General features: G+C 53.6%; 3 protein-coding genes across 3 annotated transcripts; 2 read left to right on the top strand and 1 right to left on the bottom strand.

Moving 5' to 3' along the window:
* The first annotated feature begins 42,146 nt into the window (after positions 1-42,146).
* On the top strand, positions 42,147-44,104 carry LINGO3 (leucine rich repeat and Ig domain containing 3). The gene has a single exon (XM_059489863.1). The coding sequence runs from the start codon at positions 42,147-42,149 to the stop codon at positions 43,953-43,955; it is 1,809 nt and encodes a 602-aa protein (XP_059345846.1). The 3' UTR covers positions 43,956-44,104.
* Positions 44,105-50,682: 6,578 nt separating this feature from the next.
* PEAK3 (PEAK family member 3) lies at positions 50,683-55,673 on the top strand. Its single transcript, XM_059489994.1, has 5 exons — positions 50,683-50,790; positions 51,439-51,566; positions 52,103-52,533; positions 52,639-52,719; positions 54,110-55,673. Exons 1-5 carry the CDS (start codon positions 50,684-50,686, stop codon positions 55,094-55,096), a joined length of 1,734 nt encoding a protein of 577 aa, XP_059345977.1. The 5' UTR covers position 50,683; the 3' UTR covers positions 55,097-55,673.
* A 2,560-nt stretch (positions 55,674-58,233) lies between these two features.
* On the bottom strand, positions 58,234-61,899 carry OAZ1 (ornithine decarboxylase antizyme 1). Its single transcript, XM_059489616.1, is given in 6 exon segments — positions 58,234-58,660; positions 58,768-58,853; positions 59,473-59,645; positions 59,735-59,821; positions 59,823-59,880; positions 61,769-61,899. Coding segments are annotated over 6 exon segments (651 nt in total). The 5' UTR covers positions 61,885-61,899; the 3' UTR covers positions 58,234-58,529.
* Between the last annotated feature and the right edge of the window lie 7,601 nt (positions 61,900-69,500).

The following is a 69,500-nucleotide window of genomic DNA, read 5'->3' as shown; positions in this document are numbered from 1 at the left end:
ATCTTAAAAGTCCCCTCCCACCCAAGCCATTCCATGCTTGAACTGAATTTCTTGGCACTGATTCTTGTTTCTTCTGCCTGCAGAGGAAGAGGCACCTGTGGCAGGTTCAGGGCACCAGAAAGGGTGGGAGTGTAGTGTAAGAGCCTAAATGAGCGATGTGGGACTCCAGGCAGCTCTCCAAAATGCAGTTTATTCTATCTAAGAGGTTCCAGCAGTCCAGGGTGGTGGTTGACAGAGCTGTGCCTACAGCTGTCAGCTCCAGCAGGCATGAAGACCCTTAGTTTAGGTTACAATGCATTATATACTTTTCTTTTGGTTAAATTGCATTATATACTTTTCTTTGCTGAGCATCTTCATACAGTAGAACCAATCTATACCTTAAGTATTATCTGTAGCCCATCATAACTACTGTAATTACCATATTCATGTTGCTATTCTCCAGTCACTAAAAGTTAGTGCATTACAGTTTAAGCTAGAAGTTGTTTTTCAGTTGTCTTGCAGTAGAAAATTCTGAGACCTTTTTTCTACTTGCAACTTTGCTGACTTGTTTGCCTGTGCTATCTTTCTGCTTGGTAAAAACATCTTCTTGTTTGGGGTGGGTTTATCCTTTGCTCTAAGCCATAAAAACCCCTTCTAATTAACACACCCTTTGCCTCCTTGGTTATCCAGTAAGACTGGCTCAGCAATTATTTTCTTCTATATCAAAACTTGCTTCCAACTCTATTCCTTCATCAGACTCCACATTTAAAAATCTTTCTGCTAAGCACACATATCTGTGAGACTTTCTTGTCAAACTTTCATCCTTCCCAACAAAGGGGTGTCCAGGGGATGGGGTTTTCATCCTGGGCTTGAAGAGGCTGAGGGCTGGGGGAGCAGCAGCCCCCAGGCATTTCCCCTCCATGCAGGCAGCCCAGAGCAGATGTCCTCCCACCAGCCGTGCATCATTCATGCAAGAGTGCTCCCTGTCTGATAAATCATGTTGGGAGAGACAAGACACAATGGGGCTTTTAATTATAGAAACAATTAGCAAGGATTAATGACAGCAGTAGTGTGATGGTGTTGTTACTCCCGAAGTTTAATGAAGTTAAACAGTTTTTGTCAGATGTGAGGTGCTGCACTGGGTGTTGGATGCACCTCAGCACCCACCTCTCCTCCTCTCAGTGAGAGACATTTGGGGGCTTCCAGGGGCTTCAGTGGGTGAAGCCTTGGGGAGGTTTTTGGGAAGGGACCAGGCTGAGTGAGGGGATGTTGCTCATGGAGGACACCAAGGTGGAGCAGAACCTGGAGGTGGCCCAGGCCCTGTGAGGGGGAGCAGGAACAGCTTAGCTCAATGTCACCAGGCTGTGGCCAATGTGGATGTGTCCCCCAGGTTCCTGTGGTCCCAGCAGAGGTGCTGTTCCCCACAAACACCTTCAGCACCCAGGGTGGGCCCATACAGCTCCAGCACCATCATCTCTGCACCTTTCAGAGCCAAGGTGTCGGGATCTTTAGCTGGTCAGAGTGACCCTGAGAAAAGTTGGGAAGTCTCTTTTCCCAGCCTGGCACTTGAAGAAGGAGTCAGGGCTCTTCATTTCTCGGTCTCAAGGTTGTTTATTGTATCTTATCTATAAAATTCTGTCTCCTGCCCTGCCGAGGTCTGTCCAGCTGGACAATTCCAGGCACTCTGCCTACCCCAGGGGCAGTGTTATGTCTTTGTACTAAAAACTACGTGTACAATGTTTACAATTACTTTCTAACACCTATCACCTATGTTAGACAGTGAGCTTCTACTCTAAACCAATCTAAAAGTGCCAACATCACAGCAGAAGATGGAGGCCAAGAAGAAGAAGGAGGAGAAAGGCTGGACATGCCCAGTTCCCTCCATCTTGCCTCCTGAACCCCCATACCAAAAACTCCAAAATCTATTTTTCCACCCCATGATAACTTCACTATTATTCTACCTAAACTGTTGTGGCTTGCTGATCTTCATATAAGGTTGGTAATTTGCTCCATGGGTCATAGTCAAACCCACAGGGGTTTTGGGCTCTGTGCCGGGGTCTCTGAGCCCCCTGACAGGGTCCTGGCCATTCTGGACAGCCAGAGGGATGTTCTGGGTCCTGACACCAAGGATCTGATCCCCCTAACCATGGCATGGTTTGGATTGGAAGCACATCAGAGATCATCCCACTCCACCCCTGCCATGGCCAGGGACACCTTCTGCTCCCTCAGGGTGCTCCAAGCCCAGTGTCCAGCCTGGCCTTGGACACTTGCGGAGTCCAGGGATAGACACAGCTTCTCTGGGCACCCTGTGCCTCCCCACCTTCAGCATACAAAATTCCCACCTGCTTCCCAGACGCAGAAAAGCTCCCCAAAACCCTTTTCTGCCTCCCAGCTGCTCTATCAGCTGATCTTGGGGCTGGGAACCGAGTTTACTCTGTTTAGAAGACACCACCAGAGCCGATGGCTTGGGAAAACACAAAAGTCAGCAGTAGCTTCCCTTTGCCTGCAGGCCTGGCTGTTCCCCACAGAGGAGGCTGGGAACTGCAGGGACACAAACACAGAGTGACAGGAGGACAACTGACACCTTGGGGTCACTGGGGTGGCCAGAGCTGTCAGCAGAGGTGAGGTGGCACAAGCCACAGCCTGGAGCCTCGAGCTGCCCTTCCTCCTCCCTCCTCTGCAGGAATCTGGGGTGGGATTCTGGACTGGGATACTCAGGGGGATGCTTGGGTCGTGCAGGTGAGGCTGGGGCCTGGCAGGGGCTGCTCCAAGGGTTTGGCTGCTGGGAAGGGAGAGCTTTGTCCTGAGGGTGATGCCTTGTGAAGGCTGAGCTAGAACAGAGGTTAGACAGAGCTAAAGAATAAAGCAGGGATTTATCAAAAAGCCTCAATGGATCCACCTTGGGCAGCACAAGAGCCCAGCCAGGGCTGCACCCAAGATTAACCAAAATGGTCATAAAATGGACAACTGGTCACGAAGTCTTACACTTTTATCAGTTCTGCTCCATTTGCATATTGCAGTTAATTCTCCAATTCCAGCCCCAGCCCATGCAGTCCAATCCTGCTTGTTTTTCTCTCTCCAGCCCACATTGTTTGTGCTCTTGGTCTGAGATTTGGATCATTTGTCCTTGGTCCCCAGCTGGAGCAGGAATTGTTTTGTCTCCCTGCTCTGTGCACAGAGCTCACCACCCTTCATGTGAAGCCCAGATCCACCCACTAAAACAGCACAGAATCTGAAAAATAGAAAAGCTCAAACCTGAGGCACCAAGGGAGCTGAGTCTCTCTCTCCCCTGCTGAATCCTCCTGGTACCTGCCCCACTCCAGGACCCTGTGCTGGGAGCTGGGCTCAGGGTCCCTGGGATCACCCTCAGCTCTGCATCACCCCAACCATGTGCTCAGGCCTTTCCCAGGAGGACCCCAAGGTTTGGGGCAGGATTTACCCCAGGGCAGAGCAGAGAAACTGGAGCAGAGCAAAGGCAACCCTGAATTCCTCATGGCTCAGGGGTGGAGCAGGGACAGGACAGACAGGCTGGACCAGGCTTGGCCCAGGTGCCTCAGTCCTACAGGTGCCAGTTCACCCAGCACGGCCTGGAAAAGACATTCCCAGTGTTCCTGCCTGCTGGGGAAGGTTTCCCAGTCCAAGCTACCTCCTGCTGGATTAATAATTCACACAGTGAGGCAGGGCAGCGACCTCCACCCCTCTCACATATCCAAGGAGCTGCAGCTGGAATGAGGAGCAGGGACAGGATGACGGGGACCTGTCACAGACATCTTTTATGAAAAATCCTTTCCTTGGGATTTTTCCTCTTGAGTAGTTGAGAGGCTTCAAGAACAAAATGTAAACATTGATTATCTGCTGCTGTGGAATGCTGCGGGTGCATCTGTGATTGGCCCATATTGGATGTTTATAATTAATGGCCAATCCCAGCCCATTTAGCTTGACCTCTCTGTCTGAGACACAAACTTTTATTATTCATTCCTTTCTATTCTTAGCTTAGCTAACCTTCTGAGATGAAACTTTTCCTTCTATTCTTTTTAGTATAGTTTTAATGTAATGTATATCATAAAATAATAAATCAAATTTTCTGAACATGGAGTCAACATTCTTGTCTCTTCCCTTACCTGAAAACCCCTGTGAACACCATCCCAGGACAGGATGATGAGGACCTGTCACAGACATCTTTTATGAAAAATCCTTTCCTTGGGATTTTTCCTCTTGAGTAGTTGAGAGGCTTCAAGAACAAAATGTAAACATTGATTATCTGCTGCTGTGGAATGCAACAGGTAGATCTTTGATTAGCTCATGTTGGCTGTTTCTAATTAATGGTTAATCACAGCTCAGCTGGCTCAGACAGAGTCTGAGACAGAGCTTTTGTTATAATTTTTTCCTATTCTATTCTTAGCTAGCTTTCTGATGAAATCCTTTCTTCTATTCTTTTAGTATAGTTTTAATGTAATATATATAATAAAATAATAAATCAAGCCTTCTGAAACATGGAGTCAGACCCTCATCTCTTCCCTCATCCTCAGACCCCTGTGAACACGGTCACAGGGACCCTTGGGCACTACTGCCCATCCTGCCAAGGCCATGGGGTGCAGGGAGATGCACCAGGAGAGCATCTCTGCATCCCTGTGCCAGGTACAGCTCTTGTTTCCAAACAGCTTTTCCTTCCATGGAGGACGTGGGTGGATTTGTTGCCTGTGTAAATGAGACACTAATAATGCTGGCTAGGTGCCAGGCCTGTTCTCACCTCCAGCACTGACAGCTCCCCAAAATCCTCCTGCCACCTCCGTTCCATGACAGTCCCCCCACCCCAGAGCCATAGATGGGGATGTGGGAACAGCCAGGAGTGCCCAGAGCCCTGAGTGTCTCCTGCAGCCCCAGAGGGGCTGGAACTGCCAGCCTGAGCCAACTCCCACAGCATCAAGCTGGAGAAATTCCTTCATGCTGCAGAGCCATGTCCAGCCACATCCAACCTCGTTCAGCATCAGGGCAGCCAGAACATTCCAGAACCTGCTCCTGGTCCCCATAGAGGGCACAAGGAATGAGGGTTCTTGTGACAGTGTTCACAGGGGTCTGAGGATGAGGGAAGAGATGAGGATCTGACTCCATGTTTCAGAAGGCTTGATTTATTATTTTATTATATATATTATATTAAACTATACTAAAATAATAGAAGAAAGGATTTCATCAGAAGACTAGCTAAGAATAGAAAAAGAAATAATTAATAACAAAGGATTGTGGCTCCGACAGAGAGTCTGAACCAGCTGGGCTGTGATCGGCCATTAATTAGAAGCAACCCCATGAGACCAATCACAGATCCACCTGGTGCAGTCCACAGCAGCAGATAATCAATGTTTACATTTTGTTCCTGAGGCCTCTCAGCTTCTCAGGAGGAAAAATCCTAAGGAAAGGATTTTTCATAAAATATGTCTGTGACAGGTTCTTCTGGCAGGCAAAACACATCCAGCACTGTGAAGCTTCAGAAGAGACTCTCAGGATCTGGATTCCCTAGGGAAGAAACCATCATCTTCATCCTGGTGTTGGCCTGGAGGCTTTGGAACCATTGAACCACCGAGGCTGGAAAAGATATGTGAGATCACCGAGTCCAATAATTAATGATGATCCAGCAAATCTCAAGCTGTTTCCTGCAAACACAAATTTCCTGTTTAAAACCTTTTCCCTACCAAGCTCTTGCCCATCTGAGCTCTTGGATGGGCAGGGAAATTAATGATGTGTTCAGGCAGGAAAAGTTTCCCAAGTCTTCCTGGTTACTGAAGGATTTGTCAGCGATCCTCCCTCCCAAATTAGACCTTGTAGACCCCCCCAGCCGATGAATCAGCTCTGCCATCACTGCATCCCAGCATAATTTGTCTTTCAAGCTAACAGCTCCCATCCCACTCCAAGGACGTGGAGCAAGAGTAGGCAGCAAAAAATAAACTCCAGGACCCCTGTGCTGGACTGGGGAGGGCATAGGGGGACAGATGGGGACAGAGGGAGTTTCTTCGTTTGCTGTTTGAGTTCATATTCTGGACATGATCCATGTGAGGACAGGGAAGAAGCAGGATTTTGGGGATTGGCACCTCCTTGCCTCAGCATGGCCCTGAAGCAGGAAAGGGACTGGGAAGGGCACATCCCTCAAAACAGAGGAAGGGAAAACCTTGAGAGCCTCCAGCAATCAAAGAGACAGTCTGGTGTCACCACTGTCACCTGCCAGCTACACCTGGGCACAGGTGAGAGGCTGGGCAGCTCCTGCTGGTGTGCAGGTGCTTTTTTCCAGTTTGATGTTGTTCATCCCTTCCTTTCCAACAAGGGGACAATCCTGATGGTGACTGGGCTTGCACTGAGCCATGCACACCAAGTGGCAGCGTTTTTTCCCCAAAACAACACCCTGAGGGGTGAGTGGTGGGTCAGACACGCTGCCACCAGGAGAGGCTGAGGGGGATGTCCCTGCCTGGTGGCCCCAGTGAGATCCCTCCTGCCCTGAGTCCAGCAAGCCATTCCTGAGCCACCCCTGGGTGAGAACATGGCCAGAGACAGGCTCGAATTTGGGGGTTTTCAGTTGCAATCCTGTCCAGATTCCCTGGGGACAAGGAGCCCTGGATTTGGGGGTTTTCATGGAACAAGGAGCCCCAAATTTGGGGGTTTTCAGGTGCAATCCCGTTTAGATTCCTTGGGAACAAGGAGCCCCAGATTTGGGGGTTTTCGATTGCAATTCTGTCCAGATTCCCTGAGGACAAGGAACCCCGGATTTGGGGCATTTCAGGTGCAATCCTTTTCAGATTCCCTGAGGGCAAGGATCCCCAGATTTGGGGGTTTTCAGGTGCAATCCTGTCCAGATTCCCTGGGCATAAGGAGCCCTGGATCTGGGGGTTTTCAGGTGCAATTCTGTAGAGATTCCTTGGGGACAAGGAGCCCCGGATTTGGTGGTTTTCAGGTGCAATCCTGTTCAGATTCCCTGAGCACAAGGAGCCCCAGATTTGGGGATTTTCATGGAACAAGGAGCCCCAGATTTGGGGGTTTTCAGGTGCAATCCTGTTCCGATTCCCTTGTCCTGGATTTGGGGGGTTTCAGATGCAATCCCGTTCAGATTCCCTGGGGACAAGGAGCCCCCACCATTCCACGATGTCCCCATCCCTGAGCAGCTCCCAGAGCCGGGAGCTGATGAGGCCGAGCCGATGAATGAAGGGGATTAGGACGTGCGCTGTCTGCGGGTCGCGGTGACACAGGGACACGGGGACATTTTCCATCTGGAAGGTGCACATGCCGTGTTTGCCGGAATTCTAATCGCTCTAATGGTGTTTGAAAAGGAGCTGGGAGCTGCTGGAGGGATGCGATGCCACCGGCAGATAAAGGCAGGAGGGAGGGCGGGGGTGGCAGCGCGGGTTCCGTGCGCTCTCTGCGGCTCGGGGAGCGTGGGCTGGATCCCATCAGGAGCGATTTCCTCACGGGAGGGAGCGGAGAGGCCGCCCCCGGTTCCACAAGGGTGGGGGAGTGATGGGAGCCCACCGGGAATGGCAGCAATGGATCCATCCCGGAGCTGGGTCAGGGATGGGGAGGCAACCTGGGAGCTGCTGAGACAGGAATTACATGGAAAAAAAAACAACAACTGGTTCTCATCTGTGCGGCTGGAGAGACCGAGGGGAGGCACAGGGGCAGGGGCTGAGCTCTGCTCTGGCACAGGGACAGGAGCCCAGCAAGGGCTGCAGCTGTGCCAGGCCTTGGCATGGAGCTCAGGGCAAGGTTCTGCCCCCCGAGGCTGCTGGGCACTGCCCAGGCTGCCCAGGGAATGGTGCCAAGGCTGCCAGAGCTGCAGGAGCTCCCAGGGCTGCTCAGGGTGGGGGTGTTGGGGTGCCTGGGCAGGGACAGGGACTGGGCTGATGATCACTGAGAGTCCCTTCCAACTCCTCTTATTCTGTGATTCCATGATTCTCTGATTCTGGGATTCCATGGTTCCATGATTCTGTGATTCTGGGATTGTCCTGCCCATCCGCACCAGGACAGCCCCACAACCCTGCCAAGCACACCCCAGCCCTGATAAAAATTACCATTACTGTGTTACATTTTAAACCCTAAAAACTCCTCTTTGGTTCCCTTCTGCCAAGCTGTAGGGTCTGCTCTGACCCTTGGGCCTGTCTGCAAGCAGAGGCTGTTGATCCATCAAAAGGGGATCACCTTCAGCTGGCCACACCATTGTTTTCCAGTTGTTCAGTATCTAAGGGATCTCAAAGCTTGCTTTCATTTCAATCTCGCTTATAGTTTCTATATTCTCAAAATCTTTTGCCAGGCAATCATATTTACAAGGCTTTCCTGTTTCAGTTTTCCCCAACAAGGAGGAAATCCTCCTTTGGTGGAATTTGTCACCTTGGGGTAACATCAGTGCCAGAAGAGACCCAGAGATGAGGCCTCACTTAGGGGCTGCAGTGGGAGGAAGGGCAGGTGAGGATCCCAGCACTGCAGTGAGAGAAGGGAAGGGTCCCTTTCCCTCCTGCTTGGATCAAAACCCTTCACCTGATGGTGCTCCTGCCTGGCACAGCTCAGAACAGCAGGTTCCTGGCCAGAGAAACTTCCATTGTTATTACCAAATATTTATTAAAAGTAACTGGGCTCAGTCACGGGCTCAGGCTCTGTTCCCTGTGCTCTGTTCCCTGTGCTCTGTTCCCTGCCAGAGCCCTGCTCTGTACACCCACCCGGGGCTCTGGCAGGGAACAGGAGCTGGGACTGTCCCCCCTCAGGGGCTCCTGCTCAAAATGGACAGATCTGAAGTGTAAACATGGAGATATTGGGGTCAGGGCAGAGGGGGCAGGAGGAAATGGGCTTTGGAGGGGGAACAAGAGGGTTTGGTGGGGAAACAAGAGGGTTTGGAGGGGAAGATGGGGCTTTGGAGGGTGAACAAGAGGTTTGGAGGGGGACAAAGAGGGTCTGGAGGGAGGAAAAGGGTTTGGAAGGGGAACCCAGGGCTTTGGAGGAGGAACAAGAGGGTTTGGAGGTGGAACAAGAGGGATGGAGGGGGTGAAAGAGGGTTTGGAGGCGGAGCCCAGGGCTTTGGAGGGGAAACAAGGGTTTTGAGGGGTAAAAGAGGGATTGGAGGGGGAACAAAAGGTTTGGAGGGTTAGAAGAGGGTTTAGAGGTGGAACAAGAGGGTTTGGAGGGGGAACCCAGGGCGTTGGAGGGGAAACAAGTGGGTTTGGAAGGGAAACAGGAGGCTTTGGAGGGGTAAAAGAGGGTTTGGAGGGGGAGCCCAGGGGTCTGGAGAGGGAAAAAGAGGGTTTGGAGAGGGAACAAGAGAGTTTGGAGGGGTAAAAGAGGGTTTGGAGGGGAAACGAGGGTTTGGAGGGGGAACAACAGAGTTTGCAGGAGAACAAGAGGTTTGGAGGGGGAAAAAGAGGGTTTGGAGGGAGAGCAAGAGGGTTTGGAGGGGGAGTACAGGGCTTTGGAGGGGAACAAGAGGGTTTGGAGGTGGAACAAGAGGGTTTGCAGGGGAACCATCTCATCTCCATGCACAGCAGGTCACAGATGTCACTCGTGGTGTGGCAGCCACTCTCCCCTGTGCCCCCCACAGTGGGGCTGTGCCCCCAAATTTCCATGCTTTAATCCTTCCAGACTGCACACCTGAGGAGAATCTGCGTTTTTGGGTGCGATGGGTGACCAGGTCAGAGTGAACCCATGGGACCTCCTGGTGCCACCATGGGACCTCCTGGTACCACCTCAGCAGGGCTCTGGAGAGGGTGGATGGAGGGGACAACACAGGGGCACGGTGCCCTCCAGTGATGTTTGGGGCACTGCAAAGCTCTGGCCAGCACAGAATAAACCCCCAGATCAGCTTTAGGAGCTAAATTCTGTGGATGGTGCTGCCCCAGTCCCTGTGGTGAGGCTGGTTCTCCTCAGGGGCATTTGGGGCTGGGGGCTCTGCGGTGCCAAGCCAGGAGTGGCTCCCTAGTATCACCATTTATCTGATCTCAAAAATCAAAGGTAAAAGCAGACTGCAAGTCTGCATTTTGAGTATTTGCTTTTACTTAGATTAATAAGTCTTTCAGTTCATGTTTTGAGATGTATGAACATCTTTTGTCTTGTAAAATTTCCTCAAGCTGGTAAAAAACGTCCTATTTTGTTTTAGATAAATGATTTCTCATGCTGTAGCTTGGGAGCTTTCCCAAAACCCTCTAATTTTGTGGATTCCCACACCCTGGCACACTCAGGGCATCATCCCAGCTCCCCAAACCCCAAATTCTGTAGGACCACGTGGAGTGGGAGCATCCAGGGTGGGGTTGTTGGGGTGGCTGTGCAGGGACAGGGGCTGCACTGATGATCCCTGAGGGTCCCTCCAGGCTCAGGATATTCTGCGATTTAGCTCCCCAAAACCCCAAATTCAGTAGGACCACATGGAGTGGGAGCATCCAGCTGGCTCCTTCGAGGAGCCCATCGAGGTTCCCATTAGGCAGAATTGATGGGCACCAGGAGCCTGCTCTCATCACTGCTGCATCCTGAATGGGGACAAAAACCATCCCAGGCTGTCCCTGGAGCTGGCAGAGCTGGAATGCTGCATTCAGGCTGGCAGGGAACCAGCTTGGCCATGGCAGGAGGGGCTGGCAGGGACCCTGAAGGCAGGGAGAGACCCCCCAGATCCCTCACATCACCACAGAATAACCCCCCAGCTCAGCCCTATGGGCTAAACCCTGGGGATGGTGCTGTCCCCAGTCCCTGTGGTGAGGCTGGTTCTCCTCAGGGGCATTTGGGGCTGGGGGCTCTGGGCTGCCAAGCCAGGAGTGGCTCCCTGATATCACCATTTATCTGATCTCAAAAATCAAAGGTAAAAGCAGACTGCAAGTCTACATTTTGAGTATTTGCTTTTACTTAGATTAATAAGTCTTTCGGTTCATGTTTTGAGATGTATGAACGTCTTTTGTCTTGTAAAATTTCCTCAAGCTGGTAAAAAAATGTCCTATAGATAAATGATTTCTCATGCTGTAGCTTAGGAGCTTTCCCAAACCCTTCTAATTTTGTGGATTCCCACACCCTGGCACACTCAGGGTATCATCCCAGCTCCCCAAACCCCAAATCCTGTAGGACCACGTGGAGTGGGAGCATCCAGCTGGCTCCTTCGAGGAGCCCATCAAGGTTCCCATTAGGCAGAATTAATGGGCACCAGGAGCCTGCTCTCACCACGTGGCTCCCACTGCTGCATCCTGAACGGGGACAAAACCATCCCAGGCTGTCCCTGGAGCTGGCAGAGCTGGAATGCTGCATTCAGGCTGGCAGGGAACCAACCTGGCCATGGCAGGAGGGGTTGGCAGGGAGGGAGAGATCCCTCAGATCCCTCACTTCACCACAGAGAGCAAACTGGGGGCAAAAGGGATTTTGTTTCTCACTTTGTTGGAATTGATTTTTTCCCTTTGGCACGTTTCAGTCAAAAACTCTTTGAGATTTTGAGCGTGTGCCAGAGCAGCTGTGATTTTTTTTTTTTTTTTTTTTTTTTTATTTCTCTCACACTTTTTTTTTTTCTCCCTAAATCATTTTGCTGAGTCTGTGTGAAAATGCCCCAGAAAGCAACAAAACTTGTCAAGACACTCCCAAGAGCTGGCTCACTTGGAACAGCATCTCCAAAGGCAGGGACCCTCCCTGGAGCAACCTCAGGGTGCTGCCACTTCTGTGTGTCCCCCCAAACTGGGGCACAGTTGGACTGAGCGGTCCTGAAGGTCTCTTCCCACCATGATGATTATATGATTCCATGATATTTGTGTTCCCAGGTGGCCCCATTTCATCCCAATCCCGATGCTCAGCAGGATTTTGGAGGTTTTTGGTGGTTTGTGGGTCCCCATCCTCATTTGTGGGGGTGCTGGTTTTGTTTATGGCTCTTGGGACAGACGTGACATGTGGGGATAAAGGAGGGGTCCAGGTCCCATCTCAGCACACCAGATGCTGATGATTATATGATTCCATCACATTTGTGTTCCCAGCTGGCCCCATTTCATCCCAATCCTGATGCTTAGCAAGATTTTAGAGGGTTTTTGGTGGTTTATGGGTCCCCATCCTCATTTGTGAGGGTGCTGGTTTTGTTTAGGGCCAGGCTCATGGGACAGAGGTGACATGTGAGGGTAAAGCTCCCTAAGGAGGGGTCTGGGTCCCATCTCAGCACCCCAAATGCCACAACCCCTGGCAGGGACCTCCTCCCCAACCCGTCCCTGCCTCCTGGCCTAAAATCCCTTTGGATTTATGTTCATATTGAAGCCAATTTGAATTAATTGAAGCACCAAGGGCCCCATGGGATTCTCCAGTGTCCAGTGTCAGACTCTGCCTTGAGGAAGCAGAACTGGTCACCTCAGCCTGGTGCTTTGTCCTGCTCCTTCCTCGAAGCCCAGAATGATGCCAGAAGGGCATTGGGGTTAATGGGCGGAACAGAGAGCCCAGAGGGGGAGCAGGGCTGAGCCAAAACTCACAGCCCAGGCTTGAACCACAACATGCCAGTTTCCTTATCCAAGTTTGTGCCTTGGTTTCCCCCAAAATAAAATAATGCCATGAAGGGAGCACAGTAAGACAGAAATAATTTGATTTTTCTGGTGAGGTGCTTGGGGAGGGGACAAGGACAAAGCAGCCTGCTCCAACCTGGAGCTCCCCCAGCTCCTCCAGTGCATTTATCAGCACTCTGCTCCCCCAAAATCACCTCTAACCCAGGCCAGCAGGCAGGAGAGCATCTTCCAGCAGGCAAAATCAGCTCCCAGCACGGGGATGGGGAGCTGGGTGGGAACAGCAGCAATTCCCCCATCCTTGATTGAAACAGCACAGCCTGAGGGGCCAGGGCGGGGGGGGACGCTGCTTAATTGACTCTGTGCTTTTGATACAGCAGCCTAATGACTGTATTCAATTAGCCAGAATCACCTTTCCATCCTGGGGGATGGAAATGAGACGTGGATTGCTCTGGCACACCCTCCCCCCCACGCCAGCCTCTTAAAAATCCATCCCCAAACTAAACCAGCAGCGATTTTCATTCCTGGATTTTTCATCTTTTCCTAAGGAGATAAGTTGATATTGTTTAAAACAGCAGCGAAATTCCTTCCCAGCCACATAAATCTGCTGGTTTTAACCGCAGATCCACGGCTGAGGCTGGGGATGAAGCTCGAATGGGAAAGCCCGAGCTGCGTGTGCCTGCAATGAAATTATAAATCCACATCCCGGAGCAAGCGAGCAGCAGGAGGCACCAGGAACCTCCATCAGCAGAAGCGCTGGGCTGCAGCAAGGGATGGGATTGGGAGTGGAACCGACAGGGCTGGGAGAGCTGTTGGCATTTCTCCTGACAAAACCCTGCACAAACCGAGCCAGCCCAGGTGGAACCACAGCGTTGGACCCACCTGGTGCTCGGTGCTGAGCCCCCTTCCTGCCCCCTGAGCTCTGCCCCCAGGTTCCTCAGCTGTAAAGTGAAGAAGATGCTGCCAAGCCCTGCTTGAAAAGCGCTGTCAGACGCAGCAAATGTCACCCAATGGCTCGGGTGGTGCTTGGTCAGCTGGCACACAGCACATCAAGGGCACAGCACACTCTGCATCAGCTGCCCACTGAGGGACCAGCAAGGCTAAGGCCAGCCTGGACTGGCCAGTGATGAGTGGAGAGGAGCAACAATTCCACCCTGCAAGCCAGAGCCAAGGAGGGAATTGGCCTTTGCCACCCTCAAAGCCCAATTAACCAAATCAGCACAGCTCAGGAGGCTTCAGCAGGAGCAAGAGGAGAACTCCAAGGAGGAATTGCAATGGTGAGTGCTGTTCCCAAGGGGGATGGGGATGCTGCTGGGGGGCTCCAGGCCATTGTCCCGTGAGCCTGGCATCTCCTGGCACTGCTGCAAGGGACAGTGGAGCCCAGTGTGGAGGCACAAACTCAGGAGCCCTGCTCGGGCTGGGGGCTGCGCTCATTCCTGGGGTCATGGCTCTGTTTGTGCCCTGATTGCCCCAACTTCCCATGGGATGGAGAGGGAGTGGCTGTGTCCATCCACAACCACCTCCACCTCCAGGGCAGAGGGTAGCTCAGGGTGAGGTGGCCCCCAAACCCTGTCCTGGGGCAGGCAGGGGGATGCAAACAGCTTGTCATGGGGATGGGGTGGGAGGTGGGAGGTGATTTGGGGCTGCTGCTAGGGGGCTGAGGAACCCCAGGCAGGGTGGCAGGTGGGTGTCTGTGGGTGCTGGCAGGGAGGAAGTCCAGGCAGGGCAGTGTGGGGGTACCCAGGTGTGCAGAGTGGGGCTGGGGGAAGCCAGACATGGTGCTCGGGGGTACCCCACAGTGCTGGCATAGGTTCTGTACCCCAGGCACGGTGGTCAGGAGTACCCCACGGTGCTGGCGTGAGGTTGTGTATCCCAGGCAGGGTGGTGTGGGGGTACCCAGGTGGGCAAAATGGGGCTAGGGGAGCCCAGGCACAGTGCTCAGGCGTACTCCATGGTGCTGCCATGAGGTTGTGTACCCCAGGCACAGTGCTCGGGGGTACCTTTTGCTGCTGGCATGGGGTTGTGTACCCCAGGCAGGGCGGTGTGGGGGTACCCAGGTTGCAGAGGGGGTCTGGGGGAGCCCAGGTACAGTGGTCAGTGGTACCCCACAGTGCTGCCATGGGGTTGTGTACCCCAGGTACGGTGGTCACGGGCACCCCATGGTGCTGCCATGGGATAGGGAACCTCACCAAGGGCACTCCGAGGCTCGGACACCCCAAGCTGCCTTTGCTCACGGCTGCGCGGGGAGGAGACCCCCGTGCCCTTCCCCGCGTTCCTCCGGGGCCGTTCCCGTTCTCCGTGCATCGCCCCCGGCCCCGTCCCTCCCCCGGCCGGGCGGGGGGCGCGGGGGGCGGCTCCGCGCACGGCCCAGCGCGGCTGGAGAGGCGCTGCCGCCGCCGCGCCGCCCCCGGGGACGGGCCGGGGCCGGGCCGGGGTCCGTCCGGAGCCGCCGCCGCGCCGCCCCCGGGGCTGCGGCTCTGCCCGCGCCGCCGCCGCCGCCGCCGCACCATGGGCAGCCCCGCAGCGGCAGCCGAGCGGTGAGTGCGGGGTCCCGGGGCCGGGGAGGGTCGTGCCGAGCCGCACACGTGGAGCCGGGGGGCGGCCGCCGAGCCCCCGCCGCCCCTGGGGACACACAGCCTCCCTCCATCCCTCCGTCCATCCCTCCGTCCATCCCTCCGTCCATCCCTTCTTCCATCCCTCCCTGCCTGGCTGTGCCCACCGCCCGCAGGCCCCTCGCAGCCCCCGCCGTGCCCGGGGTCGCACCGGGGGTGGCGGTGGTGCCGCCTCGCCCGCCCCTTCCCCGCTCCATCCCCCGGGGTCCGGTACCCGCAGTCCCCCCCGGCCCGGTTTGGGCTGGGGCCGCCGCTCGCAGCCCCTTCCCCGGCACAGCCGAGCGGCTCCGGGCATCGCCGGGCGTCGGGAAAGCTTCTCCCAAATCCTCTCGGTTCGTGTTTCCCCCACGGGCGCTGCAGGTCCTCGCTCCTCGGCACCCCAGGGCCCTTCCTGCCTCTTCTTCCCCGAGCATCCCGGATTTTTAGGCGGATTCTCCGCTCGAAAATTCCGAGGGTTGGTTTAGGCGCGGATGTTAGCGGGTTGTGTTTCTCGGGGAAATGGAGCAGGCAGCAAGCGCAGCGTTCCTGGCTCCTATCGCCGTGCTGGAATAGCAGCCTTTGCCTCTTCCCACTCTCCATCCAGAGTACTTTTGTGCCAGTTCCTTAATCCACTTGCAAAGTGGATTTGAGCTAAAACCTCACAAAAGGTGCTCCAATTCCCGCGGCAGCGGTTGCAGAGGAGCAGCTGCTTTTTCTGTTCCTGCCCTGAGATGAGGGTTTTGGGAAGGAGAAAAGAGCAGCCAGAAAGGGAGAGAGGATGGCAGGAGAAGGCAGAGTGCCTGGGAAATAGATGGAGAGAGGAGCCGGGCCGGGCTCTGCAGCCTGGCAGCACCCAGAGCACAAACCCAGCCCAGGAGAGTGAGGAGCCCGGGAGCCAGGGCAGCTGGACAGGGAAGTGACCAGGATTGGGGATGTTTGGTGGCCTGGGGTCACCAACCTGGGCCTAGCAGAGCTCCTGGCTGCGCTTGGTTTTGTGGATGGTGTCTCATGCACTCTCACCCAGCCTGCAGGATGGAGACCCCAAAACCCAGCACCGGCCCCAAAACAGGGGTGGCACCACGGGAAAAGCCTCATCCAGGCGGGGAAAGTTCCTGCAATCCTCTCCATCCAAACATGAGGTGTTAAAACCAAAAATCCTTCCAAGAGCAGAGCTGCCCAGAAGTGATGTGGTGGTGTGTGGGTTAAAATCCCAAATGCAGGTGTTGAACACTGCAATAACCCTTTGAGAACTGTGGGGCCCTTGGGGTTGCTCTGCACTCCAAAGCTCCATCACCCCTGGCAGGATGGAGATGGGATAAAATCCCAGCACCCTGGGGCATGGCGGAGAGCGTGGTGCACGTCCTTTAAATGGGAGAATAATTGAAGATGAGTAGGAGAGCTGCCAGCTGGGCAGCCTGGGGCTGATCTGGTTTAATTTTTTGCTGATGTTTTTATCACCAATGTTTCTGTGGCACTCACAGAGGGGAGGCAGTGGAGCTGCTGCCTCTGGCTGCTGGAGGACAGGTGGAGCTGGATGGGTTTTGGCCACAGCAGCTTGGAGAGGTGATTTTTGGTCCACTCAAAATTTCCTAGGGTTTTCACATGGCAAAAACCCCACTTGGGTGTCTGCAGCCTTTCCTAAAGCTCTTGGCTTGTGGGCTGATCTTGGGGGATGATGCTCTGCAATGCCCATCCTGCAAAACAGCTGGGGGAGCATCCCCAGAGCAGGGAGCAGGAGGCAGAGCAGCTTCAGGAAAGAGTTGGCTTAAAAATCAGCAAAATCAAATTTTCATTTTATCTTGCCCTGTTGGAGGAGGGAGCAGGAGGAACAGGGGGTGGGTTGTGTTTCACCCATCCAGGGCATCAATGCTGGGCAGAGCTGGGACATATCCCAGGCTCAGCCTTTCCTGCCAGGCTCAGCCTTTCTGGGGGATGCTGACAGAATCAGATTTTGCTTTTTCCTGCCCTGTTGGAGGAGGGAGCAGGAGGACAGGAGGAACGGAGGCTGGGTTGTGTTTCACCCATCCAGGGCATCCATGCTGAGGCTGGGACATGTCCCAGGCTCAGCCTTTCTTCCCAAGCTCAGCCTTTCCTCCCTAGCTCAGCCTTTCTGAGTGTTGAGCTTTTGCTGATCCCTGGCTGAAGATAGCAGGGCCGGGGGCTTTTTTCCTATTTTGTAGTGTTGGGAGCTCAGGAATGTCTGCTTTTATTAGCTGTGCTAATCCTGCCTCACCAGAGGACTCATCCCTGGCTCCAAGGCCCAAACCTAATCCCTGCTTTTCCCTCCTGGGCCCGAATTAAACCCTGGACTCACAGACGGACTCGGCGCCGGCTGCACTCAGCATTTAAAGGTTTTCAATCCAGCATTTAAAGGCTTTCAATCCACGTGTTTGGGATGGATTTTTCCCAACTCCTGGCTGTCAGATCACTCCTGTTTCTCCCCCCTCAGCATCCCACCAGGGAGCAGGTGGCTCCTGTTCTCTCCGTGAGGAGCAGGAGCTGCCATAAGGCAGGAGGAGTTGGGCTGCTCCGGCAGCTCGGAGCTGTGTTCCCATCCCCGGGATGGGGATGTGGAAGAGGCAGAGGGGTGTTGGGAGCCCTGGGAATGCTGCTGGGAATGTGAAGCACACGTGGCTGGGTGTGCTGGGTGTGGGCAGTGGCGATTCCCGTGCCGCCGGTGCGTGTGGGCAGCAGGGTGGGATCCTGGCACCAGCAACATCTCCCTACGTCCCTCTGAGGGAAGGGAGGTGGGAGCCAAGTGAGGCCATCCCTGGGCTTGTCCCCAGTGGCACTGATTCACCATGAGGCTCTAAAACCCCTCTGTGTGCGTGCCGTGCCTCAGTTTCCCTGGCTGCAGGGGTTGAGGTGCGTGTGGGCAGCCTGGGTGGGATCCTGGCACCAGCAACAGCTCTCTAAAGGCTCAGCTCTGAGGGAAGGGAGGTGGGAGCCAAGTGAGGCCATCCCTGGGCTTGTCCCCAGTGGCACTGATTCACCACGAGGCTCCAAAACCCCTCCGTGTGTGTGCTGTGCCTCAGTTTCCCTGGCTGCAGGGGTTGGGGAGTGGAGCCTGGCTTTGCGTGTGGGCAGCCCGGGTGGGACTCCTGGCATCAGCAGCTTCTCCCCACGCCCCCAAAGGCACAGCAAGAGGCAAGAGAGGTGGGAGCCAAGTGAGGCCATCCCTGGGCTTGTCCCCAGTGGCACTGATTCACCACAAAGCTCCAAATCTCTTCTGTGTGTGTGCCGTGCCTCAGTTTCCCTGGCTGCAGGGGTTGGGGTGCATGTGGGCAGCCCAGATGGGATCCTGGCACCAGCAACACCTCCCCACGTCCCCACAGGCAAAGCTCTGAGGGAAGGGAGGTGGGAGCCATCCCTGGGCTTGTCCCCAGTGGCACTGGTTCACCACAAGGCTCCAAAACCCCTCCGTGTGCGTGCCGTGCCTCAGTTTCCCTGGCTGCAGGGGCTGGGGTGTGCAGCCTGGCTTTGGAGGGTGGCACAGAGCCTCGGCAGCCAAACTCCTGCTGCCTGTGGGGGTTGTGGAGCAGTGGTAGGGTTGTCTGAGCAGGCAGAGGGAGCATCAGGGAGCGCCCTGCAGGTGCTGCAAGGTAATCCTTGCAGCTCCATGGACCTTGTTTCTGGTGCATGGGGCTGCAGGGAGGGTGGGAGGTGCTGCCTGAGCCCAAAGGGCCACTCTGGGAGTGCTGGAAAAGCCCCAGAACAAACAGGTGAGGGCAGAAATTATCAGTGAGAGGGGATGAAAAGCAATAAATCCCATGAGAACACTTGGAAATGCTGCTGAGAGCCTCAGTGGCTGTGGAAGGGAAATGGATGTGGGCACCCTGAGCTGACTTTTCTGTTTGTGAAGTTTTTATAGGGTTTACCTTGAAACACAAAGCAGCTGCTTCCACGAGGTTTGGCTCAGGGATTGTGGGAGCAGGGAGGCAGCAGTGGGACAGGCTGGGCCAGAGCTTTGCTCAGCCACTGGCAATGGAATGTGCTGGATTCTCGTTTGGATCCCTTTGAGCCATGGTGTTTGGGGCTGGAGCTGGAACCCCACGGGTGCCCCAGGTCTGTGGGGTGTCAGAGGTGTCCCTGCTCAGGAGGGGCAGAGTAGGGAAATGGCCCTGGTGGTGGGAGAGCAGGGGAATGGCAATTTGGTGGGGCAAATTGGGGAAATGGTCCAAATTGGGGAATGGCAATTTGGTGGGGCAAATTGGGGAAATGGTCCTGGTGATGGGAGAGCAGGGGAATAGCAGTTTGAATTTGGTGCTGTCCTCAGCTTGCCCATTTCACATGGGCAAGAGCCCTCCCCAGATCCAGGCAGGGGTTGCCATTCCCTCTTTTCCATGCAAAACAGGCAAGCTGAGCACAGCACCAAATTCACCCCAGGACAACCAAACAGCAGAGATTGGGATGGAGAATTTGGGCAAACAGAAGCAGCTTTAGCAGGGATGGGTTAAAAACAAAGCACAGAGGGTCTGGGCTGTGCTCCCCAGGCTGCTGTGGTGCCTTGGCATCCACAGGGGCACCCCAATGCAGGATCCACCTCTCTGAGTGTGTGGCTGTGTTCACAGGGGTTTTCAGAGAAGGGAAGAGATGAGGATTTGACTCCATGTTTCAGAAGGCTTGATTTATTATTTTATATTTACATTAAAACTATACTAAAATAATAGAAGAAAAGGTTTCATCAGAAGGCTAGCTAAGAATAGAATAGGAAAGAAATTATAACAAAGGTTTGTGGCTTGGGCTCTGTGTCCGAGCCAGCTGACTGTGATTGGCCATTAATTGCAAACATTAAACATGGACTAATCACAGATCTACCTGTTACATTCCACAGCAGCAGATAATCAATGTTTACATTTTGCTCTTGAGGCCTCTGAGCTTCCCAGGAGGAAAAATCTTAAGGAAAGGATTTTTCATGAAAAGATGTCTGCAACATGAGTGTGCCCTCCTCCCTCCTCTGCCTCTTCCCTTCCTCCCTGCCTTCCTCCCCCTGAATTTTTCATGCCACCACGAGCTCAGCTGTGCCTTGCAGCCCCATCCATCAGGAGGGTTTGGTTTTCAAAGCTGTCCCAGCTCTGCCCAGCTCAGATCTGGAGCGCCGGGGCTCCTTGTTCAGCTCCCGATGTGCCAACCAAAATAGCAGCGGCCACACACTGGAGTAGAGAGGAACAAGTGTTACTGGGAATTAAAATGACAGATCTCAGCATCAAGGTCTCCGAGGGTTTGTGCTTTATTAAGCAACAGTGAGTTCATGGGAAAGGACTTTGACTCAGAGCACCGGTTGTGTCTACAAGAAAAGAGAACCAGGGTCTATATTTAGGCTCAGGCTATGGTGGGGAGCCAGGGCAGGCACTGAGGGAGGGGAGCTGGTCACCCTCAGCTCCATGGGGATGAGCCCTGGCCCTGTAGGGCAGAGTGGGGAGAAGGAGGTGGGCACATCTCAGCTTTGGGATTGTGGAATCCCCAAGGTTTGGGTTGGGAGGGACCTTAAAGCCCATCCAGCCGTGGCAGGGACACCTTCAGGTTACTCCAAGCCCTGTCCAGCCTGGCCTTGGGCACTGCCAGGGATCCAGGGGCAGCCACAGCTGCTCTGGGCACCCTGTGCCAGGGCCTGCCCACCCTCACAGGGATGGTGCAGCAGAAGAACAACCCTGGTTTTCTTCCTCTCCAAGGGGCTGCACCCCCAGCCCCACATCAGCCATGGTCAGGGGGGTGTGGAGAGCTCCTCTGAGCAGATTCACCCTGACTGGGACTTGTACAACATCCACAGGTTCAGAAAAAAGGGAGAGCAGGACCCTGCTGTGTGGTCCTCACATGGCTCCCTCTCCCTTAAATGTGGTTTCCTGCTGCTGGGGGTGATTGAACAGATCAATGTTTTCTCTTCTTGCCTCAGGGTCTGCCTCTTCCCACCGCCCCCTCCTATTAAAAATTCATTGTTTCTCCCAGATACCGTTGCTAGAGGGAGACAGGGAGGAATAAAGGAAGTTCTTGGAATGGAGAAAATATTCAGTGGGAAGGGAATTGAGGAAAAATTTGAACCAAATATTGTCCCTCCCTGGGTGTGTTTGAGCCTGAGTGCTCTCTGTGTCATGGCACAGGATGTTCCCAGAGAGTTGAGTGGGAACTGGGGGGGACTTTGGGTGTTGGGGACACTCCTGCTCCTGCCAGTGAGGTGCTGAAGTGTCACAGTTGGGACAGCCATGATACACAGAGTATCATGAAACAATTTCAGAAGGGTTCAACTCATAGAGAATAACATTACATCACTTCAGAGGGCTGCAAGCATCTGCCTGTAGGAGCAACAGGGGGAGGGTAGCATGGTAGGGATGGACAGAGACGGGAGATCTCTGCAGCCAGGTCAGGAATTTGGGGTTTATTGCAAAGGGCCTGGGTGCAGGGCCCTGCTGGGAGCTGCCAAACACAGCTCAGAGCAGGCCTGAGAGGAGAGAGGGGGAGAGAGGATGAGAGGGTGAGAGAGTAAAAGCATAAGAGGGTAAAAGGGGTAAGAGAATAGAAAAGTAAGAGGGTAAAGTTCTCGTTACAATACGATAAATCTTCTTCTGTGTTGAATATTACGATTCTCACTAACCAATCTAGTACAACATACAAATCCTATACCATTTCCATACTGCCTATAAGAATCATTACATTGCCATACTGTGTTACATTTTATACCCTAAAAACTCTTCTTTGGGCCCCTTCTGCCAAGCTGGCAGGGTCTGCTCTGACCCTTGGGGCTGTCTGCTAGCAGAGGGTGTTGTTCCATCAAAAGGGGATTGCCTTCAGCTGTGTGAGAGAAAAACAAGCAGGATGGGACTGCATGGACTGGGGCTGGAATTGGACAATTAACTGCAATATGCAAATGGAGCAGAACTGATCAAAGTGAGAGACCCTGTGACCTGCTGTCCATTTTGTGACCATTTTGGTTCATCTTGGGTGCAGCCCTGGCTGGGCTCTTGTGCTGCTGAAGGTGGATCAATTGAGGCCTTTTAATAAATCCCTGCTTTATTCTGTAACTCTGTGTAATCTCAGTTCTAGCTCAGCCTTCACAAGGCATCAGAAGAGTTGAAGGAATCATTTCCAGCCCCTTCTCAGTGGTGCAGCCAGAGGAGCAATCCATGAGGGTGTTTGATGCTTTTGGCCTCTTTTTCCAGAGGGTCACCCAGGCTGACCTTCCCTGTGCTCAGGACAGCTGGACACCAACACTTCAATGTTGGCACAAGGAGCTATTTTGTGTTTTTCCATTTAAATCTCATTTGAAGGGAAGTCCATCTGGTTCCCTCTGTGCTGCCAGAGGAAAAAATGGCTTTTCTTGGGTCAGTTTTCCACAGGGAGACCCAGGAGAGGCAGCGTGGCCCAGGACTTGTGCCTGGTGGGGAGCTGGGGCAGGGCCCCTGTAATTGAACACTAATTAGGGATGGGAAAGGAGCTGAACCCTGCAACTGCAAATGGAAGGTGGAGTGACATAAATGAGAAACTGTGACCTTTTTCCATAAGCAGGAATATTAACCAAGGGTGACTAATGGAGTGGTGAGGAAATCATTCTGCCTTCATTAGTCCTTATTGCAGGGCCTGATGAGGAGTGGGAGCGTTGGGCTGCTCCAGGGAACTGCAGTGGGTGATGCCAACAGGGTGATGCCAACATCCCTGCCAGCCATGCCCAGTGCTCTGCAAGTCATTCCAGGAGTCATTGTGGAGGTTGGACCCTCCAGCCCAGCCAGGACTACACCCAAAATGAACCAAAATGGTCACAAAATGGACACCTGGTCACAGGGTCTCTCACTTTGATCAGTTCTGCTCCATTTGCATATTGGAGTTCATTGTCCAATTCCAGCTCCAGCCCATGCAGTCCCATCCTGCTTGTTTTTCTCTCTCCAGCCCATGTTGTTATTCTGGAGTTGTTGTGGAGGTTGGACTCTCCAGCCCAGCCAGGGCTGCACCTAAAATGAACCAAAATGGTCATAAAAATGGACACCTGGTCACAGGGTCTCTCACTGTTATAAGTTCTGCTCCATTTGCATATTGGAGTTAATTGTCTAATTATAGCTTTAGCTTATGAAGTCCCATCCTTCTTGTTTTTCTGTCTTCATCCCACGTTGTTTGTGCTCTTGGGCTGAGATTTGGATCATTTGTCCTTGGTCCCCAGCTAGAGCAGGAATTGTTTTGTCTCCCTGCTCTGTGCACAGAGCTCACCATCCCCTGACATGAAGCCCAGACCCAAACACTAAAGCAGCACAGAATCTGAAAAATAGAAAAGCTCAAACCTGAGGCATCATTTCCTGAGGGAAAACAATTTTCAGGGTCTTACCTCGTCCCTTCAGGGTCACTTTTACATCAAGCACCAGCCTTGTGGCAAAGCAGTTTGGCACCACTGCCTTCCCCTGCCTTGCCCAGCCTGCAGCATCTGGAAACCTCTGGAAATCCAGGTCCAGGTTGTTGCTGTTGCAGTGACAAATGGGGCTGTGATCTGTTGGGTCAGGCTCATCCATCACCAGACAAAGCTGTTGGGTTTTTGGGGTTTCTTTCCATGCCCTGAGGGTCTCTCTGGCTCAGGCTGTGGCTGCCCCAGAGTTCATGCTGGGCAGAGCTGTCCCTGTCCCTGTCCTCATACAGGGATCACTCCATGGCCTGGGGACCTGTCCCTGCTGCCTCAGTCCTGGCTCATCTCTCTCCACCTCAGTGACTTTACCAAGACTCCTAAGAAACAAATCTTTTTTCCCCTCTGTTTCATTTTTAACAGCTCTGCCTCATTTCTCCCTCCATTTCTCTCCCTGGGATCATTTCTGACTGTGCCCTCAAAGCTGGGAGATGCTGTGTTCCTGTTGTGCTGCTGTGGAGCTCAATTCTTCCTCCTTCCTTGAGCATTTTCCAAATTTTCCCATTTACTTTTCCAGAAAGAAACTCTTTGGGGGGCTGTCACTGATAGAAGATTTCAAATGAGCAGCCTGTGACACCTCCCCATGGTAATGTGTCATTTTTGTTGTTGATATTTCAGTAACTAAAGGTCAGCTGGAAGCTCCGCTGGCTGGGCAATCTGACATTAATTACACTAATGAGCAAAAGTCTCTGGCTTAATGCTCCTGGATACCAGGGCTGTGTGACACTGGGGCACTCTCAGGTGTCCTGGCATCCATGGAATGGTCAAATCCCAAAAGATCCTGAGCTGGATCCCACAGGAATGATCAGTGCAGCCCCATCCCTGCACAGGCACCCCAACAACCCCACCCTGAGCACCCCTGGGAGCTTGGATGTGGCACAGGGTGTCAGGGTTCAGTTGAGGTGTTGGGGCTAGGTTGGACTTGATGATCTTGGAGGTCTCATCCAACCCAGTGATTCTGTGAATTCTGGAATTCTATGAATTCTGTGAATTCTGTGATTCTAGAATTCTGAAATTCTGTGAATTCTGTGTCCAAACTCTCCTGCAGCTCTGGCAGCCTTGGCACCATTCCCTGGGCAGCCTGGGCAGTGCCCAGCAGCCTCGGGGGGCAGAACCTTGCCCTGAGCTCCATGCTAAGGCCTGGCACAGCTGCAGCCCTTGCTGGGCTCCTGTCCCTGTGCCAGAGCAGAGCTCAGCCCCTGCCCCTGTGCCTGCCCTGGGGAGGAGCTGCAGCCCCCGAGGAGCCTCCCCTCAGTCTCCTGGGCTGCAGCTGAACGAGCCAAGTGCCCTCAGCTGCTCCTCAGCCCTTCCCCAGCTCCCTGTCCCTCCTCTGGGCACTCTCCAACAGCTTTGGGTCCTTCTGATCTCGTGGTGCCCAGAGTGCCCCCAGCACTGGAGCTGAGGCTGCCCCAGGGCAGAGCAGAGTGGGACAATCCCTCCCTGGGCCTGGTGCCCCCAGCACAGGGTGGCCCTTGGGGCTGCCAGGACCCAGCAGTGACTCAGATCCAACTTGCACTGACCAGGACCCCCAGGCCCTTTCTGCAGTGCTCTGAGATGAGCCAGATCTGCTGTGATGCCTGGAACAGTTGCTGTGCACATCCCAAGGGATGCTCCTGCCTTAGAAGAGCTCAGCTTGGGCACCTTGGTCTGGTTCTCTGGGTGTCTGCTGATTTCCAGGGCATCTGGGTCCTGTTTGGCTTTGGGATTTGCTGCTGAATTGCTTTTTTTCAGGGGGATCCCCTGTGCAGAACTGGAAGCTCCTTGATGGAGAAGCAAGTCCTGTGTGGTACCCAAGGAGAGGAGAATCCTCTCCTGGCTCCTCCATTGAGTATCCCAGAAAAGAGTTTAAAAAATCCACGTTTTGGCTAAATAAAACACAAAGCACAGGAGCAGAAGGTGACAACAACCCTGGTGGCACAAACATACAGAGGGCCAGGGGGCTGTGCTGGTGTCACCACGAGGGACTGAAGGAGGTTTAGGCACTTCACCCACGTGCCGGTGGGTCCCGTTTCAAAAGGATTAAAATGTATTTGCAGACAAAACCCCCGGAGGTAACCTGAGACAGAGGTTGCTACGTGACCCGGGAGCTGCCAAAAACAAATGCCAAGAGCATCAGCTCATTCCCAGGGCTGGGAATGAGGGACTCACCTGACAAAACCAAGCTCAGGTGGTCTCTAAGTGAGCTTAAATTCCACATTCCCCATGCTCAGGCAGGATGGGAGTGAAAAAACCTCTCAGGGAAGGCAGGGGAGGCTGCTCAGGGCCAGGAGCTGAGCACGTTTGGCCTGACTGCAGTTTGTTCTCTGCAGTAAATACCTGGCTGTGTCCAGCCTGCTGGTATTGGATTGAAATTTTACCTTTTCCATGGGCATGGGGAGAGGCAGCTGGGCTGGTGTGGTTGTGATTTACCCTGGGGTGGTGCTGGTTCTGAGGGGAGCCTCCTCCATCCCTGCTGGAGTATTTGAGTGTGTGAGTCCCACACGTGGTGCTGCAAAAGAACCAAACCCACTTCCCTCCCAGTTATCCCATCTCCCAGGACTGGAGCAGCCCCAGGGATCCTCAGCAGATCCGTGGGCATCAGTCCCTCAAAGCACACACACTGCATCCCCTGGAGGCAAATTCCTCATGGAATTGCACCAGCTGTAGCTGCTGGAAGTGTCACATTCTCCCCCTGCAGGTGCTGAGGGCAGGTTTAGGTGTTTCTGGCTCATTTCTGCACCTCAGGGCTTGGTTTGGGTCATTCTTGATGTTATTTCAGGTGCTGGGTTGGAGTCACTCCCACACTGAGTGCTCCAGCTCCCTGTGCTGCGGGGCACATTCCTGAGAGGATGGGATCTTCCTGGGATCCTGGATTTCTCCATCATGCTGTATTTCTGGGTTTTTCCAGCTTGCTGTGATCCTGGGCTTGTCCATCCTGCTGTGCTCCTGGGTTTTTCCATCCTGCTGGGATTTTTGGCTTGTCCACCCTGCTGTGCTCCTGGGTTTGTCCATCCTGCTGGGATCCTGGGCTTGTCCATCCTGCTGTATTTCTCAGCTTTTCCACCCTGCTCGGATCCTGAGCTTTTCCAGCCTGCTGAGATCCTGGGTTTCTCCACCCTGCTGCCAGCCCTGAGCTGTCCCTTTTGTCCTGAGGGACCCAGAATTCCCCCTGGAATGGCAGGAACCCCAATTCCCAGCTCCCAGAAGGTCCCAGTGTCAGTGGGATCTGCTGAGCCCTTCACCCCAGCCAGTCCCTCCCTGGGTGGCAGGGATGCAAATCCCACGTGGGATTTGAAACTCATGTTCTGGAACAAATGTTGTCATTTGGAACTGCGTGGAAATCAGTCAGGGACACTCCCCAATAAAGGGGTGTGATCCCTGTGTCCCCAGGGGTGATCCCTGTGCCAGGGGTGTGATCCCTGTGTCCCAGGGGTGTGATCCCTGTGCCCCAGGGGCTGATCCCTGTGCCCCCAGGGGTGTGATCCCCGTGTCCCATGGTGTGATCCCTGTGCCAGGGGTGTCATCCCTGTGCCCCAAATGTGTGATCCCTGTGCCCCAAATGTGTGATCCCTGTGTCCCCAGGTGTGATCCCTGTCCCAGGGGTGTGATCCCTGTGCCCCCAGGTGTGATCCCTGTGCCCCAGGGGCTGATCCCTGTGTCCCCAGGTGTGATCCCTGTGCCCCCAGGGGTGTGATCCCTGTGCCAGGGGTGTGATCCCTGTGCCAGGGGTGTCACCCCTCTGCACCTAGGGGTGATCTCTGTGCCCCCAGAGCCGGCTCCTCATTCCCCTGTCATTCCCCAGCAAATCCTTGCCCTGGAAAGCTCCTTTGCCAAAGGCTCCCCAAGCCTCTCCCGGCAGGAATTAACCCCCTGGCTGCTGCTGCCCACCCAAACGCCACCTCCCCGAGCTGAGTGAGGTCTGCAGCAGGCTCAGAGCAGCTGCTGAGCTGCAGCAGCAGCGTGGGTGTGCTGAGAGACCCGAGCTGGGGACATTTGAGGGCTGTTAAGCAGGATTTCCACACAAAAGGAGCTATTTAAATTCCCTCTCCCTTTGCAACGGGCAAATTAAACTTCATCCAGAGAGCTCAAAGCAATTCGGTAAAACCACAGCGAGTCGTTTGTTCAGCATCTGCTGCATCGGTGCTGGGAGCATCTCCCGAACCTCCAGGTCCCCAAAAATGTCCAGGGGGGGACACGGGGCTCGGGGTCGGGACAGTGGCACTCCTGCTGCCGCGTTTGGGTGAAATCTCCCCAGATTCGGGGCCTCCTGGGCTGTGGGCACCCCCTGGGAGGGTTCAGTGCCCTCCTGCAGTCCCTGCACCATTCCCCAATGGCAGGGCTGGATCTTCCCTGCTCCACCCTGAGCTGCCCAGGCAGGGATGTGCTTGGACGCTCCCCTGGTGGGGAGAGGATCCTTCAGGGCACAAAGTGTGATATAATTTTATATTTATAAAATTATATTTATTAAATTATATTTATATTTATCGATTTTATATTTATATTTATGTTGTGTATATAATTATGTTAATTTTATTATATATAAATATTGTCTATTTCTAATTGTACACATTCGAAATATACAATATTAATATATTATAAAATATACATATTATAAATTATACATATATATTTAATAATGTTAATTAATATTGTACTTTATAATCTTTATGAAGATATATTTTATATTGTACTATGTGAATATAATATAATATAATATAATATAATATAATATAATATAATATAATATAATATAATATAATATAATATAATATAATGTAATGTAATATAATGTAATATAATATAATGTAATATAATATAATATAATATAATATAATATAATATACTTATTTTATATATAATATATATATAATATGTTATGAAATATTATAAATATATGCTATTTTATATAGAATATTATAGATAATATTTATATATTTACAGATAAAACCAGGCAAGCTGCAATGGTCAGGTCACACATCTGGCTGGAGCAGCTCTGAGGATTCTCCCCCTCTCTAGGAAGTGCCTGGGTGCCACATCCCTGGCCTTTGGAGGAGTTTATTTGGGATTTCTGTGGCAGACATGGGGGAAGGTGACTGACAGTGCTCTCCTTGTGCTTTCTGTGCAGAGGAGCCCAGGCTGGCTGTGCTGGACCCTTCACCATGTGAACGTCCCTAGGCCCCAGTGCCTCAGCAGAGCCCCATGTCGGAGCAGCCCTGCACCTGCAGAACGGTGAGAACTCCCTGGGCTCCAGTGGGACTGGGGGTTGTGCACTGGGACACCCAAAATCCAGCTCATTTTGACCTCGTGGCCACCCCTGCTTGGTGGCATTAGCCCTCTCCCTGTCCCCTGTGACAGTGTTCACAGGGGTTTTTGTAGGAGGGAAGAGATGGGGATCTGACTCCATGTTTCAGAAGGCTGATTTATTATTTTATTATATATATTACATTAAAACTATACTAAAAGAATAGAAGAAAAGATTTCATCAGAAGGCTGGCTAAGAATAGAAAAAAATCAGAAAGATTGAATAACAAAAGCTTCTGTCTTGGACAGAGAGTCCGAGCCAGCTGACTGTGATTGGCCATTAATTACAAACAAATATGAGCCAATCACAGATGCACCTGTTGCATTCCACAGCAGCAGATAATCATTGTTTACATTTTGTTGCTGAGGCTTCTCAGCTTCTCAGGAGGAAAAATCCTACGGAAAGGATTTTTCCTGAAAAGATGTCTGCGACAGTCCCCAGCTCCTCGTGCAGCAGGAGCACTCAGCTGGACCTGGAGCAGCTGGGAGATGTCCAGCCTATTGTCACCACCCCAAAACGAGCCAGAAGAAGCTCAGGCAGAGCTGTGGTGTGAATCTCTGAGGTGCTGAGCTCAGGGTTGGTGGCAGGCAGCAGTGAGACCCCAGCCTTGGTCACTGTTGGACCCTCAGCCTTGGCCATGCCAGGATCCATGTGCAGCAGTGGTTTGGGGTTGGGATGGATTTCCTGGGGTTTGGGAGTTCATCAGCTCAGAGAGGAGCTCTGCAGGCTTTGCCCCTGCTCTGCTGTCCAGATGCCAGACAGGGACTGAAGCCACACAGCCGCATGTCGCCTTTCCCTTCCCCCATGGAGATTTCTGGTTTTTGGGATCCTCTTGTGGCTGCACATGGAAGGAGCTGAGCTGCTCTCCTGCTGCCCCAGCTGATGCCCTCCAGCCACAGATCTGGGACTGATGCCAGCGTGTCTCGCTCCAAATGTCACCACTGCCACATCGGTGTCACCCTCGAGCCTGGGGTGAGGTTGGGGGTGGCACAGCTGAACCCCCCTGGGCTCTGCTGGGCCCTTCTGGGATCTCCAGCGAGGCCAGGAGGTATCTGGGGTGGATCCCCTTGTCCCCTGCCCTCTCTGAAACGATCCTGGGGATTAGTCCTGCTCCCACCTCGTGTGACAGAGCTGGGTTGGATGTCAGGAGCCCTTTCATCCCTGTCATGGGTTGAGATTTCAGGAGCTGTTTCACCCTTGGCCTGGGTTGGGGTATCAGGAGCTGTTTCACCCCTGTTGTGGGTTGTGATTTCAGTTGTTTCACCCCTGTCATGGGTTGGGATTCCAGGAGCTGTTTCACCCCTGTGATGGGTTGGGATTTCAGGAGCTGTTTCACCCCTCTCATTGGTTGGGATGTCAGGAGCTGTTTCACCCCTGTTGTGGCATTTTGCTGGGTTGGGATGTCAGGAGCTGTTTCACCCCTGTCATGGGTTGGGATGTCAGGAACTGTTTCACCCCTGTTGTGGGATTTTGCTGGGTTGGGATTTCAGGGACTGTTTCATCCCTGTCATGGTTTGGGATGTCAGGAATTGTTTGACCCCTGTCATGGGTAGGAGCTGTTTCACCCCTCTCATGGGTTGGGATGTCAGGAGCTGTTTCACCCCTATCATGGGTTGGGATTTCAGGGGCTGTTTCACCCCTGTCCTGGCATTTTGCTCTCTCTGCTCCCATGATCATAATTGGGATGGCAATAAAATCTCCAGTGAAGCAGCAGCTGCAGACAGATCTTAACAAATGCTCTCAGCCCTGGAGTGATGCTGAGCAGAGCTGGGAGGGGGAGGGAAATCTGTCACTCCCTGCTGCTCCTGGCTGGAATTCCCACTCCCCAGCAGGGTTTCCAGCAAATTGGGGGCTCCACCTCTGCCCCCTTTCCCCCCTGTCCCCGCAGGGCTCCGAGCTGGGTTCTGCAGAGCTGAGCAGTCCTGCTGGGACCAGGCTGCTCTCCAGCCACAGCTGCCTGTCCCTGCAGCTGTCCGTCAGTCTGGCCTGTCAGTCTGCTCCTCTGCCCACATGTCCAGCAGTCCAGTGGGATTAAAGCCTCTGGAATGATGGATCCCCCTGCTAAGGTGCAGAGATTGGCTGGGAGCAGCCAGAGCTCCCTCTCCAGGGGGCAGCTGGCCTTGCTGGGCACCCCTGCCATGGATGAAGGCTCCCATGAGGTGTGAAAGCATTCACAGGGGTTCTTGGATGAGGGAAGAGATGAGGATCTGACTCCATGTTTCAGAAGGCTTGATTTATTATTTTATGGTATATATTACATTAAAACTATACTAAAAGAATAGAAGAAAGGATTTCATCAGAAGGCTAGCTAAGAATAGAATAGCAAAGAATGATGACAAAGGTTTGTGGCTCAGCTCTCTGTCTGAGCCAGCTGACTGTGATTGGCCATTAATTGCAAACATCCAACATGGGCCAATCCCAGATGCACCTGTTGCATTCCACAGCAGCAGATAATCATTGTTTACAGTTTATTCCTGAGGCCTCTGAGCTTCTCAGGAGGAAAAATCCTAAGGAAAGGATTTTTCATAAAAGATGTCTGTGCCAGTGGGGCTGAGCCCTCAGGAACAGGGTCCTCCGTGTGGGTCAAGGCTGCAAAGAGCCTTTGTTTTATCCAGGAGCTCAGAGAGGGGACTTGGACTGCCCTGACCAGTGTCACCACAGCTCAGGTGAGGGATTAGGAGGAGATTTTGCCATCAAAGGTCCAGCACTGGCAGCCAGTGACAGCAGTCAGGGTGTGATTTATGTGCCAGCCCTCCCCAGGGGCTCAGGCCAGCCTTACTGAAGGTGCTGAGCTTAATGAAGGAGCTGATCTAACGAGGGGAGCTGTTCTAACGAGGGCTGGCATGGCTGGGCTGGACAAATGAGGTCGTGTGCTAGGGCAAAGCCCCTGGGAGGCAGCTGGGACTGAAATCACTGAGAAATCACTGTCCAGCAGCAGGGCAGGGCTCTCTGGGCACTGAAATCACCAGGAAGTCACTGTCCAGGGCTCTGCTGGGCACTGAAATCACTGTCCAGCAGCGGGGCAGGGATCTCTGGGCACTGAAATCACTGTCCAGGGTTCTGCTGGCACTGAAATCACTGTCCAGGAGCAGGTCAGGGCTCTGCTGGGCACTGAAATCACTGTCCAGCAGCGGGGCAAGAATCTGCCGGGCACTGAAATCACTGTCCAGCAGCGGGACAGGGCTCTGCTGGGCACCTCTGGGCAGACTGGGACCAGTGCTGGCACTGGGGGTGGCTGCACGTCATCATCCCAGCGCTCTGCACGCCCCCGAGCAGCGTCATCATCATCATCGTCATCCATCAGCGCTCTGAAAGGTGCCTAATTACAGCCTCTGCTTTCCTGTCGCCTTATTCATCCTCCTGCCCCAGCACCTCCTTTGTCACCCAGCTGCAGGGCTGGAGCTGCCTGGGCTGGAGCAGTGGAGGCACAGAGTCCCTTCCTGTGATGAGGTCTCACGTCCTCCCTGCTGCTCAGAGTCCCTGTGGGTTATTTGTCCCCCCTAGAAGGATAGGACACCCCCAGAGGTGTCCCCACCACACCCTGGGGATGTCCTGCCTGTCCTGCCTGGTCATTCCCTCTGTCCCCTCCCATGTGGCCTCAGCCATGCTGCCCTGGGTGCTCTCAGTTTGCTCCCAGGCTGTGTTTTGGTGCAGAAAGTGAGGGGTGAGCTCAGGAGGGAGGCAGGAGGAGGAGGCAGCTGCAGAGGAAGGAGCAAATTCCCCTCTCTCGTTTAATGCTCTGTATTTGTGTCTCTGTGGGGGCAGGAGCCCTCGCCAGGAGTGTGACTGCTTTTTGTGCCTGTGGCTGTGCCTGGCTGTCACATCTGTGCTGCTGGGGCTCTTGTGGGGTCATGATTTGTACATCCAGCAGCAACAAATGTCATGTGGACCCTACAGCTGAGGTGCCAGGACACTTGCCAGGGGTTTGGGTTCCTTGTCCTTGCTGGGGAGAAACCTGAGACCGGGCCAGCCTTGGCCACGGGTTGGTTTGGATGGGCACCTTTGGGCTTGGATGGACCTTGGATGGACCTTTGTCCTCTCCCCCAGCTTTGGTGGGAGAGGACAAAGCTGGGTTTGTAGTGGGTTTGTCGCCTTGCTGCTGGCTGGGTCAGTGCTCAGGAACAAGGACACCATGGGGCTGTGGCCAGCACCCAGTCCTGGTGACAGACTGGGATGGGACAACACTAGGAAGTCCTGCACCGTGGGCTGCCACCCTGCAGCTGCCTCCCAGCCCCTCCTCATCCTGCCCCTGATGTTAATGAGCTTCTGCAAATTAAAAGTTCTCACTTGAACCCTCCAAAAATGAGCCCCTGTTCTCCATGCAGGGACCAGAGCCACTGAGTTCAGCTCCAGGGTTCCTGGTGGCATCAGTGGCAGCTGGGTGCTCTGGGATGCAGCTGAAGAGGGGGAGTCAAACTCAGCCTCTGCTCTGCTCTGCTCCTGCAGGTTCTGAGGCTGTTGAGATCCAGGTCAGGTTCACTCTCAGCCCCCATTTCCCAGCAGCAGTCGAAATTCAGCTCTGACTGTGGTTCAGTCAACCCAGCTTGAGTGGAAACGAGCCCAGCACCCACCTGGCCTGCCCCCCTCCCCTACTTTTAGAAGAGTTATCCACTTTGGTAGAGAAATAGAGATGCTCATGGAATATTAAACACCTCCCTAAAGCCCCTGTTGCTGATGAGTGGCTGCTGCTCCTCATTGCCTGGTGCAGGCAGTGACCTTTCAGAAATGTTGTACATCATGGTCGTCTCTAAATGTCTCCTCTCCTGGGAGCATCTTGTGGAGATAGAGATTCAGACATGATGTCTGTCAAGAAGAAAAGCAGATTGTGGCCAATCTGGGGCTGCCTGTGCAGTGTTGCCGGGGCCACGTGCTCGGGAATCATAAGGTTGGCTCTAAAAATAAGCGGTGGCTCCTTTCGGGTCGTCTCCTTGGTGCCGTGGCTCATCAGGGAATCCTCGGTGCTGGGAGTTCCCACGTGGGAGAGGAGTGGAGAGTCCTGTGGCTGCTGAGGACTCAGGATGGGATCCTGGGGTGGGAAGACACCGTGGAGACACGGGAAGGAAGGGCAGGTCCTGCCTCCCCTGGGAGCTGCTCCGGCCCCCCAAGACCTGGGGCTGCTGAGCAGGAGGAGCCTCGTGAGAGGCAGCAGCTGCCACTCACCAAAATAACTCCCTTCTCTGGAAGCTTTTCATGTTCTCCAGCCGTCCCTGAAATCACCCTGTGATGACCCAGCCTGGCTCCTGCACAGACAGCTCCTTCCACACTCTCCGCCTGTGCCTTGCCAGCAACATCTGCTCTGCCTGAGCAGCCTTGAGAGGGACATGAGGGTGACATCACCACAGGGCTGTAGGGCCTTCTGTGGAAGCTTTTCATGCTTTTTGTGTTCTCCAGCCATCCCTGAAGTCACATTTGGAGACATTCTGTGGTGACCAAGCCACCCCCTGGCTCCTGCACAGGCAGCTCCTTCCACACCCCCTCTCCATTCCTGTGCCTTGCCAGCAACATCTGCTCTGCCTGAGCAGCCTTGAAAAGGACACAAGGGTGACACCACCACAGGGCTGTTGGGGATGGCCACTGGGCCACCTGGTGGCCTGAGGACTCTCAAGGTGTTCACTGCTGGGGAAGATGAAACAGGAAAGCCTTATAAATATGATTGTCTGGCAAAAGATTTTGAGAATATAGAAACTATAAGTGAGATTGAAATGAAAGCAAGCTTTGAGATTCCTTAGTTACTGAACAACTGGAAAACAATGGTGTGGCTGGCTGAAGGTAATCCCCTTTTGATGGAACAACACCCTCTGCTAGCAGGCAGCTCCAAGGGTCTGAGCAGACCCTACTAGCTTGACAGACGGGGCCCAAAGAGGAGTTTTTAGGGTTTAAAATGTAACACAGTAATGGTAATATAATGATTCTTTAGGGTGTATGTAAGTGCTATGGGATTTGTATATTGTACTACATTCGTTAGTGAGAATTAGAATATTCAACACAGAAGAAAATTTGTTGTATTGTAATGAGAACCTCACTCTCTTACCCGTTTTACTCTCTTATCCTTCTATGCTCTTACCCTTTTACCCTCTTATTCTCTTACCCTCTCATCCTCTCTCCCCCTCTCTCCTCTCAGCCCTGCTCTGAGCTGTGGCTGCAGCTCCCAGCAGGGCCCTGCACCCAGGCCCTTTGCAATAAACCCCAAGTTCCACGACCAGAAGATTTATTGTATTGTAACAGGAACCTCGTCCTCTTTTACTCTCTCTTTACCCTCTTTACTCTTCCTCACTCTCTCATCTCTTTACCACTCTCTTGCCTTCTCTCTCTTTACCTCTCTCTCCTCTCAGGCCTGCTCTGAGCTGTGGCTGGAGCTCCCAGCAGGGCCCTGCACCCAGGCCCTTTGCAATAAACCCCAAATTCCAAGGCCAGAAGAAGATTTATTGTATTGTAACGCAAATCTCACCCTCTGATCCTCTCTTTTACTCTCTCATTCTCTCTTTACCACTCTCTTTATCTCTCTCTCCCTCTTTGGGGCCTGCTCTGAGCTGTGGCTGGCAGCTCCCAGCAGGGCCCTGCACCCAGGCCCTTTGCAATAAACCACAAGTTCCAGACCTGGCTGCAGAGATCTCTCATCTCCGTCTGTCCTGACCCCCTGATGCTCCCACAGTTCCCCAGGTCCTGTGGGGTGGGAGATGCTCTGTAGGGCCCTGCTCAGTGCCCTCAGTGCCCACCCAGCCACTGCTTCTCCCTCTGCTCCTCCAGCCCAGCCCAGCCCAGCCCTGACCCAGAAAAATGTGCTGAGAGCCTCAGAGCCAGCAGAATTTGTTTCCCAGCCAGCCCCTGATAGGATTAGGAATAACTCTCTCCTGGATAATTCTCCATTTGGTCTGGTGATTGATTTCCTTCCTTTTTACCCTCAGCTCTGTCCTGCTCTCCCTGTTTCAGCTGGATTATTTATTCTCATGCTTGGCTTGCTAATTGCCTGATCACTAGAGCTGAGGCTTGGGCACATCCCTGGCCTCCTTTGACCCTCTAGTTTCTGCCTCTCTGTTTCTGTCTCAGCTCTGATTTAATCCCCTCCATGCCCCAGCATAAGCCAGGATCTTTCTGCTGCCCTGTGCAGAGGGAGAAGCCTGCTGGTGTCACCCCAGGAGCCAGGAAAGGTCTGAGGGAAGCTCCTGAATCTCCTCCCCATCACCCCTATCCCCTCCATGCTCCCATGTCTTTTCTGGGGATTTTCCAAGCTCAGTGTGGCTCCAAACCCACTGACTTTGCAGACTCGAGGCCAGGGCTAAAATAAAGCTGCAGGAGCTTTTGGTTTGTTTTTGGAGGGTGGCACAGGTCACCTTTGGTCCTCATTTCAGTGCCCCTGGGAACTGTGCTGTGCTCTGAACTGCAGCAACAGCTAGAAAAACACAGTTGGATTCCCTGAGTTCACATTTGGGCATCAAACTGGGCTCTGCCAGCTCTGAACGATGCCAGGACACCCCCAGGGGATCCCCTGGAGCCACCATCAGCGTGGGTGGTGTCACCAGTGAAGCTCAGCATGGAGTAGACCGCAGGGATTCTCATTTTTTGCCATTTCAGCCTAAAATCATACAGGGGAAGGGTGTTTTTGGAAGGTGTGACTGAGGGCTCAGGGTTTTCCAGCAGGGAAGAAGGAGCAGAGGTCTGGATGGGCTTTGGCACAGGGCTGGGGCCTGGAGGAGCTCTGTCCTGGGGCAGCTCTGGCTGCAGTTTTCCCTTCCTCGTGGACTTGGAGCCAGGGAATTGTTGGCATCAGCACCCAGTTCACATTTGGGCATCAAACTGGGCCCTGCCAGCTCTGAACGATGCCAGGACACCCCCAGGGGATCCCCAGCAGCCCCTGGTGTGGGTGGTGTCACCATCAGTGTGGATGGTGTCACCAGTGAAGCTCAGCATGGAGCAGACCCCAGGGATTCTCATTTTTTGCCATTTCAGCCTAAAATCATACAGGGGGAAGGGAGTTTTTGGAAGGTGTGGCTGAGGGCTCCAGCAGCAATCTCAGTGAGCTGGGGAGCACCACAGGGGTGTTTGGACACTCCAAACAAGGGCTGAGCAGAGTGACAGAGTCTGTGAGGATGCTGGCACAGCCCAGCAGGGTTGGCATTGCCTCCCCTGGCACAGAGCTGGGCTGGGGACAGCAGCCAGGGAGCAGGGATGGCATGGGGACACTCAGCTGCCAGCCTGGGCTGGGGACAGCAGCCAGGGAGCAGGGATGGCATGGGGACACTCAGCTGCCAGCCTGGGCTGGGGACAGCAGCCAGGGAGCAGGGATGGCATGGGGACACTCAGCTGCCAGCCTGGGCTGGGGACAGCAGCCAGGCAGCAGGGATGGCATGGGGACACTCAGCTGCCAGCCTGGGCTGGGGACAGCAGCCAGGCAGCAGGGATGGCATGGGGACACTCAGCTGCCAGCCTGGGCAGTGCTTGAGGTGTTCCCAACAGCACTTGGCTGCTGCTGGTGTTTGTAGGAGCCCTCTCCTGTCTCGTGCCAAGTTTGGGACACACTGGCACTGGCACAAGGTGTTGGCAGCTCCCTGTGTGACAGAGCACTGGGGTTATCGCCCCGTTGGTGTTTTCAGGGTGGGCATCCCACAGTCATGTTTTGCTCCTTTGCTCCATCCCTGCTTTGGGGTCTCCATGCTCTCCTGGGGTTCCCTGCATCCCTGGAAAGATGCAGCAGCATCCCCTGGCTGCCCCTGGCCCCTCTCCATGGGCCTGGAGCAGCAGCAGTGGGGTGCTGGAAGGAGAAGAGCTCAGCAGGAGCATTTTACATCCTGCACATAAAAGGAAGGATAAAACCAGACCTTGCTCTGACTGTGCTCATGTGATGTCTGAGCAGGGGAACCTGGAAATGGCAACCTGGTCTGATTTTTTTGGTCTTTATTCACAAAAAGGGAGAAATAATGGCAGCTGAGGAGTAGTTGCTCTTGTAGGAGCTGGCAGGGCCAAGCTCGTGCCAGAGGAGCAGGAGCTGTTTGAAGGTAACAAAATCCCACCTGCATGGAGTCCCAGAATGGTTTGGGATGGAAGAGACCTTAAAAGCCATCTCATCCCACCCTGCCATGGACAGGGACCACTTCCAGTACCCCAGGGTGCTCCAAGCCCTGTCCAGCCTGGCCTGGGACACTTCAGGGATCCAGGGGCAGCCACAGCTGCCCTGGGGAGCCCCAAGCCAGGGTGGTTGGAGAGCAGCAATTCCTCTGTGCTGCTGGTGCCTGGGACAAAACAAGCACAGTGGTCACAAATCCTGGTAGGGAAGTGGGGAATGAGGCAGGGAAAGCTCCAGGGGCTCACAAAATTGACAAATTGTCCAAAATTGCTCTGCTCCGCTTCCCCCATCGCAGCCCCTCAGCCCCGGGTTTTGCTGGCTCCGTGCCCAGCGCTGCACGCAGCAAGCTTGTTATTTTTAAAAACAAATTAAATGAGGAGAAGAGCCTCTATCTAGGCCTTGCTCTGGATCTTAATTGCCCTGCCTCCCCAGGGGCCGGGCGAGCCCGGAAAGCGCCGCACAATCACCGTAATGAGCTATTAATAACCAGCCCGGCTCCGCCCGGCACCGAGAGGGTCCCGCTGGCCCTGCAGGGACACGGTGGCTCTGCAGCTCCTCTGCGGGGTGTGCTGGGGCCGGCAGAGACCCAGGCAGAGCCAGCCTTGCTCCAGAGCCCAGCTGTGCAGGGAATGGCTCGCCCAGATGTGGGGTTTGCTGTGGGAGCAGTGGAGCATCCATGGCTGGGGCTGGGGGCAGCGGGGCTGGGTGATGGAGAGGGAAAGTGAGCCCAGGGCTGGGTGTGGGCAGAGAAGGTGAGCCCAGGGTTGGGGGCAGCAGGGCTGGGGGGCAGCAGGGCTGGTTCTGGACAGGGAAGGTGAGCCCAGGGCTGGGAAGCAGCAGGACTGATGGTCTGGACAGGGAGGGTGAGTTCAGGGTTGGCTGATGCTCTGGAGAAGCTCTGGCTGATGCTCTGGCTCTGGAGAAGGAAGGTGAGCCCAGGGTTGAGGGGCAGCAGTGCTGGTTCTGGATAGGGAAGGTGAGCCTAGGGCTGGCTCTGGACAGGGAGGGTGAGTTCAGGGCTGGGGGGCAGCAGGGCTGATGCTCTGGGTCAGGAGAGGGAAGGTGAGCCCAGGTTTGGGGGGCAGCGGGGCTGGCTGATGCTCTGGACAGGGAAGGTGAGCCCAGGGCTGGCTCTGGACAGGGAAAGTGAGCCCAGGGCTGGCTCTGGACACGGAAAGTGAGCCCAGGGCTGGCTCTGGATAGGGAAGGTGAGCCCAGGGCTGGCTGATGCTCTGGCTCAGGAGAGGGAAGCTGAGCCCAGGGCTGTGGCTCCCGCTCTCCATCTGCCAGGGAAAACAACTCCAGTGGGGCTGGAGCTTTGTTTAGAGGATCAGGTGGCCGGAGTAGGAAGCAAAAGTGGAGTTGGGTTACTCCAGGCTCATCCATAATGAACACAGGGCAGAGCCTCAGGCAGGGAGGGGAAGGGTTGGATCCCCCCGGGGCTGGCAGGGAGACACATTAAAGGGGCTCCAGGGCACATTTATTTAATGTAGAGACTGAATAGGATGGATAAGCATCACAATAAATGGGGAGAGGTTTGTCCTGTGGGTTTGCAGGTCGTGCTTGGGGCATCCTTCCCATGCAGCCCCAGGGCAGAGTACGAGTGGGGCCTCCAGAACCAGGGGGACCAAGGGGAGCTGCCCCCAACTCACCCCAGAGGCAGCTCAGGGTGATAGTTTAGTTGACTATGGAGAAGGTGTAAATGATCAGTTCAATGAGGATGGCTCCTTTATGGGACAATATAGTGGTAAGAAAGAGAAAGAACCTGCAGAAGGAAATGAAAGCTCTGAGGCTCCTTCTCCTGTAAGTGCCATGAATTCATTTATGTAACCACAGAACTTGTTCCTGGGGCCACCAGCCAGGCAGAGCCTTCCCAAAGTGCTGCCAGGCAGCTCCAGTGTCCACATGGCATTTGGGGACCTCCACTCCCCAAAAGGGGTTTGGGGCAAGGAGTGAAGCTGAGCAGTGCTGGAGAAAGGGGCAGGGGCAGCAGTGGAGTTGGTGGTCCCATCCCCCGTCCCCCAGATGCATCCACAATCCTGTGGTTGTGTGAAATGGTGACACTTCCCTCTTGGTTTGATTTGTTGGAAGAAAAAGGGAAATGTGGGAAAATTAAGACACTCACACAAAATAAAAGAAAAAGGTGTCACAGAATCAGAATAGAATTGGTGAAGTTGGAAATCCATCAAAGGTCAAGTGCAAGCCCAGCACTGCCAAGGACACCATTGTCCCTCAGTGCCACATCCCCATGTCTGTAAAAGATCACAGAACCCTGGAATATCCTGAGGGGAAGGAACCCACAAGGACCATCAAATCGAACCCTTGGCCCTGAACAGACACCCCAACAACCCCACCCTGAGCATCCCTCAGAGCATTGTCCAAACTCTCCTTTAAAGATCATCTCCCATCCTTCCAGAATTGCACTGGGCAATGGGTTTAATCTCAGGGATTGCTTGTCTGGGATAATGGGATCAGGAAATTATCCATGGAGATGTCATCCTTCCCTAAAACCTGAGCACAGGGAGGCAGTAACAGCCCCCTGAGGCTGTCCCATGTGCCACCAGCCCTTGGGGACAGGAGGGAGGGTGACACCAGCCTTGGGTGTCCTTTACCAGCACAGAGGGTGTGAGAAGCAGGAGATGCTGGGCTGGGTCAGTTCCTGATGTCCCTGCTCCATCAGTGTCACCTCTCTGGGGGATCTGGGGTCCCCATCACTCTGCTTCTGTCCCCCTCTAAGCCAAGCAGCAGCCACCTCAAAACGGGCCTTTTGGGGACCTTTTGGGCCCTGAGGACCTGCAGTGGCACTGAGGTGGGGTGGCCTTGAGCAGCCACAGATGTCACATTGTCCTCTTGCCTCGCCCCACATCCTGCTGGGCTCCCACAGACAGCTTTGGGAGGGACAGAAGGGAATGTGAGAGGGGCTCCCTGGGGGCCAGAAGGGCTGGAACCCTCAGGGACCACCCCCCAGTTTGTCCCAGTGCTGTGGGATGAAGGCACAAAGCCCCCCATGCTGGAGGGGTCAGTGCCCCACTCCCTGCACCTCCCCAGGGCTGGCTCTGCTCTTGGCACCCCCAATATTCTCATGCAAGGTTCAAAAACACCCAACCGAGCAACTCTGCCGCTTAATTAGGTTAATGACCGTGCTTCATTAAGGAAAGGAGTTTGCCGCGGTGTTTCCAGGCAGATTTGGGGCATGGATGGAGACGGGGAGAGGGAAAGGGGAAGCAAAGAAAAGGGAAAGCGGCAGCCAAATGCTAATCCCTGAAAAGGAAAGGAAAGGAGGGCAGGCGGGGCACGGCACTGCGGGGTCGGTGTTAATCCCTGCTCGGCAAAGATTGAGCCTGGGGCCGCCTTAATCTGGGATCCAAGAGATCCAAGAGGGTGGGACCGGGATGGGGATGGGGCGGGGACGGGGACAGGGACAGGGATGGGGCGGGGACGGGGACGGGGATGGGGACAGGGGACTGGGCTCTACATGTGGCATTGAGCATCCCCTGTCCTACAGGAGTCCTCCAAGCTGGGGGGCCTCGGATAATTTGTGCCACTGAATGAGACCTCACACCAGGAGCAGAGGGAATGGGACATCCCAGCTGTGTCAACAGAGAGAATTGAGGTATCCCAGCTGTGTCACCAGAGCGAATGAGGCATCTTTCCTCTGTCACCAGAGAGAATGGGACATCTCAGCTGTGTCTCCAGAGGGAATGGGGCATGACAGCTGTGTCAGCAGAGAGAATTGGAACATCCCAGGGGTCAAAATCAAACCCGCAGGTGCTCTGGGCTGCGTGCCAGGGTCTCCAAGCCCCCCCCGGCGGGGTCCTCGGCAACTCTGGACACCCGGAGGGATGCACTGAGTTCCGACAGGCACCAAGGGCCAGACAAGCTCAGGCACGTCCTGTCTGCAGTATTGGTAATTACTCCAATAGGGTACTGTCGCAGACATCTTTTATGAAAAATCGTTTCCTTAGGATTTTTCCTCCTGAGAAGCTCAGAGGCCTCAGGAAGAAAATGTAAACAATGATTATCTGCTGCTGTGGAATGCAACAGGTCCATCTGTGATTGGCCCGTGTTGGATGTTTGTAATTAATGGCCAATCAGAGCCCAGCTGGCTCGGACAGAGAGCCGAGCCACAAACCTTTGTTGTCATTCCTTGCTATTCTATTCTTAGCTAGCCTTCTGATGAAACCTTTTCTTCTATTCTTTTAGTATAGTTTTAATGTAATATATATCATAAAATAATAAATCAAGTCTTCTGAAACATGGAGTCAGATCCTCGTCTCTTCCCTCATCCAAGAACCCCTATGAACACTGTCACAGGGTATGACCTTGTCCCCGCTGACTCTGCTCTCTCTCTCTGTCACAGGCACATGGCAGCGCAGCAGTGAGCCCCTAGACCATGCCCCACACCATGAGATGGTGGCTCCCGCTGCTGGCCCTGCTGCTGCTGTCCCCGCGGGCGGGCGCGTGCCCCGCGCGCTGCGAGTGCGCGCCGCAGCTGCGCTCGGTGCTGTGCCACCGCCGCCGCCTCACCGCCATCCCCGAGGGCATCCCCAGCGAGACCCGCGTGCTGGAGCTCAACAAGAACCGCATCCGCTGCCTCAACCCCGGCGACCTGGCGCCCTACCCGCTGCTGGAGGAGCTGGATTTCAGCGAGAACATCATCTCCAATGTGGAGCCCGGCGCCTTCAGCAACCTGTTCAACCTGCAGACGCTGCGGCTGCGGGGGAACCAGCTCAAGCTCATCCCCCCGGGGGTCTTCACCAAGCTGACCAACTTGACCCTGCTGGACATCAGCGAGAACAAGCTGGTCATCCTGCTGGACTACATGTTCCAGGACCTGCGCAACCTGAAGAGCCTGGAGGTGGGTGACAATGACCTGGTGTACATCTCCCAGCGCGCCTTCTCGGGGCTGCTGGGCCTGGAGCAGCTGACCATTGAGAAGTGCAACCTGACCTCCATCTCGGCCGAGTCGCTGTCCTACCTCCAGAACCTGGAGGTGCTGCGGCTCCGGCACCTCAGCATCTCTGCACTGGAGGACCAGAACTTCAAGAAGCTCTACAACCTCCTGCAGCTGGAGATTGACAACTGGCCACTGTTGGAGGAGGTGTCCCCCACCAGCTTCCAGGGCCTGAACCTCACCTCACTCTCCATCACCTACACCAACATCACAGCCGTGCCCGCCGCTGCCTTGAGGAACTTGGTGTACCTGCGGTACCTTAACCTGTCCTACAACCCCATTAGCACTGTGCTGAAGGGCTCCTTCAAAGACCTCATCCGGCTTCAGGAGCTCCACATCGTGGGCGCTCTCCTGGTGTCTGTGGAGCCGCAGGCTTTCTCTGGCCTGAGACAGATCCGGCTGCTCAACCTCTCCAGCAACTTCCTGTCCACGCTGGAGGAGAGCACCTTCCACTCGGTCAACACGCTGGAGACGCTGCGGGTGGACAGGAACCCCCTGGCCTGCGACTGCCGGCTCCTCTGGATCCTGCAGCGCCGCAAGACGCTCAACTTCGACGGGCAGCAGCCCATGTGCTCCTCACCGCCCGAAATCCAGGGCAACGCCCTGCGCGACTTCCCGGACTCGGTGCTCTTCGAGTACTTCACCTGCCAGAAGCCCAAGATCCGGGATCGGAAGCTGCAGCACGTGACGGCGCGGGAGGGACAGTCCGTGTCCTTCCTGTGCCGCGCCGATGGCGAGCCTGACCCCTCCATCGCCTGGGTGTCCCCCCAGCACCGCATGATCACCACCCGCAGCACGGGCCGGGCCACGGTGCTGCCCGGGGGCACCCTGGAGATCCGTTTTGCCCAGGTGCAGGACAGTGGCACCTACATCTGCATCGCCAGCAACGCAGGTGGCAATGACACCTACTTCGCCACGCTGACAGTCAAGGGGCGCCCGGCTGACAGCGCCCACCTCGCCAACCGGACTTTGTACCTCAGCGACTTCAACGACACCTTCCACAACAACACCCAGGTCTTCTTGAAGTTCACCTTGGACCTCAAGACCATCCTGGTCTCCACGGCCATGGGCTGCATCACCTTCCTGGGCGTGGTGCTCTTCTGCTTCCTCCTGCTCTTCGTCTGGAGCCGCGGACGGGGGCAGCACAAGAACAACTTCTCCGTGGAATATTCCTTCCGCAAGGTGGATGGTCCCACCACCACCACCGGCCAGGGAGGGGCCAGGAAGTTCAACATGAAGATGATATGAGCCTCTCTCAGAGGAGAACCATTTTCTGCAGCCCAGCCCCAGGCTGGGAGGGCTGCGGGAGCACCGGCCGTGTCCCAGAGCTGGCAGAGTGACCTTGCTGTGCTGGGACATGGCTGGAGACAGAGGTGCCACAAGCCAGCAGGGTCAGAACCGTGGGGACCTCAGGGTCGGGGAGGGATGACCCCAATGTCCCAGCCCTGTGGAGAGCCCTCAGAGCTCAGGGGCTGTCCCAGGGGCTCCTGATGTAGCGAAGTTTTTGCTACCAACTATGCATTTCTTTGAGCCAAAAGATCAGCAGTGTTTGGGCCTGGGAGAAAAATGCTCCTTGTTTTCCCCCCACCCTTTCCCTTTTTTTGTAAGGGACTCTTCAGAAAACTTTCCTGGTAGTTGTTTGTGGTTCTTTTCTTGTTGTTGGTGGGGGTTTTGGTCTGATTTTTTTTTTTAATTAATTTCCAAGAGAAATGTCTTCCGGGGCGATGCGGGACTGGGGAGGTTGTGCCAAGCTCAGGGGTCCCCCAGCCCCTTGGCAAAGACAGACCCCCCCCTCCCGGGCACAGATGTGCCTTGAGAGCTTTTCCTCCATGGATTTAAGATCCAGCATCTGCCAATGTGGGTGCCCGGGGACACTTCTGCACAAGCAATAATAACCCTCCAGGGCCAGGCTCTAAAGAGGTGTCAGCAAGAAAAAAAAAAGGGAAAAAAAGGCAAAATGAGGCCAAGATCATTAAAATAAGGAAAAGCAACCCCAGGGTGATGCAAGGCCCCCCCATCTCTGCATACACCCAGTGGGAGGTTGGGATTCCTGTGGGTTCAAAAGGCACTTTTGGGTTCATTTTTTTGGAGTTGCAAAGTCAAAATCTGCAGGAGAGCAGGACCTGGCTCATCCTGTGCAGGCAGGCCCTATGGCCCAGGAAAGAAGAGGAGAGAAATGCTGGGAAGAAGCAGTCCAGGAGAACATCCTAGCTGACACCTCCATCCCAGATCCTGCACCCTCCGACGCTAAGGACCACGGGGCAACGTTCCTGGGGCTGCTCCTGCTGCCACAGGGGTGGTTCCTGCCTTCCCATCCCACCCCTTCCCAGGCTGTGCCCTGGCTCTGCCTCAGGACGTGAATTCTTGTGTGAGGGAGAAGGAATGAAGCTGGAATGGAAGAGCCTGGGTGTAACCTGGAGGATCCAGGGAGTTCATTGCTTCCTCCTCCTCTTCCTCCTCCCATGTGCACCCTGGGGGTTGCTGCAGGTCCCACCTTTGTCTCCATTCCTGCAGGGATATTCCCCACCTGGATATCCCTTCTCCAGCCAGTGATGGTCAGGCTGGGAGCTGGAGGGAGCAGCTGTGCATTCCCTGATGGGCGCCAGAGCATCTGAGGAGTTGGGAGCTTTGTGGGGCACAAGTGGCTGCTCAGAACATCCCCCCAGCCCTGTTCTGCTGCTACAGGGTTCCCCCATCCATCCATCCATCCATCCATCCATCCATCCATCCATCCATATCCATCCATCCATATCCATCCATCCATCGATCCCTCATCCATCCATCCGTCCATCCATCCATCCATCCATCCATCCATCCATCCATCCATCCATCATCCATCCATCCATCCATCCATCCATCCATCCATCCATCCATCCATCATCCATCCATCCATCCATCCATCCATCCATCCATCCATCTCCATCCTTATCCATCCATCCATGTCCATCCCTCCCTGCCGTGGGTCTGTCTGTCTGTCCCCGTGGCCCCTCATGCCTGGTGCCCCTCGCCCCCAGCCATGCATGCCGTGTCCTCCCAGGGTCCTGTTTGGTGTCTGGGGTTTTTTTATCCTTGGGGAGGGGGGTGGGAGGGCAGGGAGGGGGTTGGGCATGGACCTCACAGTGGGAGCAAAGGGCAGTGCAGACCTGGCACAGTTTTCTATGTAATGAGCATGTCAGATGTATTTGTGAGCAAAACAAAAAAAAAAAAAAAAAAAAAAAAACAAAAAAAACAAAAAAAAACCCCAGGAAAAAAGCGACTTTTGTGGCTCATTTAGGTTTTTCTCCCCCTTTTCTTCCCCATGTGTCTCAATAAGAAAAGGCAAAATCAGTGGGCAGAGCCTGAGCAGGAGCTGGAAAGGGCAGGAGCACCAGAATTCACAGCTCTGAGCTCTCCAGACCTGCTGCAAGCTGGGAAGCCGCTGGAATTCCAGCAGACTTTCCCCCTTCCCAGGGCTCTGCTGGGATTTGCAGCCCCTGAGTCCATCCCCACCATCAGTCCCACAAACCCCACATAAACAACATGAAACCACCTCCCAGTGGATACCAAAGTCCATACTAATAACTAATAAATGATTAATGCACGTGTGCTAACGGACTGCTGCTGCTATTAATTGATTATTAATTATTAATGCAGTGTTTAGGAGGATGTGCCAAAAGTGGAGGGTGCAAAGGCAGCACCTTGAGTCCTGCAGTGTCAGGGGTGGCTCTGCTGGAGCAGGGATCCTGTAGAAAGGTGCAGTCTCTTCCTCTGAAGCTCCAGTGGAAGAAGAGGCAGCTGCTGTTCCTCTGGGGAATCCAGTGGAGAAGCCGTGCTGGTGTTCCAGAATCTCCAGATTATATCCAGGCAGGAATGCTTGGCTCCTCCCTCTGGGCTCACATCTCCCAATGGGATGCTGTAGTTCCTATCAGTCATGCAGTGACATTCAATGGCTGTTATCAGCAGGTGTCCCCTCCTGAGGGAGGAGTGATTGTGGAAGAGATAAAGAAAACAGCCCTATTAGCAGAAGCCAACTGCCATACAGATGGTAATAGAACACATCTTGCCTTGCAGTCTGGAACAACTGTACTATATACATTTTATCTAAACTCAATCTGCCAAGCACTCACTGTGCACACAACTGTTTACACTGCCCAGAATCTCGTGACTCTTAGCTCACAGTCCCAACATACACACAGAGTTAGGCCTGATAGGCCAAGGAAACAAAACATCTTCACTTTGGATAAATAATCTCTATATTTGTCCTGGTTTAGGGCAAATTTGGGAGAAAACTTCCAAAGGGGCCCCTCCAGAAAGCAAACCCCAGCTCTTTCCCCCAGCTGGTTTGGGAAGGATTCCTTGGAGAGAAGTGGAAAGAACCTGTTTATTTAACAGGCACAACACCCCCAGCACACAGAATGAACAATACCAGATGACACCACTCTTTCACTGCTCTGAAAAAGATGACAAATTCAGAAAGTCTCTCTCGGGGGTGGTCGCTCTGTTCTCAGTCCCTCCTGTGCTGGGGCAGCTGCTGCAGCCACAAGGTGCAAACTCTCGGTGTTCCCAGGTCCCAGTCCAGAGCAGGTTTGAGTGATTCCAAGAAAGGGAAAGAAAAAACATTCCAGGGAAAATTCAGACTGCTTAGCTAAACTAACTAATGAGAAAAGCAAAAAGCAGGAGCAAAGCAGAAACGAGCAAGAGCAAAGCTAAAAGCAAAAGCAGCACCATGTACTGCCCCGTCTGTCTGTCCTGCCAGCCATGGGAGAGCAGCTGATAACCAAACAAAACAAAACTTTCACTCTTCAGAGCCAGTCTAGAAGGCACAGAACATGATATCCAGCATCAACAGAACTGATACAAGCATCATAATATCACTCTAGGACAATATTGTATTCCACTTGGGCACAACACAGGCACAGCAAGTGATAAGAATTGTGTTCTCCCTTTCTCTGAGGTTCAGAGAATGTGAGTCTCAGAAATCCTTGGGAAGAACTGTGCCTTGCTTTTCTCGCTGAAGAGAAATGTGGCAGCAAAGCAATGCCTCCATCTGCTGGAGAAACGAGCCCTGGGTCACTCCAGCTCGGAATTCCAGCCCCAAAAATTCCCTGGGGTCCGGGGGGGCTCCCATTCCCTCCCCACCACACGAGGGAGGTGATTCTGGGTGCCAAATTAACCGTGAGGCTGCAGGCCCCACAAGGGAGATCTGCCGTGAGACGAAGGAGGAAATTGGGGTTTTTCTCTCATTTCCTGCTTCAAGTTTCCTGGCACGGGGAGGTGAAGGGTTGAGGTTGCAGCTCCTGCCTGTGCCCGAGGGTGTGGGAGGCAGGACTGAACCCCCTGCTCCTTTTGGGGGGATGGTGCAGGATGGAGATGCTGAGAGAGCCCCCGGGTGGGTTCAGTGCCCCAGGGATCAGCCCTGAGCTGAGCTCGGAGCATCCCCACAGCACCCTCGGGCTGCTGAACGATGTCATGGTAAAAAAAAAACAGCAAAAAGAATAAAGACAATTAGAAAAATACCATTTTCCAGAGGCTGCGATTAAAGATCCTATCTCCCACTGGGAAGAGAAATCAATTTCCTTACAAAGCAAAAAGGCTGGAGCTAAGAAAAGCTTCCCTGCATCAGTCCCAGAATCCAGGGGGAAAAGGGCTCAGCAGCTCCTGGACCAGTCTGCAAATATCGTCAGTGCCATCAGTGCCATCAGTGCCATCAGTGCCACCAGAGCCGTGTCCTGCAGCTGATTTATCCACCTGGAACAGGCAGCAGAACCCACCAAAGGATTCATGGATGCTCCACTAAATCAGAATTTTGCACAGTCCTGCATAAGTTGGCGAAAGGAAACAAGCATCCTTGTTAAAGGCTTGGGTGGCTTTTAAACTTGGCAAAAACTTGGTTGGAGTAAGACAAATGAGGAATTTCACAGCTAAAAGGCAATTCCTGGCTGCTCCTCTTTCCTGGCCATTCCTCTCTAGCTTGGCAGGGTCACAGGATGGCAGGAATTCTGTCATTTTATTCCTACCATTTTTTAGTACTTCTTAAAGGTAATTTTATTCATTAGGGAAAAACAGTGATGCTTCTAACACTGGGAGGGTGGGCAGACCCTGGCACAGGGTGCCCAGAGCAGCTGTGGCTGCCCCTGGATCCCTGGCAGTGCCCAAGGCCAGGCTGGGCAGGGCTGGGAGCAGCCTGGGATGGTGGGAGGTGTCCCTGCCATGGCAGGGGTGGCACTGGGTGGGCTCTGAGGTCCCTTCCAACCCAAACCAGTCTGGGTTGCTGGTGCAAAGTGGGGTGGACAGTGCAGATTGTCCCCTCCCAGAGCCCTGCTCCTCCTCCCTGAGCTGGATCCAAGCGTGACTCAGCCCCACAGGGTTTTTTATCAGCCCTCACACACGGCCTCAGCACCCAGAAACAGCCCCAGCCAACAGCAACAACCCTGGGAAATACAGAAATAAATACAAGGGAGGGAGCTGTGGGCTCCTCACAGGGGTGGCTGCAGGCTCCCAGCACCCCCAGTCCTACCCCAGCCCCCAAATCCCTGCAGAGGTGCCTGGACCCAGGGTCCTGCTGTTCTTGGGCTCAAAAAGTGGAATTTTCTGTTTTCCTCATGGAAATCCACATTTCCCAAAGGCTGCTCATCCCAACCCTGCTGCCCCCAGGAGAAATCCCTGCAGCTCCCTTCCCACAGGGAGGAAATATTGAAATATTTGGGCTTTAGAGTGTTTAAAAAATTACTTTTTCCTAGAGGGGACAGACACCAATGGGAGGATTTTCTCCACCTGAGTTGGGTCACTTGGTGCACTTTGAGCATCTGTAAAGCTCTGGGACACAAAAAAAACCCCAAAAAAAAAAAACCCAAAAAACCCCAAAAAACCAAAACAGCAACAAAAAAACCCGAACAAACAAACAAAAAAAGGGTTTTTTTCCCAAGGGCTGGGCTCCTCTCGTGCAATGGCTGCAGGAAATCCCAGCAAAAAGATCACAGATCAAAGAATATTCTGAGTTGGAAGAGAAGCACAGGGATCATCAGCTCCAACTCTGACCTGTGGGTTCAGGAACTGAACCCACAACCTCAGTCCATGGAAGAAAATTAAAATATACCTCCTTGCTAACCCCCTCCAGAGTAATAACCCAGAGGAAGGGGGATTTAATTATGTAGGGGGAATTAATTATGTGACTTGAGGGGGGGTTGGGGGGCAATCCCCTCCTCAGAGCAGCTGCCACCCTTCAAGCCATCCCTGGAGCCATCCAGGAAGGAGGAGCAGCTGGAGGGACACAAACCCACAGGTGGCACTGACGGTGACACAGTGACATGGCCGGGGTGTGACGGTGTTCACAGGGGTCTGAGGATGAGGGAAGAGATGAGGATCTGACTCCATGTTTCAGAAGGCTTGATTTATTATTTTATGATATATGTTATATTAAAACTATACTGAAAGAATAGAAGAAAAGGTTTCATCAGAAGGCTAGCTAAGAATAGAAAAAGAATGATAACAAAGTTTGTGTGTCGGACAGAGAATCCAAGCCAGCTCGCTGTGATTGGCCATTAATTAGAAACAACAACATGAGACCAATCCCAGATGCATCTGTTGCATTCCACAGCAGCAGATAATCAATGTTTACATTTTGTTCCTGAGGCCTCTCAGCTTCTCAGGAGAAAAAACCTAAGGAAATGATTTTTCATAAAAGACGTCTGCGACACCAGGGCAGTGCCAGGGGGCTCCGGGGGCTGTGGGGAGGCAAGGCCAAACCCAGCTGAGCCAAACCCGACTGAGCTAAGCCTGGCTGAACCAAACCCAGCTGAGCCAAACCCGACTGAGCTAAGCCCAGCTGAACCAAACCCAGCTGAGCCAAACCCGACTGAGCTAAGCCCAGCTGAACCAAGCCCAGCTGAACCAAGCCCTGCTGAGCCAAGCCCAGCTTCCTTGAGCCGAGCCCAGCACAGGTTTTGAAAGCACATCCTGCCAGGCCGGGAGGCAGCACAGGGCGAGCCCCGAGCGCCATGGGCAGCACCAGGAGGGGCTGGGATGGGCACCGGGAGCTGCTGCGGCTCCGGGATGTGCAGCTGGAGCCCCGCGGGACCTCCCTGCCCCCAAGGACACCTCACAGGTACCCAGGGTCTGCAAAGGGGAAGGAGCTGCTCTCAGCATGGCTGCTGTCCCAACCCAGTGTTTTGTGGGGCCTGGGGGGCACTGGGGAGTTGGGGGCACCAGCTGGGGTTGTTCAGCCAGAGCTGAGCTTTGGGTATTCCAGCAGAATGGGGAGGTTTAGACAAAGCCAGCGTGGTTTCAGTATCGCTGGTGGCAGCAGTCAGAGCTCAACAGTGGGACAGGGAAGTGAAACCAGCGGCTCCATCCCAGTGCCCTCCTCCTTCGGGCCCCCTCCCCATGCCCAGACCCCTGTCCTGCCCCCCAGGCTTGGCTGGGGGGTCTCAAAGGCCTTTCCTGCTCTTGTCCCACACCTCTACCAGCGCTGTGCCCTCCCTGGGGTCACCTGCAGGGACCACCGGTGCCACATCAGGCCCTGGGCACACCTGGGTGTGTCCCATGCGTGTGGAGCCCCTGGGGCATCTCCCACCCCCAGGATTTCCCAGCGTGACAACTGGGGTCACTGGGCCACCAAACTCCCCGTGTTTATCCCCAAAACCGCCCCGCCAAGGCTCCCCAGGCCGCTGCTTCCCCTTTTGTGTGTGTTCCTCCCCTGGGCCGGCCCCACAGGCAGCGGGAGCCGGGGGTGACGCTGTCCCGGCCCGTGCAGGGCCAGCTCTGTGCTCTGCAGTGCCAGCCCGGACCCGGCTGCCCCCGGAGCCGCCACCCCCATGCCGGACACGCCGGGGGGGTGCCCCCCTCGCTGCCCCAGCTCGGCCCTCATCTACAGCAACGTGGGTGAGTGACCCCCTGACCCTGCCGTGCCCCTGCGTGCTGCGGTGTCACCTCGGGCAGTGGCACTGCTGGCCCTGTCCTCCCCCCTGTGTCTCCCCTCTGGCTGGTTCTGGTGTGGCTTTGGGGCTGGAAATATGCAGGGGGCAAAAAACAACGTGCTGTACTCCCATCCCACCTGCCCTACCCCATCCCACCCCATCCCATCAATCCCATCCCATCCCATTGATCCCGTCCCATGGATCCCATCCCATTGATCCCATCCCACCCACCCCATCCCACCCCATCCCATCCCATCCCATCCCATCCCATCCCATCCCATCCCATCCCATCCCATCCCATCCCATCCCATGGATCCGATCCCATCCCATTGATCCCATCCCATTGATCCCATCCCACCCCACCCCACCCCATCCCATCCCACCCCATCCCATCCCATCCCATCTCACCCCAACACATCCCATGGATCCCATCCCATCCCATCCCACCCCACTCCTCTCCTCTGTCCCGTCTGTCCTGTCACTCTGTCCGTCCCTCCCCAGGCGAGCTGCGTGCCCACCTCGTTCCCCGCAAGGCCAGCCGGGGGGAGGGCGCTGTGAGACCCCTCCCCCGGGCCCAGCCGGACCCGCTGCCGCCCCCCCTGCCCAAAAAGCAGCTCCAGCGAGCCGAGTCCCTCCCGGCGCCCGCACCATCCCATGACGACCCCGAGCCTCGGGCTGGCAGCATCCTGTACAGCATCCCCGCAGCACAGGGGGCTCCCCCGCAGGACAGACCCTCCAAGAAGCCCCTGAGCAAATCCCAAAGCCTGGTGGAGCCGCTGCCGCCAAGCAGCCCCCAGAAAGCCCCTTCCATCAGCCTGAAGGAGCTGACATTCGGGACAGGGGATGGGGAGCTGGGGCAGCTCCTGGAGAGCCCAGCCGGGGTCTCTGGGGTGGTTTTGGGGTGCCAGGAGGCCGCCCTGGCCCGGCTCTCGGTTCTGCTGCAGGAGCAGCTGCTGGGGCCCGAGGAGAGGCAGCAGCTGCTGGAGGCAGAGCTGTTGGGCAAGCGCTGGGCAGCCCTCGGTGTCCTGGACCCCCAGCCCTGCTGCCAGAGCGGGGACGCCTGGTACTTCAGGGTGGGCTTCACCTTCCAGCACAGCCAGCTGCAGTTGGCAGCCAAGGTAAGGGGGGATCAGGGTGAGGGGTCTGGGTGGTGCAGAGGGAGCTAGGAGATCCAGGAGTGTTGGTTTATCCACGGAACATGACACTGGGGCCACTTCCCCTTCCTGCAGCTACTTCTGCATTGCTGGATGACACAGTGCTGCTGGCAGGGCTGGCTGGTGAGGGTGACACTTCCCCTGGGGACAAGGGACGCGTCAAAAACAGCCCTGCTGGGGGACTTGTCCTGCCAACTCAGCCATAGGGGCCAGCATGTGCAAAAGAGAGGCTGGAGCAGAGCTGGCTGCCCAGGAGAGCAGGAGGAGAGACCATCTGGGGCTGCACCACCCTCATGTCCCAGCTCTGGCTCCATTCCTGGGTTCAGAGGGTGCAGGGGGATCCCAGGACCATGTGTGGGTCACAGCCCAGGACAAGGCTCTGTCCTTGCACAGCTGGCCCTGTCCTGTGTGTCCCTGCTGCTCCAGCCTGGGGTGGCCAAGGGACACATCCAAAATGGCCCTGCTGGGGGACATGTCCTGCCAGCTCAGCCAGAGGGGAGGCTGGAGCAGAGCTGGCTGCCCAGGAGAGCAGGATCAGAGCCCACCCTCGTGTCCCAGCTCCGGCTCCATTCCTGGGTTCTGAGGGTGCAGGGGGACCCCAGCAGCATGTGTGGGTCACAGCAGGGCTGGCAGGGTGGCCCAGCCAAGGACAAGGCTCTGTCCTTGCACAGCTGGCTCTGTCCTGTGCATCCCTCCAGGTCTCCAAGCTGCGCTGCTCCAGCCTGGGGGGGCCAAGGGACACATCCAAAATGGCCCTGCTGGGGGACATGTCCTGCTCACTCAGCCAGAGGGGCCACCACGAGCAGAGGAGAGGCTGGAGCAGAGCTGGCTGCCCAGGAGAGCAGGAGGAGAGTGCAGCCCATGTGGGGGCTGCAGCACCCTCATGTCCCAGATCTGGCTCCATTCCTGGGTGGTTCAGAGGGTGCAGGGGGACCCCAGCACCACATGTGGGTCACAGCAGGCCTTGCTCTTCACAGATACAAGTGGTCGGTTGAATACTCCTCCCTAACTTCATTATTTCAGCATACCCACCTTCTACACTTGTTTTTTTCTGCCCAGCCCAGGACAAGGCTCTGTCCTTGCACAGCTGGCCCTGTCCTGTGTGTCCCTGCAGGTCCCCAAGCCGTGCTGCTTCAGCCTGGGGGGGACCAAGGGACATATCAAAAATGGCCCTGCTGGGGGACAGGTCCTGCCAACTCAGCCAGAGGGGCCAGCACATGCCCCAGTCCTGTGTTCGGAGGGTGCAGCACCACATATGGGTCACAGCAGGGCTGGTGGCCCTGAGCTGGCATGGTGTCCCAAGCCCAGGACAGCTGTCCTTGCACAGCTGGCCCTGTCCTGTGTGTCCCTGCAGGTCCCCAAGCCGTGCTGCTCCAGCCTGGCCGTGCAGAGCTCCCTGGGCACCCACTGCAGCCTCCAGCGCCTGCTCGGCCGCTTCACCGACCGCCTCCCCCGGGAGCTGCTGCTGCCAGCAATCCCTGGAGCACAGAGCCCTTCCAGAGAGCATCCAGCCTGTCCTGCCCCCCAGCCCCTCCTGCAGGTGCTCCTTTGTGCCGAGGTTCCCCAGCAGACCCTGGCAGAGTTTGTGAAGGGCTCCCACGCTCTGCACAGGAGCAGCCCCGGGCACTACGAGCGCCTGGGCTGCCTCCTGCTGCTGCAGCTCTGCATGGGGCTGGAGCACCTCCGGGAGCAGAACGTGGTCCAGGGGGACCTGTGCCCTGAGAACCTGCTGCTGGTGCAGTGCCCGTGTCCCCCTCAGAAGCAGAAGGAGCTGCCAGGACTGTCCCTTCCACGGCTGCTCATCAGCAACTTCTTCAAAGTGCAGGAGAAGCAGAGACCTAGTTCCAGCAGCCAGGAACTGGACTGGAGCCACGCTCTGGCTGCACCTTCCACTCCAACAGCAGCTGAGCTGAACTTGGGCAGGCTGATCTACCAGATCTTGCACGTGGACATCTCCCTGGAGAACATTTTGGACTTTAGAAGCAAAAGGCTTCCTGAAATCCCCTCACTGTCCATCTACTCAGCGGGACTGAAGCGCTTGGCCTCGCTGCTGCTGCACAGGGATCCTCACCAGAGGGTGTCCATCCTGCAGGCCAGGGCAATCCTGCAGGTGCTGCTCTGGGGACCACGCCAGGAGCTCTTTGCCAGGAGCAGGAAGAGCCTGGAGCTGCTCCAGAGCTGGCTGCAGATCAAGAGGGCTCTGCTGCTGCTGAGGTTTGCAGAGAACTCGGCTGGGGCTGGGGTCAGCCCTGGCCTGGAGGAGTGGCTGTGCTGCCAGTATTTCCAGGGGGTCACTGAACACACCCTTTACCAGGTCACCCAGGTTCTCTATGCTCCCTAAACAACCTCCAGAAGAGCCCACCCAAAGGTGTCCTAAAGCTCACAAGGGCCTTGCCAAACCTGTCCCTGGCCAAACCTGTCCCTCCCCATGGCAGGGGAATTGAAACTAAATTATTTTTAGGGTCCTCTCAGCCCAAATCATTCCATGATTCTATGAAATCCACCAGTTCCTGAGAAATCTCAATAGGTCTTCACTGGGAAAGCTCTACAAACCCAAACCCATGGATGATGAAGTGTGTAAAACCACAGGGCTTTTACCTTCAAACAATTTTTGCTTGATACTCTAAGTCTGGTTTATCAGAGCACCTGAGGAAAGGCAGCTGGATGGGAGTCCCAGGCATCAATTTAGTGACTGAGAATCTCAAATAAAGTTTATGGGGTTCAGACTGTGAACAAAACCCTCTCAGAGCCTTTTTGCAGCCACCAGGTTTTTGCTGTTTTGAATTACACTCAAAGCTACCCATCACAGCTCACCCTGAGAACCAACAGCTCCTTCAGCCTGTGCCTCCCAGAGACAATTTGTGGCAGAGTCACTAATAAAAATGACATTTTAAAAGGAAAAATACAGCTTCAATAAAACCTGGAGCCAAGCCTCTCAAACACTGCTCCTTTATGTGCTTCTCTGCCAGCATTACACACTCCAGGGATGGATCCAGAGGGAAACACAAAGCCAAACTGCCCTGGATGGGGGTGATTACCCAGAACAGCCTCCATGGGCTCTGGTGAACAGCTCAGGTGAGTTCATGGGCACCAAGGCAGGGCTGTGGCATCTGCTCCTTGCTGGGAAACACCTGGCAGCACGTGGGACCTGGACCCAGTCCCCAAATCCATGCTGAGGGACCAGCATGGTGAAGGTGACTTTAGTTATTCCTCAGCAATTATTGATTCACTCACAGCCATCTAGGCTGGGTATCAGGAAAATTTCCTTCACTGAGAGTGCTCAGGCATCAGCACAGGCTGCCCAGGGCAGTGCTGGAGTCACCATCCCTGGGAGTGTTCAGTGTGGATGTGGCACTTGGGGACATGGCTTAGTGGTGATGGGGTCAGACTCAATGGTCTGAGGAGGCTTTTCCAACCTAAACAATTCCATGATTCAGGGACTCCATCACCTGACAGCAGTGGGACAGAGCCTCCCACAGCTGCTGTGCCCATGGATGTGGCAGTGGCTCCCCAGGGCAGCCACCAGAGCCTGGGGCATGGCTGGAATGGGGAGGATTCCTCCTAGGAGTCCCTGAGCTCCAAAAAACAAAAATTAAACCAGAGCTGAGACCCTGCAGAGAGTCCCTGTGCTCCAAAAAACAAAACCAAGCCAGAGCTGGGACCCTGCAGAGAACAGCTCAGTCCCATGGTTGGTTTGCAGCACCCAAATCCCCCAGTGCAGCCTCTCCCTGCCCAGGCTGGACCCCATCAAGCCTGGCACAGAAATGGGGCTCAGATCTCATTGCAGGTGTCCCGGGAGAGCCCAACCCCGCTGCCCCTGTGGCTCCTGCAGTATTTGGCACAGAAATGCGGCTCAGATCTCATTGCAGGTGTCCCGGGAGAGCCCAACCCCGCTGCCCCTGTGGCTCCTGCAGTATTTGCCGTGGCTACCAGAGGGCAGTAAAGGCCAGGGCACAGCTCATCATCCCGGGGAGACAAAGCCAAACCTGCTCCCCTGTCTCCTGCTCAGCCCCCCCAGTTCTGGTTTGCAGCGTGGGTGACCCCCTCCCCTTCTGCCAGGAGCATCCAAAATCAGCAAAACATCCCATGGAGGCAGGACCAGGCACATTCCACACTCCTGTCCCTGTGGCGAGCAGAATATGGCACATGTGTCAAAGGAAAACAGGGATTTTTCCAGATAACCAGAGCAGCCCTGTGCCAGCCTGTTGAGAAAAACAAGGACACACTCCCCTGGTCATGCCACTACCATGAAATTCTGGAATATTCTGAGCTGGGATGGACTCCCAGGGATCATCAGTGAAGCCCCTGCTCCCAACACCCCCACCCTGAGCAGCCCTGGGAGCTCCTGCAGCTCTGGCAGCCTTGGCACCATTCCCTGGGCAGCCTGGGCAGTGCCCAGCAGCCTCGGGGGGCAGAACCTTGCCCTGAGCTCCATGCCAAACCTCTCCCAGCCCAGCTTTGAGCAGTTTCCCACTGTCACTGGCCTTCCAAAACTCCCTCCAGGACCAGCACAACTGTAGGTCCAGGAGAGAATTGGGAAGAGCCAATTTTAACGAGCCCACTTTGCAGCGCATCACAGCTCACACACCCCAATTACTCTGTGCTGCATCTCCGAGGAGTTTCAGGGAATATTTCAGTGTGTTCCATGGGATCCCAGCACTGCTGAGCCCAGGGATGGGCTGTGGGGGAAACTTTAGGGCCTCACTCAAACATTTCACAGCACTCAAGAGACTTCACTCACACCCAGCAGAACCTGGTGAAATAAACCCGTGGCAAGGATTCCCTGCTCCAAGGTTTTATGGAGGAAAGATTGATCAGCTCCAAACAAACCTTCAAGTATGGAAAAACATGGAAGTACCACATTTTAAAGCTCAGCCCCTTTGGAGACTTATTTGTTGTAACTTCAGTCCAAGGTTTGTTAATTCCAGCATCCCAAGGAGCCCCTTTCACCCCTGAACACCAAGGGAGCCCCAGCACAGCCCCCACCTCACCCTTCAACCCCCCCAAGAATCCTTGGTGACACCACTGAGCCGCAGGAGTGCCACAAACCTTCCCAGCTCACAGCCACAGTTGCTGGAGTCACCTGCACACACTGGGAAGGCTGCACTGTTACAGGAACACCATAAAATTCCAGGTATTTAAGTTGCACATTTGGTATTTAAAGCAACCATGGGTTGAGCTGATCATGTTCCACTTGAGACTTCCCAATGAAATCACACGCTGAATATCCTACAAAACACTGGCAGAGCAGGCAAGCACTGCTCCTAATTAGCACATCTGCTAATTACTCACTAAAATAGACTTTTCCAAGATTTCTGGATTATTCCAAGCTCTGTCAGAGCACACCCATGAGTTCCAGTCAAGCAAAGAACAAGCAAAGCCTTTCCACACCTGCAACTTTAATGGTTGGGGCAGTTCCAGAGCCACCTCTTCAAGAGTGCAAGTCTTTAAACAGCTTAAAACCAGCAATAAAAAAAGTAAAATATAAATTTTTATTTAGAATTAAAGCAAATACTTCAGTATCACAAACACAATATTAAACTTCAAGAAATATACTGCTAAATTTGGAGGGAGCATTTATTTTTTTTTGCACAACCACGACATGCGCACAAAATCCAGAGAAAGATGTGGAATCTGAAATTTTCAACATCTCACCACCAAAGCAGCTGGGTCACACAAGAGTTAAGATAGACTGGAATAAGATGTTGACAAAATTTCTACAGAATCATCTTTTATAGACAACAAGAAAGCTCTAAAGAGGCAAACATTGCAATCTAGTCTTCTTCTGCTGAGTCTCTCTCAAACGTGTAGGCCATGAAGCAAGCATCTGGTCTCTTGGGGACAAGGGGATGCCCTGGTCTCACAATCTCAAAGCCCAAAAAGCTGAAAGTACGGAGCAGTGCAGCTAGAAAACAAAGTAGGAGACATGTTTCACCCATGGGATAATGAAAAAAAACTTTACATTGCCACCAGAAGGCATTTTGTGTCTCTGGAGGTGCAGGGAACACCCACCTCTGTCATCTCTGTTCTTGTGGAAACAGATGAACACGTGCTCAACTCGGAGTTGTTCTTCAGCAAACTCGAGAAGAACTGCAAAACTGCAAGAGAAACACCAGGGGTTCAGTGCCCAGGGAATGCCCTGGGATAGAGGGACCTACAGGGACCATCCAGGGATGTTCTGGGATGGGAGAAACCCACAGGGAATGTCCTGGGAGGGGAGAGACCCAGAGGAACGATCCAGGGAATGTCCTGGGATGAGAGGAACCCACAGGGATCATCCAGGCAATGTCCTGAGATGGAGGGACCCACAGGGACCATCCAGGCCAAGCCCTGGCCCTGCACAGGCACCCCAGCAATCCCACTCTGAGTGTTTGAGCTCTGGCAGTGCTTCTTCAGAGTTTCAAGGCCCTGAGAGCCAATCCACACAGGAATTCCTAAGGAAGAGGCACAGGTTGGAGCCTCACACCACCAGATCCCTGAAGCCCAGGCAGAACTCAAGGGCAGGACTCTTCAGTGGCACAGAAAAAGCTGAAGGAGCTGCAGTGACAGACTTAAAACAGCCTGGAAATCTCAGTGCCTAAACCAGCCTGAAATCCCAGACTGATTCTTCCTGCAGCTCTGAAACCAGGCTCACAAAAGAGCCTCAAAACCCAAAATTAAACTTTAAAAATACAAAGAGCAAAGTGTTCTCCCATAGCCAAGTTTTCCCTGACCCACCTGTCCTTGCTCCCCTCAGGCAGAGCACCACTGGGAATTTCAATGTAGAGGTTGTTGTTGTTCAGCACTGCTCTCCAACTGATGTGTTTGGCATCTGTAAGCCTTGACTGGACATTGAGAATTCTTGTCCTGTTGTTAGGTGTTAGTTCTTCTGTGACATTCAGCCGATTATCCTGCAGCAGGAACAAGAGCAGAGTGATTTTCCTGCTCATTTTCAGAGGAAGAATTGAATGTTATCAAGCTGTTTGCACCTCATACTCACCGAATAAAATAAATTAGCTGAAAGATTGTGATCCCTCTGACTATTCCCTCGCCCACCTGGGATCTTCAGGGGTGGGTGAGGGACATCAGGAGCACCACCGAGGCCCCGGACCCAGGTTACTACAGCAATTGAAGGGAACCCTGGAACTGCAAAGGGAACATGGTTACACAGGCTTGGACAGAGCCCTGGCACCTGCAGGATTTAAACAGGGTTAAAAAACCCAAACCTAGGCCAAAGGACTCCTCCCAATTCAAGTGGGAAGACAAAGGAAGCTCCACACCAGGACAGTGCTCAGGGAGCTGCCACTGCACTGTTTTGAGTGGAAATGAAAAATGCTCAGGCTGAGTGAGTTTCTGTGCAGGACAGGCCTGATGCGAGCTCAGGAAAAGAACATTCCTGCAGGAATTTGCTGCTTTCTGCTCTCCTTGTTCTGATCCCAGCAAGGCAGGGATCACTTTTTCCCCTGGGATATTCCCCACCAGATCATCCCAGGCAATTCCAAGGAATCATCTCCACCTCCAGAATCTTCTGTTTGAGCTGAGGCCACACCTGAACCTCCGCAGAACCTCCAAACCTCTTCCCACTGAACTCCTCAGGGCGATCCCGCAAGGAGGAGAAAAACACTGTATTTCTGAAGGTGCGAGGGATATTTTTAAGTTTCTCCCCATCCTTTTCAAGGCTGTTTCACTCCTCCCGTGGCAGAGCAGCGCTGGCCCCTCCCTCTGCACCATCCTTCACCCGCAGGCTCCACTCTTGAGTTGCGTCATCTCAGCAGATGCAGCAATCGAGGCCCTTGGGGGAATTTTCACAATCGTCCTGTCTCCGGGTGCCAGCAGCAGCCACTGCAGCCATTTGCAAATCCGAATAAACAGCTACAAAATAATCCACCATTTTGCACCCGACTTGCGGGGTTTGGATTGGTTTGGGTTTTTTTTTTTAATTTTTTTTTTTTTGGTTGTTTTTTTTCTTTTTAATGAGCTTGAAACTTGTGATGAATAATCCGTATTAAAAAGGCTGGGAAAGGGCAGAGATGTTAAATATTATGTGCTGGAAGGTAAATTATGTTTATATTTTAATATGAAGCAAGGGTAACAACTGCGAACTTTTATTAAAAATACAAAATCCGCGCTAACTGAATGCGTTATTTTAATTAAATGAGTATTCAACCCATTATTTTAAGCTCTTTGTAAGAGATATTCTTCTTTAATATCAACATTATTTATTTTTATCTGAGAATGACTGCGAACTACACATTTTTAATTTCCCTAACAAATAAACCTTTAAAAACCTTTTCCAAAGGTGTGCTGTGACAATCTCCAATAATTTCACATTTCTACCCCAAAAAGGTGGTGCAGAAGGAAGGTTTGCAGCCATAAATATATTTTAGTGATGTTTACGTGCTCTTAGGGAGGAAAAAAAAACAATCTTTAGCTCGGAGTTAAATATAAAAACGGTTAAAGAATTCTTTCCACAGTCCACACACGAGGTGGAAAGGGCAGATCGATGTTCTGAGCATCCACCGCTCCACACCAGGCACCTTAATTCAGGTTTTTTCTTTCTTCCCAGCACCTGTGGGGGGTGTTTTAATCTTTCGGTTGAGTTTTTAACCAGCAGCTCTCGTAACACTCTTACCCTCGATTCGTTTTGCGGAGTATCCACGGTTACATAAGGGGATAACAGCCTTCAATCCTTCAATATCTTTGCCTAATTATTGTTTTCCCCTCACCCCCCCCCCCCGCCTTCCCCACCCCCAAGGCTTGCCCGGAGCCTCCCCCAATCCGGGGTTGCCTTCGGGGGTCCCTCCCAGGGCCGGGACAGCGTTGGGGCCTTAAAATTTCCTTTTTTTGGTGCTTTTTCCACCCTCCCGTGCCGCCTTTCCCCGCAGGGCCGGGGCCAGGCCGCCCCTCCCCCGCCGGCCACGCAGCGCTCCCCGCCCCTCTCCGGCCACCAGGGAGGCGACAACGAGGATGAGGAAGAGGAAGGAGGCAGCGAGGGCCCAGCGGTGCGAGGCTGAGGGAGGCCGCGGCGCCTCACCTGCTCTGTCCGGTACTGAGGCTCAGCACAGCGGGCATGATGGTGCTTTTATTCCCCTCTTTCTCTCTAGCGAAGCAGTGGCTGTTGAGTATCCGTTGCAGGGAGGATTTCACCATCCGGCCGCTCTGGTCCGAACCCCGAAACCCTCCGCCGCCTCCGCCCCCCGCTCCCCAGGCGCTGCTACACAAAATGGCACCGCGGCCCTACTGCCTCCTTATATACCCTCTGTCTGTCACGCCCCCTAAGAGACCACGCCCCTCAGCGCGTGCCACGCCCTCGCACGAGAAGACGGCTTTTATTGGGCAGTTTAGATGTCTATTTAAATATCTCGCTGTTTACTGGCTGAGCGGAGCGCGGGAGGCGGGACATCAGCTGGGGGGTGCCGCACGGGGGGCGGGGGGGTAGCGGTGCGTGATTGGCTGCGCGCGCCGCGGGCGGGGCGGGGCCTGGAGGGGCATCGGCCGGCGGGCGCTCCGCAACCCCTCACTGCCCTCGGAACTGCCGGTTCGAGTCCCGCGCCCGCGCCCCGCCCGGCTGAGGTAACCGGGGGGGCCGGGGGAGGAGCGGGGTGTGAGGGAGAACAGGGAGGGAGAGACGTGAAGAGTCATGGAAAAACACGGGCACGTCCGTAAGGTGCAGCCCTGGGGCTGGAAGCAGCGGAGGGGCGGCCGCAGGATCACCTGTGGGACCCCCGGGGGTATCGCACCCTCAGGGCTTCGCACGGAGCTCGGTGCTGAGGGAAAGTTTTAATTAAAAATTAGTAATAAACCCACCACAAGTAGTGGGGTGAGTCCCTGAAAAGTCGGGTTCTGGAGTTGTGAGCTGGTTTTGTTTGGACTGGTTCCCTTTGGCCTCGCTGTGGTTTATGGATTTATAGGGGAATAGGGATGGGGAGTAGTTGGTTTGTGGGTTTAGGGTGGAATAAGGATGGGAAATAGTTGGTTTATGGATTTATAAGGGAATAGGGATGGGGAATAGTTAGGTCAAGGGTTTAAAAGGGAATAGGGATGGGTAACAGTGAGTTTATGGGTTTATGGTGGAAAAGGGATAAGGAATGGATGGTTTAAGGGTTAATAGTGGGATAGGGATGGCGAATGGTTGGTTCATGGATTTATAATGGAACAGGGATGAGGAAAAGTTGGTTTATGGATTTATAGTGGAATAGGGATGAGAAAAGGTTGGTTCACAGATTTATAGTGAAATAGGGAAGAGGAAGGGTTGGTTTATGGATTTATAAGGGAGTAGGGGTGGGAAATGGTTGATTTATAGGGGAATAGGGATGGGGAATGGTTGGATCCTGGATTTATAAGGGAATAGGGATGGGGAATGGTTGGATCCTGGATTTATCAGGGAATAGGGATGGGGAATGGTTGTTTCATGGATTTATAGGGGAATAGGGATGGGGAATGGTTGTTTCATGGATTTATAGTGGAACAAGGATAGGGAATAGTTGGTTAATGGATCAGTTGGGGACTAGGGGTAGGGAATGGTTGATTGTAATGATCTTTTAGGCTAAAAAGGCTTTTTTGCTGTGCCTTCACGAAGAAGTAGGTAAATTCTGGTTATTTACACAGCAGAAGTTGGGCTAATCCCTGTCCCAGCCAAGCCATGCCCTCTGCTTTCCATCTCCTGCCAGGGGCTTGGAAATCCAAGGCTTGGGGATGAGGTTGGGTCTTTGTGCAGTCCCACAACAAGAACAGTCCAGAGGAAAGGATGGGAATTTGGGAACAGGACACCCCCACTGCTCTTCTGGATGGGACTGATGGAAGCAGCTTAATGCCTTGGGGGTGAGGGTCAGCCCTCAAAATCCAATTTAAAGCAGGAAATGTGCACAAAAAGCTAAATAGGTCATCATTCCCATGGGTTTGGGAATCAAATCTTTGGCTGAGCCGTTTCTGATAATTTCAGCCTGAAAACCAAGGCAGAGCCACATCCAGAGCAATGGATTTTATCTTGTATGGAAAGAGAGCTCAAAAGAATGGTGTAAGTGATGGTGTTTGCAGGCAGGGATGCCTTGTAAGTTAAGTGGGGAAAGGTGTTTATAGAACCAAATAAAACTGCTCAAGAGACATTGTAATGGTTTTAAAAAATCATGGTTTTCCATTAAAAAACTCATAGATGGCTGTATTTCTTTTTTTCTTCATCAACTCAGGCCACAACACCTGTGGCCACCAAAACACAACCTGTTTTATTACCTGCACCTACCAGAGCTGCATTTGGCCACTTCTTAGGGTGTTTTTTTGCTACCTTATTTTTATTTGCTTGAAAATATCCCCATCCAGGAGCTCGGAGCACAATGGATTGATCAGCTCCACTTTGCAGAGGGATCATTGTGTAAATCTCCACCCACCTTTTGTGTCCCGAAGCTGCTGGGATAACCCAGGATGGAACAAAGTGTCAAATAAAAAAAGTCAAAATAAAAACAAAAATAAAACAGTGTCTGCAGCTCAGTGGAGAAGCCTGGGAAAAAAAATAATCTGGGAGTCCTGGAAAGTGAAAGGGATGAGGAGAAAGTCCTTTTCCTGCTGCAGGAATCTGCCCTTAGCTCCCAGAACATGACATAAACAGAGCTTGTGCTCACCTCAGCCTGCAGGGTGTTGATTTATGGAGGGGAAACTCTTGTGTTGAATGCATTGCCCAGAGTCCAGCCTGGAACAATGGGGGAGCTGCAATTCCGGAATCTCCGGAGCACATCAGAGGGGATTTAGCAATTCCTGCTTTGTGTGTTGTGGTGGGAAGGTTTTCCTGCTGGGGGCTGGAGGTGTCAGGGGGTGTCAGGGCCACATCAGCGCTCAGTGATAGATTTCATTATTTCCAATAATGGCATTTATTATTCCTGTAGTAATCCTGCTGTAATTCCTTATAATGGCTCTGTGTGAGCGGAATCAGCGCTGCAGCTGTTTCCTCTTCCCTGAGAACTGGGAACAGCTTTGCCCTTTGAATCCCTGTCACCTCCATGGTCCATCTCCATTTCACAGCTGAGTGCCTGGAGAGCTGTGCACAAGCCCAAGCAACCTGTGCTGGGTTTGTGTTAAACACCACAGGGGGATTAGTTCCAGCTGCAGTTTTGCTGAGATAGCCCAACTTCCACTCTAGCAGGGACACTGATTCAGAAATCTTCACACAGAAGCCTCTGAGTCACAATTTCGGGATTATGGCTGAGGCAGTTGGAGATGTTGCCATCCCCAGCTGGTTTTTGCCATGACTGCCCTTTCTGGGGCAGAGTAATCTGCAGCATGGTTGTTGCTCCAGCTGCATTCCCAGTTTGGCATCTCAGGCCCTGGAATTACCTAATTCAGGGGGCAGTGAGCCCTGAGAGTGTGAGCAGCCCAGCTCTGCTGTGGCACAGCTGCTTTCAGCACACAGGGAAGAGTCACAGAATCCCAAAAGATCCTGAGCTGGATCCCTCAGGGATGATCAGTGCAGCCCCATCCCTGCACAGGCACCCCAACACCCCCACCCTGAGCACCCTGGGAGTGCTGGTTTGGGCTGGGAGAGACCTTAGGGACCATCCTGTTCCACCTTCCAGCAGCCCAGGCTGCTCAGAGCCCTGTCCAGCTCTGTCACCCTGGGCAGCAGCAGCCACTGAGAGTTCAGGTGACACCAGGAGTGACAGACACGACCCCACTGCCTGCACTGCCAGCACAGCCAGCTCCACACAGGCTCAGAGACTGGACAGACCACGGAATCCTGGAATGTGCTCAGTGGGAAGGGACCCTCAGGGATCATTGATCCCAGCCCTGTCCCTGCACAGGCACCCCAACAGCCCCACCCTGAGCAGCCCTGGGAGCTCCTGCAGCTCTGGCAGCCTTGGCACCATTCCCTGGGCAGCCTGGGCAGTGCCCAGCAGCCTCGGGGGGCAGAACCTTGCCCTGAGCTCCATGCCAAGGCCTGGCACAGCTGCAGCCCTTGCTGGGCTCCTGTCCCTGTGCCAGAGCAGAGCTCAGCCCCTGCCCCTGTGCCTGCCCTGGGGAGGAGCTGCAGCCCCCGAGGAGCCTCCCCTCAGTCTCCTGGGCTGCAGCTGAACGAGCCAAGTGCCCTCAGCTGCTCCTCAGCCCTTCCCCAGCTCCCTGTCCCTCCTCTGGGTACTCTCCAACAGCTTTGGGTCCTTCTGATCTCGTGGAGCCCAAAGTGCCCCCAGCACTGGAGCTGAGGCTGCCCCAGGGCAGAGCAGAGTGGGACAATCCCTCCCTGGGCCTGGTGCCCCCAGCACAGGGTGGCCCTTGGGGCTGCCAGGACCCAGCAGTGACTCAGATCCAACTTGCACTGACCAGGACCCCCAGGGCCCTTTCTGCAGTGCTCTGAGATGAGCCAGATCTGCTGAGATGCCTGGAACAGTTGCTGTGCACATCCCAAGGGATGCTCCTGCCTTAGAAGAGCTCAGCTTGGGCACCTTGGTCTGGTTCTCTGGCTGTCTGCTGATTTCCAGGGCATCTGGGTCCTGTTTGGCTTTGGGATTGCTGCTGAATTGTTTTTTTTTCCTCAGCCCTTTCCCCAGCTCTGTGTCCCTCCTTTGGGCACTCTCCAACAGCTTTGGATCCTTCTTTATTTCTTTATTACATTGCATTTTTACAATCATTGCAAACAGAGGATCTCATCCATCACATTCCTCCCGAATCCTGTGCAGGTGTCCTCAAACACACAAAGTCCTCCTCATTCCAGCTCCCACAGCCTTCCCCTCTCCAACATCTGCATTCCCAAGGACTCTCCCAGTCCCACAGCCAGGAGCTGGTGTCAGTTCTCAGCTCTGAGCTCTCCAGAGAGCCCCAGCAGGTCCCACTTGCTCTGTGCTCTTACCCCAAGCAGGTCACAGCAATTGGGCTGCCTGGATCCTCCTGGGAAGGAATCCTGTACAGCCTGAGTTACTCAATAACCAGAGCAGTTAATGAGGAAAGGACAGAAGCACCAACAAACTGATCTCTTAAAGATCCAAGCTGAAATTGTTTCAGACTGAGGAAAGCCAAGGTGTTGATTTTCCCAGATTTTCCTTTCCTTTCCTTTCCTTTCCTTTCCTTTCCTTTCCTTTCCTTTCCTTTCCTTTCCTTTCCTTTCCTTTCCTTTCCTTTCCTTTCCTTTCCTTTCCTTTCCTTTCCTTTCCTTTCCTTTCCTTTCCTTTCCTTTCCTTTCCTTTCCTTTCCTTTCCTTTCCTTCCCTTCCCTTCCCTTCCCTTCCCTTCCCTTCCCTTCCCTTCCCTTCCCTTCCCTTCCCTTCCTTCCCTTCCCTTCCCTTCCCTTCCCTTCCCTTCCCTTCCCTTCCCTTCCCTTCCCTTCCCTTCCCTTCCCTTCCCTTCCCTTCCCTTCCCACTTTTTACCCTCTTTTCACAAAAAGAGTCTCGAACAATAGTTAAAATCACCAGTCAGTAATTATTTGCTAAGCTTTTATGGGTTTAACTTTCTGAAATAATCTGGAAGTTGATTTTGTGGCAGAACAAGAAGAAACTGTTGAGAACATATTAGAGCAAGAAATGGGTGTGGGATAAGTAACTGTCTCCCCTCTTCCCTGTGTTTTCAGGTGTGCAAGTGTTTGTGATCAGATAACACAAGATCAGTGCTTAGAAAGATGTTCAGGAGCTGAAACACCCATAAACCTCCCAAGGTTCTGAAATCCTGCACGTGGAAACCACAGCTCTGTAACATCATTTATTCCAAGAAGGAGAGATAAACCCTTCTGTCATTCAGGTGATTAAAGCAGGATTAAATCACACAGCTGCAAAAACTGCTGCTTCTGCCTGGTTTTCTGCATCTAGAGGAGCAGCAGAGCTCCAGGGATGGGGAATGGGACAAAAATCCTTTTTGCAGAGTAGCAGAAAGCCCTGTGTGTTTTGTGCTGTGCAGCATCACACTCTCAGGGCTCTCCTAGAAGGTGGAAATGGATGTTTGTGGCTTTTAGCAGCATCAGGAGAATCCATCCTGCTCTGATTTGCTGGTGAGGGAAGAACATGAGAGGAAAACATGAGAGAAAAACATGAAAGAAAAACATGAGAGAAAAACATGAGCTCCCTTCCAAAGCATGTGCACTCCATGCATGGCATTGCCCATTTAGTACCTCCCCAAAAAATGGAATAAAATAAGTAAATTTTATTTATTTATTATGCAAATTATTTTATTTATTTTTATACAAAAAAGTAATTTATTGATTTATTGAAGCAGGCTTTCAAATCAAGTGGATTTGATCGCCTTTTCTCTCCATTCCACTGCAAGAAAACTCTTTGTATCCTTGCAGTTTTGAGAGGTGTCTGGAGATGCAGGCAAGCACCAAAACAGGACAGAAGCTGAGGCAGAGATGTCATCAGGACCTGTTTTCATAGAAATCATTGTCTGTGATGACTTCACCCTCTCATTTAGCTGATTTTAGTCATGGAATAATTTAAATGTTCCTGTTGGTCAGCTCTCTGTGGAGACAAAGGACAGCAAAAGCTTGTGAGGCATTACCAACACACTGGGGAGTAATTTTTCTACACTTATCAGACCCTATATTTTATAATTCTTAATAAAAAAATGGCTTTTAAATCTACCTCTCTCCTTCCTTAGTACTTCTGCTTCATCTCCTCACAGGTAACAGTTAAGCACCAGTTATCTAATTTTAAACACTCCCCCACTAAATCACTCTTTAGTGTGTCAGAATCTATTCTGATCTTTGTGGGACAAGTAATTAGAACACCTTTCCTAGCAGGAAAAACTCTCATTTTCATTGTCATCCCTGTGAGAACGATTTCAGTTGAAGGTCAGACCCACTTGTGCTGGAAGGAGACTCTGCCAAATGAAGCCAGGATTTTTAGGTGTTTACCAGCACAGGGAAGAATTTATTTTTCCAAGATCTTTGTGAGATACTGAGCTAGAGAAAACAGTCATCAGGCCAACAAAAAAAAAATCTGTGCTCTCACAAAACAAAACTGGATCTCTGTTTTTCCACTTCAAAACAGCTGGCATGGAGAGGGATTGAATGCAGATGAGGTAATAGATGTTTAAAATGCTGTAAATTCTCATTTATCTGAATTAAGGGTGGATTCCAACATCACCTGGGCACCTGGGAAAGGCTGAGTTGTTCTTTTGAGTCTGCAGGATCAAACAGAGCAGTTCCCACATAAAAATAATGTGGGAACAGGAAATCAGCTGGAAAGGGGCTTGGCCAAGAGCAGGACGCCACAAGAAACACTCAGAGGGTGGCACCTCATGATTTCTGGGAAGTGTGCTGGGGCACTTTGATGTTATGGGTGTGCAATTTAGGGATAATGTTCCACAACACCGATTCCTGTATTGATTTTTCTCTGGCTCTTGCTGCCAGTTGTGAACAAATGGCCCCGAGGAATTTGGAGGTGGTTGCAAAACAATGGAGTGAAAGAGGTTGCAACAGCCTCCCCTCCCCAGCCCATTTTCTGTTTCGTTTCTGCTGAGCCAGAGGCAGCTCAGCTCCAGCCCCTCTCCCGAGTTACCCAGAGGTGATGGATGTTGGATTGTGCCCTGTTCTGAGATTTTTCTGATTTTTCTGAGATTTTTCTGATTTTTTTCTGAGATTTTTCATACCCTTTTCTCAGCTGCTCAGAGATGGGGCAACTGAGAGGCGTTTTCAAAACTTTTATTCTATTTTCAGCGTCATGTCAAGGGTGAGACTATACAAATGTTATAATTCACACCATCACAATCAGAAGCCAATTATTTCCTAATTACAACACATTATAAACATTTCTTGGCCTATCAGCTTTAGTGATATCATGCTGTAAATGCCTTAAAGC

The sequence above is a fragment of the Ammospiza nelsoni genome, chromosome 27 (assembly GCF_027579445.1).
Source record: "Ammospiza nelsoni isolate bAmmNel1 chromosome 27, bAmmNel1.pri, whole genome shotgun sequence".
Lineage (NCBI taxonomy): Eukaryota > Metazoa > Chordata > Aves > Passeriformes > Passerellidae > Ammospiza > Ammospiza nelsoni.
This window is presented reverse-complemented; position numbering and strand designations above follow the sequence as displayed.

What these genes read in the sequence shown, in the direction of transcription:
- LINGO3 (XM_059489863.1), top strand. Translation starts at nt 42,147, where the DNA reads ATGCCCCACACCATGAGATGGTGGCTCCCGCTGCTGGCCCTGCTGCTG.
- PEAK3 (XM_059489994.1), top strand. Translation starts at nt 50,684, where the DNA reads ATGGGCAGCACCAGGAGGGGCTGGGATGGGCACCGGGAGCTGCTGCGG. An exon ending in CCTCATCTACAGCAACGTGG is followed by an intron (nt 51,567 to 52,102) that starts GTGAGTGACCCC and finishes GTCCCTCCCCAG; the next exon opens with GCGAGCTGCGTGCCCACCTC. An exon ending in CCGCCCTGGCCCGGCTCTCG is followed by an intron (nt 52,534 to 52,638) that starts GTTCTGCTGCAG and finishes CTGGACCCCCAG; the next exon opens with CCCTGCTGCCAGAGCGGGGA.